General features: G+C 37.5%; 1 protein-coding gene and 1 pseudogene across 1 annotated transcript; both read left to right on the forward strand.

The window, feature by feature from the left end:
- Nucleotides 1-29,212: 29,212 nt before the first annotated feature.
- On the forward strand, nt 29,213-30,475 carry LOC122732181 (pre-mRNA-splicing factor RBM22-like). The gene has a single exon (XM_043972313.1). It carries the CDS (start codon nt 29,213-29,215, stop codon nt 30,473-30,475), a length of 1,263 nt encoding a protein of 420 aa, XP_043828248.1.
- Nucleotides 30,476-31,542: 1,067 nt separating this feature from the next.
- On the forward strand, nt 31,543-32,666 carry LOC122732182 (annotated as a pseudogene).
- Nucleotides 32,667-72,089: the final 39,423 nt, after the last annotated feature.

Consider the following 72,089-nt stretch of genomic DNA (forward strand, 5'->3'; position numbering starts at 1 on the left):
ATGCCAGGAAGAGTTTTTAGAACTGATGAATCCCAAGCTTATACCTTTTTCCTCCCTCCAGTCTCTAGTACGTAGAAATAAACCAGCAATTGTAGTTCACAATGTGTTACAGTCATTTAAAGTTTGTTTCTAAATGAGCTGCCATCTACATAGCATGTTGGTCTGATCAAATCAGAATCTTTAATTCTGTGCCTATCAGGGCATGCCAAAGGCAAAAGTCTCCAGTCTCTTCCAGCCACAAGAGGTATTGTATCTACTACTTTATATATAAATCATAGGGACTTGCATGAACCAAGTAAAAATTAAATGAACTTCTCTAGGGATGCAAAACCAATTAAGTGTCAGAGATGGGATTTGAACTCAGGTTTTCCTGACTCTAAGAAGGTAGAGTACCACTCCATAATGACATCTGAAATGCAAGAAACATGATAATGTCCCAACACATTCCCTTTTGAATTAAAAAATGCATTGCATAATAAAGATGACATTGGGAAAGAAAACCTACTTAACATACAAATAACTTCTTTTTCTGTGTGCTCTGGTACCCAAGATTAATTTCCTGTTTACTCCTCACAGAAACTTACAGGGTTCCTTTCAGGTAAACAAGACTAGACACTACAAATCTCTTATAAAACCTATCCTATTGCCTTGGACATCAATTAGGTAAATCTAATAGTGACAATTCAATGACATAGTAAAGATTAATGATCCTTTGATTTCAAAGACAAGACATTTTAAAGTCCTATTGACTGGATCACTGTAAGTGTCTCAGGAAACAATATAAACAGCATTCTTGCTAATGCATTATTCTATCATGTTGTAGCACTGTGGCTATGCTATTATATTAATGAAAGCAGTGTCGGTGTCCCCTAAGTAATTGGCTTTTGGAAATCTTGACACTCAATTACAAAATTGAGATTTTTTTGGCTAGAGCAAGTTGAAAATCAAATGTTTGTTTTCAGAAACTCAGATAACTCCTGTTGGCATTTGCTGGGTGTGAGGAGGTTAACAATTGAAGGAAAACAGAAGAATGTTGGTTGATGCAGTAGAAACAGAGAAATAATTTTTCTAAAAGTGTTGAAGGATACTGACACATGACAGGAGAAAGAATCAGTTTTAGAAAAGAAACTATTTCTAAAAATAATAATTTTAATCAAATTTAATAAGCTTTTATTAAGTGGAATATACAAGAACAAAAATGAAAAGATTCCTCCCCTAAAGGGGCTTACTTTTAACTGTATGGGCCATGAAACCATGAAATATACAAAAAGACACTTTCAGAGCCCTTCCCTCTTCTAGGTTCTATTGCCTTTCCCTTGGCCCTCTAAGGTGCCCAGACTGAGTTCTGTTTTTACTCTCACTTCCAGTTGTCCAAGAATGGAAGTAATTTGATCAATTAAGGCCCTTAAAGTATTAAAAGATAAAGGCATTTTGACCTTTGACTTCTTGAGCTCTGTGTATTTAAAAGGAGACTTATAAAGAATCATTGAAATGAAATTAACCTGTTTAATTATTCAACAACTATTACGTGAAAGAAGCAATAAAAATCTGCTATGAATAGTATCATTGAGGATACATATAATGATATAAGAATAGTATTTGAATATAGCATTTTACAAATATCTTATATTAGGATTGAGAAGAATGATTAAGCTAACAAAAACAAACTGCATTTTGTTAAAATAGATGATTTATTGATGATTTTTGTTTTTATATTACACAACACAGTTATTTCTGGAAAATTCTCTTCACCACACCCCTACCAAATCAGGAATTGAATTATCCTTTGCAACAACAATAACAAAAAGAAATAGATAAAAATAAGTTCATACATTGACCACTCTGAAAATGGTTCCATGAATGAATGAAAAAGCATTTATCAAGCAACTATACCATGCCATTCACTGTGCTAAGCACTGGGAATAAAAGAATAAAAAAGGATGTGATAGTTCACATCCTCAAGTTTATACACAACAGAAATGATAGGCAGGCAAGGGTTTGTCTAGAGAGTGAAAGAGTGTGAATTTGGTCTAGTCTCTGACAATGAGATAGTTAATTTTCTTGCCAAGGCCAATCCCCAATCCCTCTACATGTACACATGATCCCTTCATTCCTTCCTGTTTTTTTTCAGTGCAATGTCAATTCATTCTCTCTCTCTCTCTCTCTCTCTCTCTCTCTCTCTCACACACACACACACACACACACACCTTGAACCTCTCCCTACTTCTTTCCCTGTTGTCTTTCTTTCTTTTTTTTTTGGGGGGGGGGGGGTGGGGGTGGCAATTGGGGTTAAGTGACTTGCCCAGGGTCACACAGCTAGTAGGTGTTAAGTGTCTGAGGCCAGATTTGAACTCAGGTCCTCCTCACTCCAGGGCCAGTGCTGTATCCACTGCACCACCTAGCTGCCCTTGTCTTTCTTTCTTAAATAAAGTCTCTCCCATTCTTAAAATGTCTTCAGTGTCATTAGCTGCTTTCATCTCAAATTATAGACCCATATCTCTTCTCCCTTTCTTAGCCAAACTCCTAAAAAATAAAACTACACTCACTGCCTCCACTTCCTTTCTTCTCACTCATTCTTCAATCCTTTGTGATCTGGATTATGACTGAATCAGTTAAGTGAAACTGCTAAAAATAACCAGTGGTCTTTTAATTGACAAATTTGATTGTGCTTTCTCATGTAACATATAGGCTCTGGAATTATTCTATTAGTGAGTTGAATCTCCAGAACAAAGAGCTATTCTTCCCCTTGGGGTTCTAAAGATAGCCCTGAGGGGACAGGGCTTTCTTTACTAGTATTGTTATTCACAAGCTCCTATCTAGGGTGCTCTTCCCAATATCAATTGCCAGTTGGCAAGTCCACAACATCATAAAACCAGTTTGTATTGATTAGATTTTTCAATGAGATATTTCCTGAGAAATTATAGTATATTATCTTCTACAGCGATAGTGTTTGGAGAAAGTTCAGTTGAACAAAGTAGTTTCTACCAAAGATTCCTTTTACCAACCTCATCTGTGGCTTTAGCATAGACTATAGCTGAGTCTCTCCATTGCTTGTGGGACATGGTATCTTGACTGTTGGGTTGATTCCATCTGGACTGGATCAAGCAGGTGGCTAAGCTACTTTGCCATATGCTAACTGGCTTCCTCCCCAGGCTCATTTGCTGTAGCTATTGAAAAACTGTTACCAACTCCAGTTGCTGGACCTCTTCATAGTTATTCTGAAATTTTGACAAGTTTGCAATCCTATATTCTCCATCTCCAACACTCATTAACCTAAGATCATGACAGAAAAACACAATAAGGACAAAAGAAACAAAGGATACAGTAACATCAATATTGTTTTAATAATGACTTTGAGCAAGTCATTTTGACAATTATGTATATATGTCAAATAGTATATTATAAACAATTTTAAAATGAAGTACATATGAAGAAATACATTATCTGCATCCAGAGAAAGAACTAATATATAGAAATATGTATAGGATAATTTTACATGTATATGTACATGTATGTGTGTATGTATGTGTATATGTGTGTATATCCAGGTAGGAAGAAATGGCAGATGCTATTGCTACTTCTGTTGATGCTACCTCTTCCCTACTCAGAAGCTTAGAGTAGTTATTACCTTGATTACTATTAGGGAAGAATGATTTTATTTATATGTGTTTTGTAAATGAACACCCAGTTCTGGCATAGTAGCCAATTAATTAAGAAGGTTTTTCATCAACATTCAGTAGGCTGACAGGAAATAGAGAATACCTGTGCATGCTCAGAAATAGGGAGGGGAAAGAGTTCCTATATCATGTATTTCTGGAATTAAATTTACCAAACTTCCATGTTGCTACTGTGTATGCTCTAAGGACTTGGTCTTCATTGAGTTACATTATTATTCTTTATCTTAATTATTCTTGACCTATAAAATCTAAGATTCTATGATTTTTTTCATGATACCCTTTACTGCTATTAATTAACTTTTATGTATATTAAAAATTAATGTGCCTATCATAGAGTCACATCACAGTTTCTTCATTTATATAGTAGGAATAGAAATGTTTGCACTTGATAACAGGGGAAAATTGAAACCAAGAGATGCTTACTCCTTATTTACATTTATGAAAACATATCTATAGTTTTCATGGAAATTCTTCTCCTCATACACCTGGTGTTTAGACCCATATTCCCAGTAAATGAAAATAAAACAAAGCAAAACAATGGAGCTTTTTACTTAATGGGATAGTCTCAGTGCTGACAATATGTCTCTTTAGACCACCAGTCCTAATTGTGATCAGAAAATTCACTAGTGAAAATGATTAGGCAAAACTTTTGGGGGGCAAAAAAGTATATAAATGATGAGAAATTTAGCTCATAAATATGAAAATCAACATTATTCTTATATAATTCCTTTTTATGTATTTCATAAGCCAGCTGCACTCCAAAGAGATGTTTTGCCTGTCCCCCTTTCCCCCGCCAGAGTTAGCTCCTAAAGACCATGCAGTGATATCATGAAAAGAAAAATAAAAAAGGCAAAAGAAAATGTCTACAATAAAATAAACATTTCAGCTTCTTTTTGTGGTCTTTTGACCTTGGTTTTTATAATTCCACAAATAGTGGACTTTTTTGGGTGAAGTTAATTCCCCCTCAGGCCCCCTGCCCATATATACCTGGCATACTTCTTTGTGCAAGTAAGGCTTTTCATCTTCCTTCCTATTATAGTCACTCACTAGCTTCCCTTCCATTGTTTTATTCTCAAGCAGTTGAGATGAAAGTTTCCAGGTACCTTTCCTCTGGGCAGAAACTCTTCTGGTAGAGAATGCAAATAAGAGCCCATTGAACTTATCCTAGTATGAATGCTTTAAAGAGAATGAAGACTTCTTTGTTACCACTGGCAAAATTTTAACAGGCTTGAGTGAGTTGTGTTTTATGTTAGAAACACATTTCTCTAAGTTTTGTGATATTTACATCATCAAGCAGGAAAGCTCTGGCCCAGGTTCTTAACCCCTAGTAAAGGGGAAAGTCTAATAGGAAAACAAAGTCAATCCTTCAATGTTCTTCATCCGGTCAAATCAAGGTGATTTTTTTTTCTCATAACAATGCTCGAAAGTGGGTTAGCATCTTTCATTTTATACATAACCTAGGTTGACAGCCAAGCCCAGAGCATTTTTCATTAGTATAGGGAACTGTGACTTCATATCTCATCCCTCTGTAAGAGGTAGAGTAGGTCTGAAGGCTTTGGAAAGTAGAGACATTTTTCATTCTTGATTTTGAGAGAAATCCCAATCTCAACCAAAGAGAAATCTCTAAAATTTCTCTAGGGTGGTAAACTGGAAATTAGGGATATGTTAAGGAACTGACTTTTCCTGCCTGTTTGACTTTTCCTAATATAGGAAAGTAAGTGGATAGAAGAGGTAAGTGTGTACTGTAGGTCTTTCTATATGTGTCTTGAATGGATATCTCTCCAGATTCTCCTCTTCTCACCATTCTGCAAAGGAGACTTTGATTCTGCCTAGAAGGGGGAGGCAGGAGATTGATGATAGAGGCTATCCATTCTACTGTCTTCAAAGAGTTCCAAAAAAAGAGTACAAAAAAAAAAAGAATTATACCTACTTTTTCCATCCCCTAAATATTGTTAATCTAGGGAAAATAATTTCTAAGATCAAGTTGAGCTTTTGGTTGCCATCCATTAATTGGGAAGGAGTGCCCCAAGTTATAAGTCCAACGCTTGCCTCCCTTCCCACCAAATATCAAGATCACAAAAAGCACATTTAGCAAATAGAAAATAAACCAATTTTTTTCAAGCCAGTGGCAAACAGAAATCAGAGAAAGACCAAAATATACCATATAATTAACAGTGTGAATGAACTCTCCATTTGGTAGAAATATCTTGGATCAACTAAAAGATTTCCAGATCTCACCCAAATTAATTGAAACTAGATGGTGATGGGGACATGACAGATATCCTATCTCCTCTATGTGTTGATTTCTTCTCAGAGTCTTTCTTTTCCTTGTGGTGCTTTATATAAATCATTTCATTTGATGCTCACAGTGACACTGTGATCTAAATACTATAGATGTTTTTATCTCCATTTTACCAATGGGAAAAATAGAAGCTTTGTGAGGTTAAGAGACTAATCTAGTGCCACACAAAGAGTGTCAGAGACAGAGTTTGAACATACCTTACACTAACACTCCATGCTGCTTCTCTTATGAGATCAAAATGAGATATTATTTATTAAAATGCTTTATTACTAATATGTACTATATTTAAATTACTGTTTAAATTATTTTATTATTCTTGTAATAAACAAATTATTTTTATAATAGATGCATATTATATAGGTGGAAATTTTTGCTATCATGATCCATCTGAATCAATATTTAGTCTGAATCTACATGGCATCAAATTTACTTAATTTGGTTTTTAAAATAAGATTCACTAATCATTAGAAGCACAGAGAAAACTAGTTGACATATTTTAGACTTCAATACTTTGCTGGTATCATGGATGAGTATATTTCCTCTGTTGATACAAATTGTAACCCATTAAGGCTCCTTTAACTGCTAAAATTCTTGTCCACATTTATCCACAAATTTGACAAAGCAGATCCCATCAATATGCTGAAGGTCTTTCTTTATACCTTCTTATACTGTGTGTGTACTGCTGGAGCACTCATTACAGCTCAAGCACTTTACTAGTTGTTAAGATTCATTTAGACCAAATAACTGGTTAGTTAATATATTTTTCCCACATTACAGCTAACTTTTTTTGACATTGTATAGTCATATATTCCCCACCAACCACAGCCCTAGTTCGCCGATTAGCTTGGTGTGTATGGGGGTGCTCAAAGCCCCAAGATTTGAGTGGAGAGAAGTAATATATATATATATATATATATATATATATATAGAGAGAGAGAGAGAGAGAGAGAGAGAGAGAGAGAGAGAGAGAGAGAGAGAGAGAGATCAGGGAGTTAGATTGGAGGGATGCTGAAGGACAAGATTGAGGGGAATTGACAAGATTAGAAGAACAGAGAGGGGGCTGACAAGATTAGAGGGGCAGCAAAGGCAGCAGAGGGCAGACTAATGGAGTCGACTGATGGAGCAGACAGAACAGGAGGCCGTGGAGAGCACAGAAGCGGTCAGCACAGAGTACAGGTTGGAGAAAGAGAAGATTAAGGAAACAGATAATGAAAGGAGCTGAGCAGTGAAAGTGGAACATACTGAGGCAAGAGGTGGGAAGGCCCTTATTGTATTAAAAAAGTTCCAGGGGCAGCAGGTGGAAAGAGAGACGCAATGCAGTCAGGTTGTACATTTTATTTCCCTGTATTTTTATGTTTAAATAGTATCTCATAAATAAACTCTGCTTTGATTATTTAGTTAAGAGGCTTCTTAATCCTTTGCTTATCAATTTTTGGAGTGGAGCAGTGTGGTGGAACTTTGTAAACAGCCCATATTAAATTAATAGCAGTCAGTCAGATAGCCAGTTAGTCAAAAGTCCCAGATTAAGTACCCCAGTCAGATTAGGCCCCCTAAATTATCCCTAGTAAGTCAAAATATTTCTACACAGAGTCTTGACCTTGGAATCATAGAACCTGAGTTCAAATCTGGAAGCTGCCTACTGTTTCTTCCCCCAGTATTCTGCTAGTATTGATACATGGAATACCTGAAAGCAGTTTAAGCTGTGTCACTATGTCTGTGACTACATAGGGAAGGGAAAAATACCATTGGTCAAAATGAAAATACTTTGCCTAGAAGACAAGTAGACATATAAGGGCACCAAGGGGTAGGTAAGGAAATAAAAGCCTTATATTTTGTTTTTACCCTTCCCATTGCCATGTCTATTGTCTCTTGGTGACCCCCTTACATGCCACTGTCCTTCAATGTCCAATTTTGTGAAACAGGAATAATGATATAGATGCACTTAGAGAAGAAAAAGTGTTATATAAGTGAAATGGAAGGCATCCATTAGGCTTTATTTTCTTTACTATTGTGACTGATTGTATTTTGGACACTGGTCCCTAAGGGGAAAAACATTACTCATTTCATCTCATGTGGCCTGACTCTGTGATTTGGAGAGCCATGTAATGATAGTAATCCTCTTCTCATTTTATTTTGATGGTGTTGTCAATCTCTGAGCTACAATATTATATCCATTGAGATTACAAAATTAGAGCTTGGTCAGACCTTCAGAATTCAAAACATGCTCTTTGGAACTGAATATAAGCCACACTTGTTCCTTGAATTTAGCTTGCATGAAATCTAAGTGAAGCCTATAATTTGTGTCATATTTGATTGTATACATACATATTTTCCTTTCAAACCATCATCATCATCATCATCTTAACTACTGCACATGCTCCTTTTTAGTGTCATTATAACATGACACATTGTTCTTCACTATTACCTCACAGAGTTGTTCTGGGGAAAGTCTTTAATATTATTAGCATTGTGTCAAAATGCACAAGATAAAGTTGTTTTTATCCAAGCTCCGATAAAATGGTAGTGTTACCTTGAGGACAGGTGTGCACCAGACTGACAAATTTGTGAATTCAACAGGTTAATTTGAAGGCCTATGCTCAACTAAGAGTGACATGTTTTACCTAGGAGATGAACTCCTGGAATGCTCTAGAAGTATGGAAAGTTAAAAGTAATGCCTTTACAGAATGAGAAAAAACAGAAATCAGTCTGTATTCTTCTGATTACTGAGGAAAACTATTAAAACTTGTATCCCATTATTGAGAAGATACTCCCCCTGCTTTTGGTGCCAATTGTAGGTTCTTTTCAGTAGCATGTATCAGGAAAGTTTTATGTGCAGGGAAAATGTGGCTATTTTGGAATTGCTGGTCTATTAAAATTTGTGCCAAAATTTGGCTTCTTTCTTTCATGATGCTATTAGGATGACTTTGGCCATTATTTGAAGGAAGCTTTTGTTTTAACAACTCCAGGCTTTGCAAAAAGACTGCTTTCTTGAGATCTGAATGTCAGCATCCATCTACTGCTGGCTTAAGGGGAGAATGATAGAAATTTAAAAGTGCCAATACTCAATACTGTTTCTTCAAGACATGCCTTTTCACTACTCATCAGTGACATCCAGCATAGCTTCATTTATTGTTTTTTTTTCTCCTTCTTCAAGATTTAGATCTTTATCCTCTTCTCCTTGCCTTTGGTACAAAAACTGATGGAAAAAAATGGCTAAAAGAAAGTAATAAGTAGAATTAAGAAGAAAAAAATCAAGGTTTCTAGGGGAACAATAAATTGAATAATCCCCTCCTAGATAACTTACAGATAACTATTGTCCCCCTTCCAAATATTCAGTGTCCCAGAAAATAAGAATCAAGTTCCTTAATTAACTTGGATTTGAGCAGAACTTGGGTTTGAGCTTGGAGAAATGCATCCTGTTTAGTTTGTGGAAAATCTGACTTATGTTTTCAACTTCATTTTATAGCTTCTTGTTTAATGAAAACATTATAAGTTAGTAAGCACTCATTTGCTACACTGCAGGAGTTGGTCTATTGCTCTGTCTACAGGCTGTCTATTCCTTCGGTGGCAAATGACAGTGCCTTTTTACCATTAAATTTAATCATTTCTTAGTATATTAATAAGCTGAATGGAGAAAAGAACTAATTAATTTGAAACAGAGATGGTGTATCCTTTTCATCAGAATTTAATTTAAAATGCAAATGAGAAGCAAAATGTGGATGAAAGAGACCTTGGATATCATCAGCAATGGCCTCAAACACTTCTTCTGGGACGTGGAACCATGTCTTATTATTAGTTATGATTAGCTATTTAAAATGGACAGTGAAATGAAAACCAAATTAAGCATCCTGAAGATTTTGCCCTTCATAAACTATTCAGCAACATCAGTTACAATACTTGGCTAGTGATAGGGCTTTAGCAATGAAGTTTCTTTGTGATAATGGTGACCCCATACCTGGGCAAGCCACAAACTACTAACTCAGTCCAAATCAGAAATAAGTGGGAAGAAAAATTGTAACAAGGATTGGGGAGAAGGAAAAAGGTCATTAATTTTGAAGATCCGGAAGCAAGAAATAGCTCAGAAATAGCCAAATGACCCCACTCCTCTTATTACAATCACATTCATAATGTTTGCAATCTGTTTCTATTGATCATTTCTATGCCTAGGAGGATTAAAATGAAAAAAAATATATATGGATTATGTTGGTGAAAAATAAAGATTTGAGGGTCTAGATTCAGAAATACATGTTTCTGTTAACTCTTTCCTTTCAATTCCTTTGAACAGTGGACTCTTCCCTCCATATTTTGTTATATATAGATATACATACATATATGTATGTATGTATGTGTGTGTATGTATATATATATATATATATATATGAGCCATGCTTATTGAGCTGTTTAAACTTGGAAAACTTTCTTTATATATGCAAATTACAAAATGTATGACCATTGGGAGGGGTACAAGAAGCCATGCTATAGATTTGATTATGCCTCTTGACATGACATTATCTTAGCAGCCTTGAAATATTGCATATGGCATAATAAACACTCATATTTAACAACTACAAATATTCTAGATCCAGTATTTTTTGGGCAGGGCAATGAGGGTTAAGTGACTTGCCCAGGGTCACACAGCTAGTAAGTGTCAAGTGTCTGAGATTGAATTTGAACTCAGGTTCTCCTGAATCCAGGGCCGGTGCTCTATCTACTGCACCACCTAGCTGCCCCTGCCAATTCACTTTTGAAAATCCTGGATCTAGGGGCAGCTAGGTGGTGCAGTGGATAGAGCACCAGCCCTGGATTCAGGAGAACCTGAGTTCAAATTCATTCTCAGACACTTGACACTTACTAGCTGTGTGACCCTGGGCAAGTCACTTAAGCCCAATTTCCTGACTAAAAAACAAAAACAAACAAACAAAAAAGTGAATTGGCAAATCAAGTTGTCTTGTTAGGCAATAGACTTTTTCAGAAGGCACCAAAGTCTTAACATGTTCAGTATGATTTTTTTTCCTTCATACACATACATCAATCACATAATACTAAAAGAATTCCTGATCTAAAGATTCTTGATCAGAGACAGCGTTGCTGCTAGCTACAGTTGGCAAGTCTAATAAAACTGAAAATGGGTAAACTTATTAACGTCTGGATTCTTCCCTTCAGTTTCTAAGCTTTAAGGAAGGCAAGGTTGTGAACCTTAGGTCAGGGAACAAGAGAAGACATCGTTAATTATATATAGCTGCTTACCTTCTTACATTCTGATTGAACTCAAAACTCAATTATTTTCAGTTACATAAGAATTTGTTAAGAATCTTCTACAGACCAGTACACTAAGCACTGGGAAAAGCTGATGAGAATTAAAAAAATGGAACTCTCCCTATCTCTCTCTATATATATATACATGCACATATATATGCATGTGTGACATATAAACAAATATATACATACACACATATACAAATACACACACACACACACACACACACATATATATATATATATATATATATATATATATATATATATACAAATACACACATGTATATGATTTTGAGCAGGGTGAGAGAACTAACACCTGGAGAGATCTGGAAAGGTCTTGCATAGTAGGTAACATTTGAGCTGACTCTTGAATGGAGCTGGAGAATCCAAGAAGCAAAGGTGTGGAGCTAGAGCATTCCAGGCATGAGGCATAACATATAAGCTGTGCAAAGGCACAGAGGTGTAAAGTGGAATTTCATTACAGGACTTGGTGAATCAGATCAGTTTGCAAGGAGTCAGTGAAAATTAATCTAAAAACGATACCCCAAGATTTTTACGGCCGAATTACTGAATTTCCTGAATTGATAATTAAAACAAATTCAATTAATGAATGATTGTTCAATGAATGTAAACAAACAATTATTTAATGAATGCTTGCTTTGTGCAGGGCTGAAAATACTCAGATTAATGAGGTACAATCCATTCTTGCATTCAGATGGAAAGTGAAGATTAGATCACAATTTTGCAAAATGGAAAGTCATATATATTATGATTTTAATTTACATTTTTGCAAATCAGTTTTGAGTTAGCTTTTGTCTATGACTTTTCACACAATATATGCATTTCACTTTCCCATTGTGGAATATTTAACAAATTGTAACCTCTGGGATGTGAAATACTTTGAATCATCCTGCTGATATTTAGACATCTTGAAAAAATTCCAAAGGAAATTATCATTTTCCACGTTTTAAATACAAATGACAGTTCAAGAACACACATTCAATCAAATCCTTAATTTCTAGAATGACCATGGGGAATTATTCCTCTTTCAAAGAAGTAATCTTTCTTTGTACTATCAATATGGCAATACTAGCAGTATTTGCGTCTTCTGTACTCGTTGTCTTTTTGACAGAGCCTGGAAACTGAAGTAATAGATCACTTATTTACACTATTCAAAATTAAAATAATTACCAAGGCCACACCAATGCTTACCAAGGGATGTGAAAATTCCAGAAGTTAAAAAAAAAAGATCTGATTTTTATCTCACATATATGATTTCCCTTTGGTGTATACTGATTAGTATGGGACAGGTATTATATTATTGATAAATAAGTACAGAACACTAATAAGCAATGATTAAGAACATATTCACTGATTCTGTCACAGTTGAGCTATTCATTCTGCCTGATCTCCTTCAAAATACAGCTCCAACTTCCATACTGTAGTCTTGTTGATGAGTGTATTGTTTTCAGTAGTGTATATTACCAACTATTTGTAGCCCCTCATCTAGTAAACCTTCCACAAGGAATATTCCTCATCCTGGGGACTCTTCTATCTCTTGATGTTGCACAGGTGCCAATACAGCATACAAGTCATTGCTCAGTTATCTCTCAGTCTTGACATGACTCACCCAAATCCTTTTCTTGCAAAACATCTTACTAATGGTATCCTTTATGTCACTTTTCTCCGTATCATTTCATTTTTCTTAATCTGTGATATTTGTGTCTCATTCATCTTCAGCATGCCACTTTCTATTGCCATTTAGTTAACCTGAAAATTTAGTTCTTCAGTCTATAGTATTCCATAAATTGAAGGTGTAACAGCATCACTGGTAAAATATTGATGTTAAAATAGTGGATCCATGTTTTAGTGAAGTGCTTGGGATTCATTAAAAATACTGTGCAATTTTTTTTCAAGCCTACTCTCCTTTGGTTGTTCATTTGTTGCAATGGTGTTTGACTCTTTGTGAACCCATTCAAGATAATGGAGCTGTTTGCCATTTCCTTCTCCCATTCAATTTATAAATGAGAGAACTGTGACAAACAAGGTTAAGTGACTTGTCTATGGTCATACAGCTAGTAAGTGTCTGAAGTCAGATTTGAACTCAAGAAATGAACCATCTTGACTGCAGTCCTGACATTCTATCTACTTTACCACTTAGCTGCCTACTCTCCTGCTCCTCTTCAATTTGGGGCCTACTTCATTGTCTAGATAAATGAACCATCCCAGTACATGACCTAATTGCCAAATGTTCCACATGAATAGATCTGAAAATGTGAATTGAAAATATAGCTCCTCAAAATCAGCAGAGTGTTCCCTTAGCTCAGATATAGGTCATGTTATCAAAATTAACTAACCACCCAGTCATCTATAGTCAGTGTGAACGGATCTCTAAAAGGGTCAGTAGGAATTGATAAAGAGAAAAGAATGATAACCGGGGGAAAGGATGAACGGTATCTAGACATGAATGAAGAAATAATCCAGGAAAGAAGTCAGGGAGGAAAAAAATATCATGAAGAGGCAGAAATCAAAAGTCTTTAGTTGAGACACTGATAAGCATAAGAATGTGAAATAAAGAAGAGAGAAAGAGGTGGTAAACATTAGTTCACTGGAGCCATCAAATGAGAAGGCTATTCTCATGGAGGGTGGGACTGAACTTTCAACAGAAGAAGTCATGCAACAATAATTATTGTCATGTGACAATAATAAATTAGAACAAGGGTGAGAAACCCTCTTATTGTCTTTAGGAGTAGAGATAATAATAGGATGGGTAATGGTGTTTGGTGACCCCTTGTAAAGAGCATTAACAAACCCTGACAAGGCTAATTAGGAGGTATATTTTTTTTTGTCTAGAGTGTCTATATGAATTATGATTCAGAGAATACCTAGACCAATGGCAATATCATCTGTACATTTACACAATAATGAATAGTACCTCCAAAATTCCTGTAATGAAGAAGAAGGGTATTCTTTTCTCTCTTCTGTAGGGCTGAGGATCATGACTTTTGGAAGAGAAAATTAACTGTTAGCTATGTATATAATATTAAAGAGGGGCAGCTAGGTGACTGAGTGGATAGAGCACCAGCCCTGGAGTCAGGAGTACCTGAGTTCAAATCCGGCCTCAGACATTTAACACTTACTAGCTGTGTGACCCTGGGCACGTCACGTAACCCCAGTTGCCTCACTAAAAAAAAAGAAAAGAAAAGAAAAAAAAAAGAAATCATATAATATTGAAGAGTAGGATTAGGTTTTCCAGATGATGGTTTACGAGATCAGAATGATCCTGTAAAATATAGAGTGCATCTGAGTAGCCCATTGTAAGTTAGGGTTTGACAGGAGATTCACTGATTACTTAAGAATTATTTAAACTTCAAAAGGAGAAAGAGAAATAATCATATTAAGAAATAGAATTGGGCAGTATAAAGGATAGTAGGCAATATCCTTTATGAGACAGAAAAAGGACAATAATAGAAGAGATGGCCATCAACTTGCAGGAGAAAATAATAGGAAAAAGGATGGAAATATTACTTAAATCTTTAAATCTTTATATGCAAATGAATGGAGTATGGATAATAAAATGGACTCAACATATTAACATAAGAGATAATAAAACAATTACAGAGATATCAGACAGACAAAATAGAATTGGACTTCAGTAAAAGTTTACTTGTTCAAAAGAAATATATAATGCAAGAGATGGGAGAGTAGCACTGTATGACAAGGTAGGAATATGTCTTATCAAATCTATGAACTTAAAAATGAAAATATGTAACTCTTGAACAAGGTGAAAAAAAGAAGAAGTAGGAATGTTATTTTTATAGGAATATACTTCAGTCTCGCTAGTGAGGCAAAGTACCTGCTTAAAACAGTCCCAGTCCAGGTAACAAAATTGCCCCAGAAGGAAGACAAAGTGGTGGTGGGGGGGGGGGGCGGAGGCAGAAGACTTCACCTCTAAGGATAGAGGCTATATTTCTATATGCTTTATAAATATAATATAATATTACATGTTATATTATTTTTACAATCATTTATTAAAATAATAGATTTTCTAGGTACATTATGAATTTTGTGACTTTTGTGTCCTCTCTTGGGAACCTAATTAATATTTATTTAATAGTTATATAACAAAGTACAATTGACTTTAAAAAGATGAGTTGATTACCCTTGAATTAATTTTTCTGAGTTCAAGACTATTCCAATAGTTTCATGATCTCATTTGTACTGAAGGGGGGATTCACTAATGCAGAACATAAGTGTTCCACTTCCCCTCATTCAATATGTTCATATCTTTTAATTTCCTTCCTCTCCCCACTCCAACTAGAGAATCCACCCAGTTAAGTAGAGGCCTTCCTGTTCTTTCAAATTTCATGGATACCAGTGTAGTTCTCAAGCCTTCAAATTGTCTATTTGTTATCCCTGTTTTAACTCCATGAACAATCCATATCCTATTCTTATAGCACATATTCTTGAGGGTATCCTTGGGCTGGTAATATACTTTTTCCTAATTCTGCTCCTCATTCATCTTTACATTGCCCTTTGGGTAATGGGTTCCAGGTTATAATTTTCTAAATAAGGTCATTGCTTTCATTTGTCAAATATACACTGTCCTGTATGTCTCTTATTAATTTAATTTCTGCTTGTGCTGGTTTGCTCCCTTCTACATGGGATCTGTTTTTTTCTTCCCCCATATCAAAATCTGCTTTAATTATGCCCAAGGTGAACTTAAATGTCCTAACATTCCATTTACTTCCTTCTCTTGCTTTTCTCCAAAATGATACATCCTGCTGTTTATCAAATGGATATACCTACCTCCTGGTGTTGTTTTAAAGGCAAAATTAATTAGCATATCATTAGAAATTGTATACTATAATTTAGAACAGCCTTAAAAATAAATGCAACTTATTGCTATCCCAAAAAGAAATAATTAGTCTGCTTTCCCCATTGGCTATACTACCAGCAATACATAGATTAGGAAATTAATTAAAACATTTACTGTTCTTGACCAACTCAAACTGATTCCAGGCAAATGGGCAAGTAGCTATTGAGCACATCAATTTACTTGATGCTTTAAATCACCTCATGACTTTATCCTCTTCTTTCAACCTCTCAGAAACATTTCTCTTGAAATGGAAATCATTTAAGTCATTGGGTCACATATCCATCTGTTTATTTACTACTCTCTCCAAAGTTACTAATGATCTCTCAGTTGCTAAACTCCATGGCCTTTTCTCAATCCATATTCTCCTTGACCTCTCTGCAGCAGCCTTTGGCACTGTGGATAATTCTCTTCTCCTTAATACTCTTTTATCTCTAGGTTTTCGGGAGACCAGTACCTCCTAGCTTTCCTCCTACCTGGCTGACCACTCCTCTTTTTCATTTTCTGGATCCTCTTTTCTTCTTCCTCTATACTATTTACATGGTGATCTCTTCAGTTCCCATGGATTTAATTACCATCTCTATGCTGATGGTTCTAAAACATACCTATCCTGCCCCTTTCAGATATCTCAAAATGGATGCCAAGAAGATATCTTAAACTAAATATGTCCAAAACAGAACTCATCTTTCTCCCTAAACCCCCTCCTACCTTCTATATATTTTTTATATTTTCATATATTTTATTTTAATAGTATTTTATTTCCCCCAATTACATGTCAAGACAATTTTATCATTAATTTTTACAAGATTTTGAATTCTAAATTTTTTTCCCTTCTTTGATTCCCTCCCCTCTTTCAAAAATAGTAGGCAATTTGACACAGGTTATATATGTGTAATTATATAAAACATATTTCCATATTATTCAAAATTATAAAAGAAACAGATCAAAAGAAAAAAATAAAAAACAATAAAGTGAAAAAATATGCTTTGATCTGCATTCAGAATCCATCACCTCTTTATAGGGATGTGGATAGTGTTTTTCTTCATGAGTCCTTTGTACTTGTCTTAGATCTCTATGTTGCTGAGAAGAGCTTTTATTCATAGTTCATCATGACTCAATGGTTCCGGTAAGTGTATACAATGTTTTCCTGGTTCTGCTCATTTCATTTTGCATCAATTCATACAAGTCTTTTCAGGTTTTTCTGAAGTCTAGCTGTTCATTATTTCTTATTGCACAATAGTATTCCACTACATTTATATACCACAACTTGTTCAATGGGCATCCGTTTAATTTTTTTACTTTGTCTGAGATCAGGATTCCTACCCCTGCTTTTTTTTTTTTTAACCTCAGCTGAAGCATAATAGATTATGCTCCAGCCCTTTATCTTTACTCTGTGTCTTTCTCTACTTCTAGTGTGTTTCTTGTAAACAACATATTGTGTGATTCTGGTTTTTGATCCACTCAGTTATCTGCTTCTTTATTATGAGAGAATTCATCCCTTTCACATTCATAGTTATGATTACTAACTGTGTATTTCCCTTCAGACTAATTTTCCCCCTGTTTGTTCTCTCCCTCCTTTTACCCTTTCCATCCTCACCAGTGTTTTGCTTCTGTCTACCATCTCCCCCAATCTGTCCTTCCTTCTGTCTTCCCCCCTGTACTTCATCTCTTACCCTCCTACTTCCCTGTCCAGTCAGATAGATTTCTATATTCAATTGATTGTGTATATCATTCCCTCTTTGAGCCAATACTGATGAGAGTAAGGTTCAATCTATGTCCATCAAGAGCAGCTAGGTGGCACAGTGGATAAAGCACCAGGCATGGAATCAGGAGGACCTGAGTTCAAATTAAACCTTTGACATTTGATACTTACTAGCTATGTGACCCTGGGCAAGTCACTTAACCCTCATTGCCCTGAAAAAACAAAAACAAAACAAAACAAACCAAAAAACAATATATGTCCATCACCCACACTGTAATAGGTCTTTCCAGCCTCTTCATTTGAAATAATTTACCCCATTATACCTTTCCCTTCCTTCTGAGCCCAATGTACTCCCCTTCCTCATCCTTTAATTTTTTTTTGTCTTTCTCTCTAATTCAACTCTTACTTGTACCCTCAGTCTATGTATATTCCTTCTAGTTTCTATTATTGCTAATGCATTTTTTTAAAGAATTACAAGTATTATCTTCCCATGTGGGGATGTAAACAGTTTAGCTCTCTTGAATCCCTTATATATTTTTTTTTATCACTTTTTACTTTTCTATGCTTCTCTTGGGTCTTGATATTGGAGAAACAAATTTTGGTTTAAGTATGGTCTTCTTATGAAAGTTTGAAATCCTTCTATTTCATTGAATGACCATTTCTCTCCCTTGATATGGTATGCTTAATTTTGCCTGCTAAATGATTCTTGCTTGTAATCCTAGCTACTTTTGCCTTCTGGAATGCTATGTTCCATGCCATACAATCTTTTAATGATGCTGCTGCCAAGTCCTGTGTAATTGTGATTATGGCTCCCTGATAATTAAAAGTTTCTTTCTGGCCACTTGAAGTATTTTTTCCTAAGTCTGATAGTTCTGGATTTTGGCTATAATGTCCCTTGTACTTTTTATTTTGGGATCTCTTTCTTTAGTTGACTGATGGATTCTTTCAATGCCTATTTTGACCTGTGTTTCCAGGATATCAGGATATTTTTCCTTGATAATTTCTTGAAAAATGCTGTCCAGGTCCTCCTTTTGATTATGGCTTTCAGGGAGTCCTATGATTATAACATTGTATCTCCTGATCTGTTTTCCAACTCAGTTGTTTTTGCTATGAGTTATTTTATATTTCCTTCTTTTTTTTTTCCTTCTTTTAACTTTAATTGATTTTTGATGTCTTGCAGTCTTTAGCTTCCACTTGCCCAACTCTAACTCTTAAGGAGTTTTTTCCCTCCTCTCAGTTTTTGTAATTTCTTTTCTATTGGATTAATTATACTATTAATGGAGTTGTTTTCTTTAATGGATTTTGATATCTCCTTTTCCATTTGGTCAATTCTACTTTTTAAACATTTTTTTTCTTCTTTATAATTTTCTTGCATTACTTGCTTTTCTTTCCCAGTTTTTCTTCTATTTCTCTTATATGATTTTAAGCTCCTTTTTCAGTTCTTCCATGAGTTCTTTTCAGGGTTAAGACCACTTCTCTTTTGTCTTTGTGGTTTTGCCTATAGGTGTTTTAAAGTTGTTGTCCTTTTCCAAGTATGTGTCTTGATGCTCCCTGTCACCATAAGAACTTTCTATGGTCACATTCTTTGTTGTTATTGTTTTTTTTTAACTTATCTTTTTTCTTTATTTTAAATTTGAGCTCTGCCTCTATGGTCCAAGGAGCACTGTCTCTTGCTTCTTGTGCGAGAGGCTACAAACCCTCATTGTTTACCTGGTCTTGCACTAGTGTTGGCCTGAGACACAGGGGGGACCCTCATGTCTGGTGCTATGCTGAGTAAGTGGAGTGAGGGGTGGCTAGTCCTGCTGGAGGTTGTAGCAGTCTGGAAGTTTACCTGTTGCTGAGACAGGGTCGCTGTGTTGATGTCTGGCATTTCCTGAGGCCTGTAGGGTGTTTCTTTGTTTCCCCTATACATTGAATCACATGGCATGGCTGCCTGCTTCCTTAGGGCTACACAGAAAAACATAAGGGTACTAGCCATTGGAGGTTTCCTGTTTACTGAGGGCTACCCTGAAGGATGTGATGGTTCTTAGAGCTAGAGTCTGCCCATTCCCCTTTCTATGCTAAGGCAAGTGGGAGGGGGGTGGGGTTATGGTGTTGGCATTTTCCTGCTCCCCTACACTGGGGCTCAGGATCTACTACTGGTTTGATAAGGTGGAGCTTTCTGCTGGCTTGCTGAGATGCTTCCTGTCCTGGACTGTGCTTCCCTTTTACCAAATTGAAACTGACACCTGTTGATCTTCCAAGTTTCTTGGGCACAAAGATTGTTTCACTCGGTCTTTTTGCTGGATCTGCTGTTCCAGGATTTGTTTGGGGGTACTATTTTATAGTTGTTTGGAGGTGATTATGGGAGAGTTATAGTGATTTACTGCCCACTTTGCTGTCTTGGTTCCTGGGAAAGGAAGCTTTCCATTTTACTATAGAGGAAAATACCATCCTCCCAATCCTCCAGACTCTCAACTTAGAAGACATGCTGTATTCTTCATTGTCTCTTAGTTCCCACATCCAATTTGTCATAAAGGCTTGTCAATTTCACCTTTGCATCATCTCTGAATATGCCCCTTCTGTCTTTTGGACACTGCCACCAATCTAGTTTGGACCCTTATTTCATGTTTGGATTATTGCAATAGGCTGCTGATGGTTCTGCCTTTCCCAAGTCTTTCCTCACTCCAATCCATCCTCCATTCAGTCACTAAAATGATATTTCAAAAGCACAAGTCCAATTATACCATCTCCCTACTCAACAAACTCCAGTGTTTTCCTATTTCTTCTAGGATCAAATATAAAATACTCTGGCATTCAAAGTCTTTTATATATAAGTCTCCTCCTACCTTTCCATTCTTTTTTACACTTCCCAACATATTATTTTTGATCCAGTGACACTGGCCTCCTGGCTATTCCACAAACAAGACATTTTATTTCTTGGTGCTGGTTATTTTCTCTGTCTCCTATTCCTGGAAAACTCTTTTTCCTCTGTATTGATTACTGTTTTCCACATACACAAAATCCTTCACTTGATACATCCATACTTGCTAGTTCTCATCCCATATTTTTCCTCCCTTCAAACCCATCAAAAAAGCCTTCTACAATAGGTGTTTCCACTTTCTTTCTCTCACTCTTTTTAATTGCCTATGTTCTGGCATCCAATCTAAGTATTCAACTGAAATTATCCCCTCCAATGTTAGCACTGATTTCTTAATTGGAATGTATAAATAGACTATTTAAAACTTCATGAAACTTGCATTTTAGAGCATGCACTATATACAAGTGTTAATTCCATATTAAATTATACCTCTAAGTAAAATTGGATGTCACTCTGAGATAGAAAAGGTAGAACATAAGTCATTCTCCATTAAGAGAACTAATTATATTGAAATTATTTTCTTTAACACAGAACAGAAGATGTTTATGATATTAACATCACTAAGTAATAGATATATTCCTTGGTCCTACAAACTATTGTAATATTGTCTAATCATTCCCCCAACACTGAGATATTTCAAGGACCTTATCTCATACAAAAATGCATATGTATGTGTATACATACACACACACACACACACACATATATATATATACATTTATTTATTTACTTGCTTATTTATTTGTTTATCTCTCTATCTGTCTGTCTGACCATCTGTTTGTTTGTTTGGTAGCAGAAAGATAACAAGCCCATGTTCTCATCTTCTTAGATGCTTTAGATATAGAAAGTACTATAATTTCAGGATGAATAGCTAAGATGTTATAAACTTGCATCTTATTATAGAATTTTAGAGTGCTCTAGCCTGAATCTGTTAAAGATTTGATATTCGTGTGTTCATATCTTTTACTGATTACTTGTCATGATAATAAACATTTACCATAAAAGGAAAAGGGGGACATAGCTATAGTATGGGGGGGGGCATTCTCCCTTAATTTCATGTCAATTCCAGGCAAGAGTCATATATGACTCTTGTATTGATCCAATTGTATTGAAACAATGTCATAGTCAGGCTTAGAATCAAACAGGTGGGAAACCTTTATATTCAAGAGGAAATGCTATACTGAAGAGATGAAGTCAGGGAGATTCCTACTCAGCCCATGACAAAAGCCCCTGAAGCTTTCCCAGGAGACAGAACTTCACCTGCAGTTCTCAGGTGTAATCTCCATAGGGCTGCTGGTATTATGGATCATTGACTCAATAGCATTTCTTGATGATCATACTTGGAATATGACCCAGAATAATATCAGTGACCATCCCACAAAATTGTACTTAGGATAGCAAGTTTTACTAATCATGCTCAGGGCTGGATATAAACAACTCTAATGATGTTAAAATAATTTAACTTACAAGTGAAAAGGGCTTAGCCTTCTAAAAATTACACAGCATCCTTTTCTGCAGTTTATTCTATTTCTCTTGTTTAGACTCTTTCTGGTATAAAATTAATCAATTTTGATAATTATAGTCTGTAATTTCACATAGTCAATGAACATGTGATTGTTTACTTAAACAGAATCTTTCAGAAGAAACTGACAGTTAGTTGCAGGCCAACAGATGATCAGCTAGTCATTCATTATATGTCACATAACCTTAATAGAGCTGAACAAATTTAAGTGACACTTCCTCAACATAAACTGATTTCTAAACTTTCTCATTCTGACTAGGTGTGAAGATAGCTCTTCCACCTCAGGTTTAGACATATCACCAGCAGAGCTAAATATATAAATCATATCATATTATAAATCATTGTCTTTAAAATTTCTTACTTTAAGATTCTGGATGGAAGGCTGAGTTTGTTACTGGTCAGAAAAGCTCTAAGGAATTAGGTTAGTTACTGCTAGGGTGTGGCCCCTTTTCCTCAGGCAGAAATCCTTGAGAGTTTTCACAGAGGGAGTTAAATAATTCTCAATTTGCATGATGTAAGTAAATTTTTTTTCGTTTTTTTTTTTTCGGGGCAATGGGGGTTAAGTGACTTGTCCAGGGTCACACAGCTAGTAAATGTTAAGTGTCTGAGGCCGGATTGGAACTCAGGTACTCCTGAATCCAGGGTCGGCACTTTATCCACTGTGCCACCTAGCTGCCCCTACAAGTAAATATTCAAGATACTATATAACAGTAATAGATTATACTAGTCAACATTTATATAGTACTAGATAGATAATATGGGCAAGGTCCAATGCTACACACTATATGAAAAAGAGGTTCTTACAAGCCATTCTGAAATGGTGAGTGAGCATAGCTACCAGATCCTTATCTAACCTCTTTTGTAACTTACTAAGAAGCTAAGCATTGTGGCATAATGTTTAGGGAGTGAATCTTTTCTTTTTGTAACCTTTAGTTTAGGTGACAGTCTGATCTTTCTCCAATTTCTGCCCCTCTTTTCCTCCCTCCTGCCTTTCCTTTTTTGGTACCTGGTTGGGGGGGGGGGGTGAGATTGAAGGGGGGGGGCTCATCCAAAGAATTGAAGGCTCATTGCAAATTCTTGTAAAATAAAAAGAGATTTATTGGGAGAAAGGAATATATGGCCAGGAGACAGAATCACTATGGAAAACTGTCTCATTGAGTAAGAGAACAGTGGGGTTTTTTTGTATGTTTACAAAACAAAGAAAGTATAGGGAATTACAAAGTAACTAGGATAGAAATGCAAAACTGGAAAGGGCCAAAAATTTGGGAGAGAATTTTTGAATAATGGGGCTTCAGTAAGATATGCAGCACCTATCCATATCTTGCATATCATCTTGCAGACCTTGGTATTGCTTTTCAGAATAGCAGGGTCATGCTTGGAAATACCTGAGGTAGGAAATCCTGAAGTAAGAAGCAGAGCTTTTTTCCCTTGGAGTAGTTTCAGGCTTCCTTGGTGGTTGGGATCCCTATTCATACATAATTTTTCTTCATAGAAAGTGTATGAAATGACACAGTTTATATCTTCAATAGGCATTATACCAATTAGGGTATGGGTTATTAAAATGTTCTTGTATTTATGGCAGAGACTGATTGGCAAAATAAGTGCAAATTATACAAGGGTGGACTAGTGGGGTCTAACCTCCTACATAGTTTAACATTTTTGCATATTCTATTGTAACAATGATTAGAACTCTCACCCTCTTAGCACTATCTCCTGAAACTTATTCCACTTAGGTGGACAATAGTCATAGCCTCAAGCAGAGATTGTCTGGCCTACTCTAATCAGCTGTAATCATCAGATTATTGGGATCCCATTGTGGGTCTTATAAAGGCCAATTGGAGAAACCTCTAATGTCAGGGACTCTACTGGGACTAACTTATTAGTTGGCTCTATGACTGCATGTCTTTATTAAGGAAAAGAAAAGTTACCACTAAATTGGTTACATCTTTCTAAGTATAATTTTAGTCTTTAAACATAGCATTAAAATTATTACTGCTACTGAGTCTTCATCACACCTAATGATCTTACTTCTCCAGGTAGAGTGATCAGAAGAAGAGAAATGTTTCTATCAACTAATAGAAACTACATATCCTGGCTAGGCAAAAGAGAAAAGTTTCTAGATGGCCTAATTTCCTTTTTCCTTTTCTATTTTCTCTGGCTCATTTAAGGGAATCCCTTTTACTATGCTGTTTTTGCTATTCTTAGTTTCCATTATATGTAAAAATTTATAAGCTGACCTAAATTTGAATTTTTCAGTTTTATTTTTAAATCTTTTGTGTGACCAATAATCCCTCCCAACGGACTCTGTGGTTTAGCTGGGTCGGAGGCTATTAATCCCAAATAAAATGTGGATGGTCTGCCTATAAATGGTCAAAGGATATGAATAGGCAGTTTTCAGACAAAGAAATCAAAGCTATCTATAATCATATAAAAAAAATGCTCTACATCACTTGATCAGAGAAACACAAATTGAAGCAACTATGAGGTATCACCTCACGTCTATCAGAGTGGCAAATATAACAAAAACAGAAATTTTTGGATGTTGGAGGGGATGTGGGAAACCTGGGATACTAATCCATTGTTGGAGTTGTGAAAAGATCCAACCATTCTGGAGAGCAATTTGGAACTATAGCCAAAGGGCTGTAGAATGGTTAATACCCTTTGATGCAGCAATACAAATGCTAGGGTTATATCCCAAACACATATCCACAAAGAGAAAAAAGACCTATTTGTACAAAAATATTTATAGCAGCTGTTTTTGTGGTGGCTAAAATTAGACATCAAAGGAATGCCCTTCAATTGGGGAATTGCTAAACAATCTGTGGTAAATGATGGTGATGGAATATTATTGTGCTATAAGAAATGACAAGAAGGATGATTTCAGAAAGGCCTGGAAAGACTTGTATGAACTGATGTATAGTGAATTGAGCAGAACCAAGAAAACATTGTGCACAGAGACAGCAATATTGTTTGATGAAGAACTGTGAATGACAACTATTCTCAGCTATACAATGATCCAAGACAATCCCTAGGACTATAGATGAAACATACTATCTACCTCCAAAGAAATAACTGATATTGATGGGACACAGACTGAAGCATGCTATTTTTCACTTTCTTTCATTTTTAAATTTTATTCAAGTTTTCTTGTAAAAAATTACTTATATGGCAATAATTTACATAATCATATATGTATAACCCATATCTAAGTGCTTGCTGCCTCAGGAAGGGGGAAGAGGAGGGAAGGAAGGAGGGATAAAAATTGGAACTCAAAATATAAATTAAAATGTTTACTATTTAAAAAAAAAAGAATTAGGAGCAGCTAGGTGGCATGGCGGATAAAGCACTGGACCCGGATTCAGGAGGACCTGAGTTCAAATCTGGCCTCAGACACTTGACACTTACTTAGCTGTGTGACCCCGGGCAAGTCACTTAACCCTCATTGCCCTGTTCCCCCCCCCCCAAAAAAAAAAAAAAAGAATTAAAAGTACAAGACACATAAGCCTCCAGGGAGAACAGAGAAATTTGCTCATTAGCCTGCCTTTGCTTTCTACTCTTGGGTTCACTACTTCATTCTCACCCAAAGTAGTGTTATGGGCCTGAGTACCTCATTTGAATGGCCCTGAGTACCCCAGAAGTTTTGTGGGGTAAATAAAAAGAACCTTCTCCTTGAGAAACTAAACCAAAGGACCCTCACACCTAACCAGTCTCCCTCATCCTTCTGGGAGATAAGATTGGGTGTGGCTTCTGCCTTTGTAGCATGAGGAGCAAAGAGATGGTTTGAGAGATACAGAGCTGCATCTCACCGAACTTCCCCCAGCCACCACCAGTGTGGAATGATCCTCCCCAAATAGGGGAACTTTCCACAGTCAGACAATCATCTCATTGGACCACCATCAGACCTCTATAAAAGTATCTGCCTGTCTCCTGATCGAGGAGATCGGTATCTCAAAGCCATGCCTCTGGGCCATGCCTGCTCCCCATGAGAAGTAGTCCTAGGATTTCTCTTTTGGTTTCCTTTCCCTAGCCTGTAAATAAACTATTATTTTATTCTAATTCGATTTGTGTGTAAGAGGGTGTAATTCTTTAAAGAGGAATTCCTAAGAACCCCTACCCCTATCCCATACCTCTATCCCAAACCCCCTATCTAATTTCTCCATAACAGTAGGTAGATTGCTCATGAGTTCCATTCTGACAGAGGGGACTTGAGATCATAAATTAATGGGAAACAAAAATGGGCACTAATTTTCAGGTTACTCTGAAAATTAATATAACAAAATTAAAGTCTTTAATTGGGACAGACAAGTTATAACTCAGGGTAGTGCATAGCAGATGCTAAGAAAACTCAGAGTAGGGTTGAAAACAAAGTTTTTATAGAGTACAGAGACAACAGTGAATTGGTTACCTCATAGGTTTCTCCAGTTAAGTACTTTTATATAAGTATAAGCTGAGGGAGTGATGAGATTATTATTTTTGGGAGGGCTAAGCATCAAATAGTTTCATAGGGTAAGTTGTTTTACATAATAAACAATTGTACAATAAAGAAAGCTTAAGATTCTTTGGAGGAGAGAGTTTGGGGAGATCTACAAAATAATGAGAAATTAGAATTGGCAAAGTCTGGTCAGCCCCAGGCAATTCATTGGCCTGAGAACAAAAATAGATGAAGTCAGTCAGTTCTCAATCAATTGTGCTTATCAACCAAGAGACTATTTCTCCTTTCCTAGACAAATTAATTGAAATATTTTAATTTTTTTTAACAATAAACTTTTGAGCTCCAATTTTTATTCCTCCTTCCCTTCCTCTTCTCTCCCTCCTTCAGGTGGTAAACAGTTATAGGTTATAAATGTGCAATTATGTAAAACATTACCATATTAAGTCATTTTTTACAAGAAAACTTGAATAAAAGAAAAAAAAATGAAAGAAAGTGAAAAACAACATGCTTCAGTCTGTTTTCCATCAATATCAGTTCTTTCTTTGGAGATGGAGAGAATGTTTCATCAATAGTCCTTTGGGATAGTCTTGGATCATTGTATTTTTGAGAATAGTTGAGTCACTCACAGTTCTTCATCAAACCCGTCTGAGCCGAGCTGCCCATGGAGCCGAGCTGTGTTGAGCTGAGTTGCCAGATGAGCTGAGCAGTGCTGAGTCTCCCTCCCCTTTCACCCAGGTGAGACAGACATTTCCTGATGTCTTCTTAATTATCTCCTGTTCATCCATTTTTGAAGAGTACCAAAGATATCATGGAGTGATTTCTTGACCTGAGTGTGAATTGAATTTAAATGAGGCAGAATTGCACAAAGTCCTCAGAGTCATTTTCTCTTTCAAAGTCATCAAAGCACCGGCCCTGGATTCAGGAGTACCTGAGTTCAAATCCGGCCTCAGACACTTGACATTTACTAGCTGTGTGACCCTGGGCAAGTCACTTAACCCCCATTGCCCTACCAAAAAAAATAAATAAATAAAATCAAAGTCATCAAAGTCTAGTGGCAAAACAAAAATCAAGATGACTGGCAATGGCCCAGGAGGCAGCAGATTACCTTGGCATCTTTGATGTCTGACCAAACTCTCTAAGTGCTCCACAATGCTTGCTTCAACAGCCTTAATGGGCATTGGCACAAACTTTTCTCATCTGCCCATTCCACATTCAAAGTCTTTACATGCTTGCAGTAATCATTCCCCTAAATTATTGATGGGTTTGAGGCCTGTCAGTTATCCTCAACATGTTACAGCTTCTTGGAGGCACAGGTGAAAGTTGGGTGATAGGTGGACACCAAAGACACACACTGGAGATGTGTCAGGGAGGACTTATGATGGAGTATTATGGTTCTATAGGAAATGATGAGCAGGTTGATTTTAGAAAAAAAAAACATGGAAAGAATTTCATGAAATAATGAAGAGTGAAGCTCAACTAAGAGTACAGGTTCTTTCCTAGTCACTGGGTTAAAGGTGAGCTCCTTCGGCAACAGGGATCATTCCTTAAAGGCAAAGGCCATTCTTCATATCTCCAACAGTTACCAAGGACCTGGCACACAGTGCTTGTTCACTGACTGGTTACTATGTGAGTACACAAGGTTTGGGGGATCCAAGGACTAAACCAAATTCTCCCATTTGCAATTGCTTAGTATATATGTTGTAATTACTCATGTAGAAGTTTTCTCTGAACTCCACCTTTCCTCCTAGTCCCTTCCTCCAGCAGAATGGACCCTGCTTGAGGTCAGGGAGTACATTTTTTTTTAATGGGGGAAAAGAAAAGTCCTTGCACTTTGTAAATAGCTATGAAATTGTCACTTAAGAAGTCTGTATTTTATTGATATGGGAACAAAAGCCAAGGTTGTTTCCATTCTCTTAGGCATCAGGGGAAAATGCCAATATAAGGAAAGAGGAATTTCAGGAGGGAGAGTGCCCTGTCACCCTAGGGCCATCAGTTAAAGGTCTGGTGGAATTTAAGCTGAATGAAGCCTTTTCCCCACACAACTTCCAGCCTTGTAAAACAATACTTCAGAACTGCAGGTAATAGGGCCTAAACTTGTGAATTCACAGATCTAGGGAGCTCCTAGATGAGAAATTTCATTCTGACTAATGAGAGTACTTAGCAGCTTTCTGCACTTTTTAGTTTTAGTCTCTTATAGCCTTCCTCTTACCATGTTTATTTAGGTTCTTTTGGCCAATATAACTTTGTTCTAGCAAATTGTTGTTGGGGGGAGGGGGATTATAATTGAAGTCAGAGTTCACACCCACTTTTCCTGAGTACTTAAGTAAGAGGCCCCACCCATCCATGCCAACCTTGGTTTTAATCCACCTAGGAGACTTTGTAGGAGGTGCTTATTCCTATATAAAGGGTAAGCCTGTCTTCCGGGAGCTCTCCAGAATCTAAAAGGAGACCAGGCTCTTGGTTTCTATTGATTGGAACTTGAAGGGGCAGTATAAATATCCCAAGCCTTAGCGATCCTCCATTACTTCCTCCCATTTGGAGCTCCCACTTCTGCCGTAGTGCCGGCTGCAGCCACTACCAAGATGGCGATGTCTCTGGGTTCCAACACCTACAACAGGCAGAACTGGGAGGACTCAGACTTCCCTATTCTGTGTCAGACTTGCCTTGGAGAAAACCCTTACATCCGGATGACCAAAGAAAAATATGGGAAAGAATGCAAAATTTGTGATAGGCCGTTCACAGTGTTCCGCTGGTGCCCCGGTGTTCGCATGCGTTTTAAGAAGACTGAAGTGTGCCAAACTTGTAGCAAGCTGAAAAATGTCTGTCAGACCTGCCTTTTGGACCTAGAGTATGGCTTACCTGTTCAGGTCCGTGATGCAGGACTCTCCTTTAAGGAAGACTTGCCTAAGTCTGCTGTGAACAAAGAATACTACACCCAGAACGTGGAGCAAGAGATTTCTAACTCTGATGGAACTGGGCCAGTTGGAGTTCTTGGGAAGGCTCCACCTCCTAGTCCCATGCTGCTCCAATTAGCTCGGACCACCCCGTACTACAAACGGAATCGTCCTCACATTTGCTCCTTCTGGGTGAAAGGAGAATGTAAGAGAGGAGAGCAGTGTCCATACAGACATGAGAAGCCTACAGACCCGGAGGATCCTCTTGCTAATCAGAACATCAAAGATCGCTACTACGGTATTCACGATCCTGTGGCAGATAAGATTCTAAAAGGAGCTTCCACAGCGCCTCACCTGGACCGTCCAGAGGATCAGACCATCACCACTCTATACATCGGTGGCCTGGGAGATACAATCAGTGAGAGAGATCTCAGAAATCACTTTTACCTGTTTGGAGAGATCCGGAGGATCACAGTCATCCAGAGAAAGCAGTGCGCTTTCATCCAGTTTGCCACTAGGCAAGCTGCAGAGATGGCTGCTGACAAGTCCTTCAACAAACTGATTGTAAATGGGCGCAGGCTACATGTGAAGTGGGGAAGATCTCCGGCAGCCAAAGGAAATGAAAAGGAAAAAGAAGGAACTTCGGACCCTGGAATTCAGCTGGAGCCTGTCCCAGGACTTCCTGGAGTTCTTCCTCCTCCTCCAGCAGCTGAAGGAGAAGCCTCTGCCAATTATTTCAATCTCCCACCCAGGGGTCCTCCAGCAGTGGTGACTATGGCCCTGCACCCTCCCTGTGGGATTGCACCTCCTCCCCAACCAGGTCTTGAACCATACATGTTCCACCCAATGGGACCACCACCTCCCTTCATGGCAGCTCCAGGACTCATCCACTATCCTTCTCAGGATCCTCAGAGGATGGGGGCTAGTGCGGAAAAGCACAGCACTGTCTAACATACTGCTACAATATTTAGCCTCTGAGGGAGGAAAGGCGCTTTAGAAATGTAATAAATAAATGTAATAAATAAACCTTGGAGTATTTTTTTTTTCCTGTGTAAGTTTCTCTGACGGTATACAATATGCTAAGATATGGGCCAATAGAGATCTGGAACTGGGTTCCCAAACACAGGGCAGGTGGATATCCCTGTGTTAAACTGATATTAACAAACATGGTCACTAGTGTAACAATGTCCTTTGCTTCTTAACCGTGGAGGAAAAAAAGAGGGTCAGGTTGTGTCTTGAACATGTGGAAACCTTTAGGAGAGTTGTCATTCTAATTGTAGGTATTTCTTTATGTGTTTGGTATTTGACAGACTTTAACCTGGGGTGAACACATTGGACAATATTTTTAAAATAATTATTTTCTGAACACTGACCATTATGGGGAGTCATTCAATATTATTTCCCTATTAACCAAGGTCCAATTTGGAAAATCAAACAGCCCTAGATATTTTCTTTCCTTTTTTATCATCCTCTATAGAAATCTCTGACAACAAAACAAAAGCAACTTCTTTTCAGTCTTAAGAAAACTCTTGCTTGTGCTCTACCATCCAAAGTGACCGATCTCCATACATAACTTTGGGGCATGCCTTGTAAACTCATATCCCCTCTCCAGAGGGAGATGTTAACCTTTCTAACTGTGAAATGAACAAACCTTCTACTTTGTATGGGTGAGCTATGATTTATGGAAGGATCTTTGTTTAACTTGCACCTTCATGTATTTCTAATTTTCTGCTGCTGCATAAAAAGCTATTTATTACTTTTCTCATTATAGAAATGTTGCTGGGATGTAAGTGAATTGTAGATGAGTGAAAAAGGGAAAGGCAATGATAACTGTCCTAAATTCTAGAATTTTTTTAAAAAGCAATTGAAATGGGCCAATCTCCCCCCCCATGATGAAAAAAATAGAAAAAAATAATGGTTGAGAAGGAGGCAAGAACTTAAGCTATAAATCGATATCAAAATTTGCTTTAACATGTAATTTGGAAAATAAAAGTTTAAAATTTTAAAAAAAGAAAGAAATGGTGTAAGATTTACCTGATGCAGATATCAAATCTCTAGAAAATGTCTTGTTTGTATGCAAATTGAATCCAGTGACCACAGAAAAAAAATCTGGAAATATCTTCAAGATTTGGCTCCAGAGGGGCAGCTAGGTGACATAGTGGTTAAAGCACCAGCCTTGGATTCAGAAAGACCTAAGTTCAAATCCAGCATCAGACTCTTGACACTTACTAGCTGTGTGACCCTGGGCAAGTCACTTAACCCCAATTGCCTCACCAAAAATAATTAATTAATTAAAATTAAAATTAAATTTAAAAGGGGGGGGGGCAGCTAGGTGGCGCAGTGGATAGAGCACTGGCCCTGGAGTCAGGAGTACCTGAGTTCAAATCCAGCTTCAGACACTTAACACTAACGGTGTGATCCTGGGCAAGTCACTTAACCCCAATTGCCTCACTAAAAAAAATAAAAAAAAATAAAAGATTTGGCTCCAGAAAAAGCTGTGAAGTTATTTGGGATTGGAAATAGGATGTCCCTTTATTATGAATGTATTGAATTTGAAAAAGAAGATTGTGAAACAGCCTTTTTCAAAATGGAGAATGTGCCTATAGATGACAGAATACAAATAGATTTTAGCCAGTCCCTTGCAAAATTGAAATGGAGAGGGAAAGGTGGGAAATATACCAAGAATCATTTCAAGGAATAAGAAAAGGACCTGGAAAAATCTTCTCAATTTGCTCTGAAAGAGAAGTAAAACCCTACAAGATACAAAATATGATATTGTGCTGGATGAAAAGATAGAAGACTCTAAATCAAGTCACTCATAGTCAAGTGAAAAACACAAGAAGAAAATTCTTTACTTCTCTCCAGAGGATTATACCAACAGTGAAAAATTCTAAAGATTCCAATTGGGAGTGACTCATAGAAGACATGGAAAAGAGTATTGTAAAGAGAAGTTAAAAGGTGAAAAAAGGGAGAGACCTCAAAGCCACAGCCACAGTCAATCTCAGAATAAAGATGTCTATGATAGTAGCAGTAAATCTAAACACCAAACAGAACCCCGTAAAGAGAAAGTGATAAAAAAAAAAGACACAGAAGCAGAAATTCAAAGAAACTCAGAGACGAAGAAAGATCTAAGTACACATGAAGGAAGAGACTTCACAAAATGATTTTCAGATTTTTTTCTAGTGTAACTTATTATGCTAATTAAGGATTTGTACAGCCCTGAATTGAAGAAGTCAGACACTATGCTTACCTTCTTTTTGCTTAAATCTTTTGCTGCAAGTATCTAGACTCTTTCTTAAAAAAATAATAAACATTTTTATTTATAGTTTTGAGTTCCAAATTTTATTCCTCCTCCCATACCTCCCCTCCCTCCTTCTTGAGGTGGTAAACAATCAGATATGACTTATATACATGTGCAATTATGTAAAAGACATTTTCAATTAATACAAAGTACACAGGACAGTAAAAGGCTCCATCAAAGATTTTTAAAATTAGAGACAGAGAGAGAGAGAGAGAGAGAGAGAGAGAGAGAGAGAGAGAGAGAGAGAGATTGAGAACCTAGAATAGAAGAAAGGAACTTTCCAGGCAGACCACCATTCCTTAGGCTCAAGTACATTTAAGTTAAGAGTTCATACCTATATATTTTCCTATCAGTTGTTATGGACCTGGTTACCTCATTTGAATGGTCCTGGGTACACCAGAAGTTTTGTGGGGTACATCAAAGAACCTCCTTGAAAAATTAAACCAAAGAACAGACACACCTAAAGAGAGAAGTGGCACCTGATCTGGACTGAGCTACCTCCAGGACCACCACCCTTCATTCTAGTCCAGTGTGGCTGCTGCCTTTGTGGTGGGAGGAGCAGAGAGATGGCTTGAGAGATCCAGAGCCTCCCTTCACCCAACTCCGCAGCCACCACCAGTGGGGAATGGTCCTCCCTCAATAAGGGAACCTTCCACAGTCACATGATCACTCCCACCAGTCCTCTATAAAAGTATCTTCCTGTCTCTTGCTCGAGGAGAGAGGTATCTCAGAGCCACAGTCTGTGCCATGCCTTCTCCCCATGAGAAGCCGAAGGATTTCTCTCTTGGTTCCCTTGCCCTAGCACCCTAAATAAACTATTATTTTATTCTAATTTGGTTTGTGTGCAAAAGGGTGTAATTCTTTAAAGAGGAATTCTTAAGGACCCCTATCCCTATCCTGAACCCCTATCTCCAACCCCCACTCTATTTCCCCATAACACAGTGGTATTGCTGGATCAAAGGGTGTGCACAGTTTTATAGCACTTTGAACCTTTTGCAACTGGAGAATGACTTCTTTTTCTTCTGATTTTGGCTGCATTAATTTTAATTTGTGTGAAAGCTTTTTAATTTCATGTAATTAAAATTATCTGTTTTACTTCTTATAATCTCTTCTGTGTCTTGTTTGTTCACAAACTTTATCCTTTATCCATGAATTCAGATCTGACAGGTACATTTTTTTCCATGCTCCTCTAATTTACATATGATATCACCCTTTACATCTAAATCATTTATTCATTTTGACATTGTTTTGGAATACAGTGTGAAATGTTGGTCTGTGCCTAGTTTCTGCCAAAATACTTTCCAGTTTTCCCAGTAATTATTGTCAAATGTTAAGTTCTTACCCCAAAAGCTTGGATATTTGGATTTATCAAACTTTAGATTACTATGGTCATTTAGTACTATGGATTGTGTACTTATCCTATTCCATTGATGCACCACTCTATTTCTTAGCCAATTGTAGATTGTTTTGAGAGGTGGATAGGGGAAGGAGGAGGCAGTGGAAAAGGGGGAAGGAGAAGGAGCAGAAAGGGTATTAGGAGGGGGAGGGGAGTAGAAGGAGAAGGTTAGGTTCCCAGAGGACAGCTACATCTGTGAATCCTCACAGATTCTGAAGAGGACCAATGACATCACAAGGGTGATGTCTAGTATTGCAAATGAGTTGTATTTAAGTGAGGCAGAGATGCCCAAATTTATCAGCCTCACTCTCTCCTCCAGAGTAGTTGGGGTCCAATGGTGAGACAAAAGTAAAGAGGGATGGTGATGGCCCTGACTCTAGAGGCATTCTAGTGAAGACATACATGAAAATGTATTATCTCCCAAAGTAGTTTTTTAGTCTTTGCTTGAAGACCTCCAGTGAGAAGAAATCCATTATCTTCCAAGGTATCCGATTCGATTTTTGGATAGATATAATTGTTAAAGAAGTTTCATCCTCTCCAACTTTACTCCTCCTGTCACACTGCTACTAATGTAGGCCCTTATCACCTCATTCCTAGACTCTTGCAATCATAGCTCCCTGTGCAGTACACCTAGTGGCCAAACTGGAAAGAGCAACACATGTATGTGTTTTGAGGGAAAGGTTCTGCTTTATGTTACTGTGACTTTAAATTTTTACCAGGAAATCATTTCCCTCACCTTCAATGGAATTTGAATTAGCAAAAGATTTCTTTAACTTCCCCCCAAAAAAGATCAGGAGAAGTATTTTGTTTTAGATTGTTCAGTGAATCTGCTATTTTACAAGTGTGTGTTTATTTTGCTTTGTGTCTATACCCTTCTGTGTTGTTATTTTGTCTTTTCTTTTGTGTGTTTTAAGGATTTTATTTTTATAATGGGAACTAAGAATAAAAACAGCAGAACAAAAGAGATTCCCTCAGAAGGACACCTTACTGAGCAATGGGGAAAAAAATATTAAAATGCAACTAAGGCATCTAAAAACTTCTCTCCTATGTCTAGTCAGGATGATTCAATTTCTATCCCTAGTTTTCATGAGGACTCAAATAAAGGGAGATCATTTTAATGCTAGATTTAACGACTCCAAATTTACTTGAGAATATATAACTGATTCAGTGGTGATGCTTCTCTTCCGGAGTAAAAGACAAGGGTCATAGAAGCAACATATTGGTTAGCTTGAGCAGAAGGGGCAGTCCTTGATTTTGGAAGTTTTCTCAATTGGCCTTTACAGAACCCACAATGGAACACTAATAAACCTGATTATTACAGCAGATACAGAAGGCCTGAGGATCTTTGCTTGAGGGTATGAATATTTGTACATTGACCTGGAATAAGATTCAGGAGATAGTTCAAGAAGAGGATGAGAATACTAATAATTTCTATGATAGACTATACAACATTGCCAAACAATATGCCGGTTTAGACCCAATTAAACCTGGTGATATACATATCATTTGCAACCATTTTAGTTAATCCCTGCCAGAGACATGAGAACATTTCTAGAATTGATATCTTGATTGGCATCATATATCCATTGAGCACATCAAATATGTTGCTTTATATACTTTCAATCTTTAAAGTATTTTATTATTTTCCAGTTACATGTAAAGATAATTTTCAACATTTGTTTTTACAAGATTTTTAGTTTGAAATTTTTCTCCCTCCCTTCCTTCCCTTCCCCCTCCCCAAGACAGCAAGCTATCTGATATAGGTTATATATGTACAATCACATTAAACATATTTCTGCATTCACCATGCTGTGAAAGAAGAATCAGAACAAAAGGAAAAAAGCTCAAAAAAGAAAAAAACAGAAAACAAAATGCAAGAAAAGAGTAGAAACCATATAGTTCAATCTGCATTCAGATTCCACAGTTCTTTTGTCTGGATGTGGAGAACATTTTCCATCCTGAGTCCTTTGGAATAGTCTTTGATCATTGTATTGCTGAGAAGAGCCAAGACTATCACAGTTGATCATCACACAATGTTGCTGTTACTGTGAACAGTGTTCTCCTGGTTCTGCTCACTTCACTCAGCATCAGTCCACTTGAGTCTTTCCAGGTTTTTCTGAAATCCTTGATACACTTACTATGAACTAAAAGAAAAAAGGGCAGGAAAGGAGAAATAGGAGGGACAGAAATTGGAGAATTATCAACATTTCATCTCAGTACAGGAAATCTCAGCCCAGGTAGTCCAAGCTCTCTTACCCACCATCTCAAAGGCTCTGACACAGTGTATCAGGCAAAGTCATGCAGGAATATATGAACAGAAGGGGTAAGGGCTGAGGATCTTGAAGATAGATTTTTTTTCTTCCCCCAGAATTCAAGATCGCAGTCCCTACTTCTCTCCAGATTTTCTCTTTATTCCCCATTTCCGCACCAATTTGACAAGTTGACTCGTATACTCTCTATTAATAAGGAACTTAATAAATACTGATTGACTAACTGAAGCTGAGTATTGATAGAGATTTTGTCCTAACTTATGGAAATAGCTAGAGGGTAAGTTTTCTTTCTTCTTTTAAAACTAAAGCATTAATTGGAAAATGACCTTAACTAGGGGGAAATTTGTAAATCCAGTTTTAATTAAATCCCCCAAATAAAGTCTGTAGATTAGATTCAATTCAAATCTTGGGGGCTCTCTGACTGCTTGATCACCAAACAGAATTTGATATACAAGGGAAGTTTCTTTAAAGAAACCACTTGGAGACGTTTGATATATTGATTTTGGGAATAGATTTTTTTTTGTTATTGTTGTCCCAGCATCTGGGGTCCTAACCTTAGTTATTTGCATTAAAGTTGGGGATGTATTTATCAGATTCCAAAGCCTCTAAATTTTAAATGTTTTTAGTGGGGGAGGGTTCAGGGTAGCCTCGGCATCTTTCTACTTGATTCCCTATCCTAAACATGGCTTCCATGAGTCCCCTTTTTTGGACTCCTTTTTTCCTTATGCCTAAATCCCTCTGTAAACTATTGGAGACAAGATCTCCTTTGAAAATCTGTGGGTATATCTACAGCTCTCCACCTAATATCTGACATCAGGGCAATGTATGTAAAATGGCAAAAGTAAGTTTTTATCCATTAAGATATACTTTGATCATAGTTTCTTTATAATGACCTTAAACACTACCAATTCAGAATGTCAGCAATCAATGTTTAAGATATGTTTTTATCCTGAGAATTATTTGCATAAGAATGTTAATATTTTAAAAAATTAATTCTCTTGACCTGGAAATTACAGAATATTAAACAGCAAAGAAAAGAGGGTAAGCATATTTTAATTTGGGAAAAATGCTTGTAAATGGTACAACAGATATTGTGGTGTGTGTGTGTGTGTGTGTGTGTGTGTGTGTGTGTGTGTGTGTGTGTGTGTGTGTGTGTGTGTGTGAGAGGCAATTGGGGTTAAGTGACTTGCCCAGGGTCTCACACTAGTCGGTGGCAAGAGCCTGAGGCTGGATTTGAACTCAGGTCCCCACCCCCCACCCCCAATCCAGGGCCACTGCTCTATCCACTACACCACCTAGCTGCCCAGACATTAATTTTTTTTGGGGGGGGGGCACTGGGGGTTAAGTGACTTGCCCAGGGTCACACAGCTAGTAAGTGTTAAGTGTCTGAGGCCTGATTTGAACTCAGGTCTTCTTGAATCCAGGGCCGGTGCTTTAACCACTGCGCCATCTAGCTGCCCCCCAGACATTAATTTTTAATAGAGTAAGCTGCTAACTAGAGCTAAGAGAACTCAGAACCCTTCCTCCTGTGCTGCAACAGGAATATAAGGAATTACTAAGAAGATTTTAATGGATTTTTGAGGGTTTGTCCAACAAACTTCTACATATATTGGGATTAGGAACAGACAGAGCAAGTTTCTATTACTTTTGGGGGAATGTGAAAGTGTTGAGGTGCTTTAGTCTTCTAGAGAACACCTAAGTTGTAATTGGTCAAACAATATTTTAATAGAGGTTAATGGTTAAAGATAAATTTGTAAAACAAATGTTATGGGCCCAGAACAAACAAACCTGAATTGAAATTAATTATAGAGCTTAAGGAAGTAAAGATTTATTTTTTTTTTAGGAAGTCATTGGTTTTGCTGAATTATATGTGCTAAAATTATAAAAGGAAAATTCAGTGGAGTAAATACAGTGTGAGATACAGTTGTAATATAGAGAATGATATGGAAAGCTTTATGTGGTTATTCTTTATGATATGCAGCTGGAAATTCCGGGACTTCAAACTGGAGAATGGGAATATGAGACTGCCAACTAAGAGGGTGTGGACAAGAACATAGTCAGGCTCGTTAGATAGTCTTTAAGAATGAGCGAATTGATAAAAATGGGTTTTTAAACTTGAAGCTCTGCCAGAAAATTTTGAGATTTTACATGTTGCTATTAATAGTTATAAAACCTAGATTTGATTTTGTCCAAATATATCCTGAAACCAAATCAAAAATGTGGTTTTAAGGACACTCCCCTCTTTGGATGATCATTAGAGCCTAAAACAAGTGTTTGCCAGTTTAACTTTTAGATAGTCAAATAACTGAAAAAAAAAAATGACAGGCCTTATAATATGAAGTGCTTGAAATAAAGGAGCCTTGTAAAAATAATGCTAATAATAATTTAAAGTATTACTTAAGTATTCTGTATGATACAATTTGGGAACATAAATCCAGATGTAATTGAATTGATTCTGGTTTTAAGTGAGACAATTATGATGTCAGACTATACTTTACTACTTGGCATTAAGACAAAGTTGGGAAAATGCATGGATGAGAAAATTTGATAGCTTTGTAATCTTAGAAAAACTAGTATGTTTCCAGGCTTTTTGATGAGCTAAATAATATAATGCTTGTAAAGTGCCTAATATAATTGGGATGATCACTCTATTAGAAGTTCTGTTAGAATAATGAACTCTTTGATTCTCTCAGAATATTGATTTAATTGTTAAAAGACTGGTGTAAATATGTTTGAAAATTCTTTAGAAATACAGAATTGCGTCCTTTTGTAGATTTTGACAAAAGCATTTTTTATTCCAAAGTGAAACCTTTGGGAGAGAAAGCCTTATAAATGAATTCCATTAGCCTAATAACCTAATTCCCCAGTTAGTATTTTTATATATCTCATATTTACTTGTACATAAATATTCTAACAAATTTACTTGTGGGTAGCTCTTAGTTCACTATATATAGGATTTTAAACTGGTAATCATACTCACCAACCTTTCAGGATGGTTTGTAAGAAACTCTTCTGCATAGGAGGCTTAACATCAGGCATTGCCCATACTATAAATGTTGGCTAGATCTGACTATTATATAATACCTTAAGTGTTTCCTTATATAATACAAATTGAGCATCTTTATATTAACTATGAGTGTCTTGTGAAAACTCTTAAATACTTCCTTGGGCCATGCCCTGCCAACAGTAAAGGAGGAGATAGGTGGCAAACTAGATAGAGCACTGGCTCTGGAGTCAAGAGGACCTGAGTTCAAACCAGGCTTTAGACCATTGAAATTTACTAGCTGTGTGACCCTGGGCAATTCACTTACCCCCAATTATCTTAAAGATCTGGGGCCATCTACAATAATACTGATGCATATCTTGCCACTAGACCCAGGTGGCTCTGGAAGAGTGAGGCAGATCACTAAAATCCAATTCACTGAAAGTCATGACATCACCTCCCAGTGTAGTGATCACCACTACAAACAACAACAGCCAAACTCTTTAGATCAAACTCTTTAGAGCATTTTTTTTCCTGGACCAAAAACCAGTCCTCCATCTTAGAGTGAGAAAATTTAAAAATTAAAGACTTATAAAACAGCCTGGAACACTTTGGGCTAATCTAATAATAATAGGTGTGAATTTAAATTGGTTTATATTCACAAACACACTTGACTACTGAGTGAAGTTGACTTTTTCTTCGTTCTCAGGCTAATGGGGCTGACCAGACATTGTCACTCCCAACCTCCTATTCTTTTGTAAACCTCCCAAACTCTTCTCTCCTAAAATTCCCAAGCTTTCTCTATAGACTTTAAGCAGCAAAACAACTTACCTTATGAAACTCTGAGGAGCAAGCCCCTAATCTCTCCCACTTGTAGCTTGGCCAGTCATTCTGCTTTAGTAGCCTATATAAACCCTCTTCCCATCCCTTTTCTTGTGTATGCCAGTACTTGCTTTATGACACCTCCAAGCTGCAACTTCCTTGCCCTAATAAAAAAATCTCAATTTTGCTTTATGGGTTGTTTTCTCTCAAATTCAGGTTGACAATATGTATATCCTAGTAATTATAATATAAAATCAATTACATGCATATATTATGAAACTTGGTGACACCCACACAGAGGAATTACTTTTCTTATAATTTAGATGTTGTTAGATTATAAATTCAGTTGTTATAAAGTTTTCTAAAAACTACTAACTATTTTTGCTAAGTCTATTTTATTTCATTAGGATTGTAATAATGGTTTCAAACATTCTTCATTGTTTTATCTGTCAGGATGCTGAGACTTGCTATTTGATATGGTTATAAGTTTGGTTCAGCTCTACTGGTCATAAATTCAATGATGATTAAACCTGAGAGCCGTCATTGTCAGAGGTGGAAGAACAGGCTTCACATCTAACTAGAATGGGAAAGCTTATGAATCAGCTCACATAAATCAGCTTATATTAAGAAAGTAAGTTCCACCTAAATTTGTTCAGCTGTATTAAAGCCGTGTGTGATAGTATGAATGATTTTCAATGTAAGGAAATTTGGATATACAGCTGACTAATATCTGACCAGTTTTGTGGTGGGGCCCCCTGACCTTATTTTCTTGAGTTGTTTTATTTTCTAGGGATGAAGTCCCTCTGAACTAATGTTATGGGCCCAGAGCACCCCAGAAGTTCTCTGGGGGCACATCAAAGACTCTTCTCTTTGAGAAACTAAACCAAAGGACAGACACACCTAAAGAGATAAGTGGAACCAGATCTGACTGAACTAGCTCCAGGACCCCCACCCTTCATTCAAGTCTCTCTCACCCCTGGGGAGATAAGATTAGTTGTGGCTGCTGCCTTTGTGTCCAGAGAGGAGAGAGGGAGATGGCTTGAGAGACCTGAAACCACCCTTCACCCAATTCCCCCAGCCACCACCAGTGGGGGATGGTCCTCCCTCAGTAAGGGAACTTTCCACAGTCAGATGATCACCCCCATCAGTCCTCTATAAAAGTACCTGCCTGTCTCCTGCTTGAGGAGATTGGTATCTCAGAGCCACATTCCATACCATGCCTTTCTCCCCATGAGAAGTCCAAGGATTTCTCTTGATATCCCTTCCCTTCCCCAGCCCCTAAATAAATTACTATCTTATTCTATTTGTGTGTGTGTGTGTGTGTGTACAAGACAGTGTAATTCTTTAAAGAAGAATTCCTAAGGACCCCAAACCCCTATCCCTTTCCCTATCCCTGTACCCCATTTGCCCCATATCACTAACTTAGCAGTGATCTTTTTCAACTAAACTCTATTAAAAACTCTCAGTAGTCTTGAAGATAATTCAGCTACATTCCTGACTCTAGCCAGCCTAACCCAATCTGATAAACATTGTGCAGCAGGGACTTTTCAAATAATTAAGACCATTCTATCTTCATGGTCTATCAGTTTTTATGAGAAACCCTAGCCATGATGCACTTTTCTCATGACTTGACTCTAAGGAATTTCACCCCTGGGGCTCCCAAAGGGAATAGCTGGGGGCCAAATGTTACAACTTTGTTGCCCTGAGACCTGCAGGTATTTATAGGCAAAAAATAATCAAAGGTGATTCCTGTCATTTTTTACTAATCTTGGGCCACTTTTGAGAAGGACAAAACAAATTATCTTAAGTCTTGGTAATGCTGACAAGACGGTTAAATATCCAGAATGACTGGGGAATCTATGGGGGAGAAATATATGTATTTTGGCCAGATAAAATATGGGACCTTGGTTAATTTAGTCAAATGTGCATTTAAATTAATTTGTAGCTTTACAGAGGCTAGCAAGGAATTTTCCATATGGTTGAGAGGGCTTTCAAACAACTGTTGCCCCTCAAGGGTGAATAACAAAGGGAAAGGAATGGAAAGGACACTTAGAAAAACTGCTCAGTCTTGAGGAGAAGATCCCTTACCCCATCCTCACCTTGTCCTGAGCTGAGGAATAGGATAGGGAAGAGAAAGGTACTAGGAATTTTGGGGAAGCTTGAGATAGAACTTTCAAAGTTTAAGGGGGAAAAGCATATGTGTATGTGTGACACTCTGTGGGGACATCTACTAAGACAGGCAATTTAGTGTTGGAGTCAGTCTCACAGTTGTTAGTCTATTTGTATTTTTCCATGCCTGTGTTTTTTGTGTCTTTCAGAATCTATCATTGTTCTCAGGGAATTTAGAAGAAAAACCTTTGCCAGAAAAACTCTCTCTGTGTGTCTTGTTAAGTAATATGAACCTCTAAGTTTTCAGAAAGATTCTTTACCTCCCTTTGCATTTCTGAACTGTGGCCAAGTTCTGGAGTGTAGAAAGACAGATGGGGGATGGGGGAGGACTCTTTTCCATTCAGAGTTATATTGTGGTTTGAATTTTTTTTAAATAAATGTTGAAATGAATGTAACAAGAGGGGCAGAGCCAAGATGGCAGAGGAGAGGCTGTGACTCCCACAAGCTCCAGATAAACCCATCCATTCATGCCCAAATAATGTGGTAAAAAATCAAAATCCAGAACAGCCTAATGCACATAAGAACAGAGTGAAAGTATTTCTCCACAAAAGAGGGCAATTCTGATCACCTACTGATCAGGCTGAACAGCTCAGCATACAGTCCAGACCCAGCCAGGGACACTGCTTCCAGCACATGTCAGAGTCTTCAGCACAGCAGCTTCTGAGGCTCTGATCACAGACTGGTGAGGGGGTTCGGTGGTAGGCTGGGGTGAAGTGGAGGCAGTATCTGCTGGAGTTGGGGCAAAGCACCCTGGGTCTGAACTAGTGGACTGAATTGAGTGGTGGTGGTCCAGTGGGGGAGAGGCAAAAGCACACCAAGCTTCCGACCATGGAGAATCAGAGTTCAATCAGACTTCTGTTTCCGGGTCAAAGAGAAAGCGGCTGTGATTACTCACAAGCCAGGCAGGCTGAGAAGAAGCCCAATCACCCCCTGGGCCATACTGTAGCATGAACAGTGTGTCCTGGAAGCAGCGCTACACTTTAAGAAGGAGTAAAAAGCCAAGAAATAGTAAGCCAGGGTGAGTAGGCAGAGAAAGCAGAAGACCATCGAAAACTTCCTTGGGGGAAAGGTAGACCACAATACATCCTCAGAAGAAGAAGATAATAACAAGGTCAAAGCTCCAACATCCAAAGCTTCCAAGAAAAATATGAACTGGTCTCAGGCCATGGAAGCTCTCAAAAGGGACTTTGAAAAGAAAGTGGGAGAGATAGAATGAAGATGTAGAGAAAGATAGGAAAGAATGGAAAGAGAAATGAGAGCAATGCAGGAGAGTCATGAGAAAAAAGTCAACAGTTTGAAAAGCCAAATGGAAAAGGAGATTAAAAAACTGTCTGCTGAAAATAATTGCCTAAGAATTAGGATTGAACAAAAGGAAGCTAGTGAGCTTATGAGAAACCAAGACACAGTAAAGCAAATCCAATTGAATGAAAAAATAGAGGGCAATGTGAAATATCTCCTTGGAAAAACAGCTGACCTGGAAAATAAATCTAGGAGAGATAATTTGAAAATCACTGGACTACCTGAAAACCATGACCAAAACAAGAGCTTAGACACCATCCTCCAAGAGATCATGAGGGAAAATTGCCCTGATATTCTAGAAGCAGAAGGTAAAATAGAAATTGAAAGAATCCACCGATCACCTCCTGAAAGAGATCCCAAAAGGAAAACCTCCAGGAATATTATAGCCAAATTCCAGAACTCCCAGGTCAAGGAGAAAATATTACAAGCAACTAGAAAAAAGGAATTTAAATACTGTGGTGCTCCAATAAGGATAAAGCAAGATCTAGCAGCTTCTACATTAAAGGACCAGAGGGCATGGAATATGATATTCCAGAGAGCAAAGGAACTGGGACTACAGCCAAAAATCACATACCCAGCAAAACTAAGCATCATCTTTCAGAGGAAAACATGGAACTTCAATGAGAAAGATGACTTTCAGGCATTTGTTATGAAAAAACCTGAACTGAATAGAAAATTTGACTTTCGCATACAAGACCCTGGAGAAACATAAAAAGATAAACAGGAAAAAGACTTCATGAGAGATATTAAAAGATCAAACTCTTTATATTCCTACATGGGAAGATAATACTTGGAATTCATAAGAACTATCTCAGTAAGGAATTAACAGAGGACACAGGTCTGAATTGAATACGAAGGGATGAAATCTGTAAATCATTTATGTTTTGCTCTTTGTGGGGTGTCTTATGTCTGGGGCCAGATTTGGGCTTGGGGCCTCTTGGGTCCAGGGCTGGTGCATTGTCCACTGTGCCACCTAACTAATCCATGATGACATCATTAAAATAGGGTTGAGGTGTAGGAGGAATAAACTGGGGGTGGGAGAATGGGAGAGATGGTCTGGGGAGAGGTAGTTCACATGAAGGAAACAAGAAAAAAGCTTAAGGAGGAGAGTAGAAGAGGGGGAAGGAGTTGGGGAATGAGTGAACCTAAATATCATCAGAATTGACTCAAAGAAGGACTAACATACATACTGAAGTAGGTATAGTAATATATTTTTTCCTTGGTGGAGGAGGGAGAAAAGGGTGGGGGGGAGAAGGGAAGGAGGAAAGGGCAGATTGGGGGAGAGAGCAGTAAAAAGCAAAACTTTCAAGGAAGATGAAGATGTTCTGCATTACTGCACCAGTATGACATATTGAATTGCTTGATCTCATAGGGAGGGTTGAGGAGGGAGGGAGGAAGAAAAATTTAGAACACAGAATTAGCTCAGGGACCCCGATCTCATTGGAGTGGGCTCATGGAGGGAATAGCTTTCATACCCAATTGGGAGGAGCAATCTATTTAACCCTGCAGGAAAATAGGAGGGGAAGAGGACAAGCAAGAAAGTATGAAAAAAGGGAGTGCAGAGAGAGGGAGAGGATAGTCAAAAGTAAAACACTTTTGAGAAGATAGAAAAGAGTAAATACCAAGGGAAGGGAATAGGATGGAGGGAAATTGTTATGATGATTGAATATAATGGCAAAACGTATGGTACCTACTTTGCTGGGCTAATATGAAGAAAATTCTTTGTCAAGTTTAAGGTATTTTATTTAGGTTATAATGAACAAGATACTATCAGAAAAACCTAGAAAGACGTACATGAAGTGAAGCAGAGTGAAATGTACTGTATACAAGATAACAGCAATAGTGTAAGATGATCTGCTGGGAAGCATGTGGTTATTTTCAGCAAGGCAATGATCCAATATAACCCTGAAGGACTTATGAAAATGGCAACCCATCTACAGAGAAAGAAGTGATAGTATCTGAAAATAGATAGAAACACATCTTTCTTTCTTTCTTTCTTTCTTTCTTTCTTTCTTTCTTTCTTTCTTTCTTTCTTTCTTTCTTTATCTATCTATCTATCTATCTATCTATTTATTTATTTATTCATTTATTCATTCATTCATTCATTCATTTATTTATTTATTCATTTATTTATTCGTTTATTTATTCATTTATTCATTTATTCATTCATTCATTTATTTACTTATTTATTTATTCATTCATTCATTCATTCATTTATTCATTTACTTATTTACTTATTTACTTACTTATTTATTTACTTATTTACTTATTTATTTATTTGTTTGTTTGTTTGTTTGTTTGTTTGTTTGTTTGTTTGTCAAGACAGTTGGGATTGGGTGGCTTGCCCAGGGTCGTGCAGCTGGTGAGTATTGAGTGTCTGAGGCTGGATTTGAACTCTGGTGCTCCTGATTCCAGGGCCAGTGCTCTGTCCGCTGCACCACCCAGCTGCCCCTGGAAACACATTTAAAAAAATTTTTTTTTCTCTTTGACAATTCCTCAATCTGAAGTTTTAGGGGTTTTTTGACTCTTTTCTCTCACAACCCAGCTAATGTGGGAATGTTTTCCATGACTACTCATGTATAACTTATTTTGAAATGCTTGAGTTCTAGTGGGTGGGGGTGGGAATGGAGGAGGAAGAGATGTTGGAACACAAATGTTTTAAAAATTGATGTTAAAATTTGTTTTTACATGTATTTTGGAAAATAAAATTCTATTAAAAAAAAGAAATTGGTCTAGACACTGAGTGAAATTTCATCTACCACAAGTTAACTCATGACTGATGAGGTCTCATACTATTTTTTTTTCTCAACAAACATTTATTTTATTTTCCATTTACATGTAAGGGTAGAGGTCTCATATTATTGAAGGAACCATGAAGTATGTTTGGGTGGCAATATGTCTTTCTTCTCACCTAAAATAAATGATTATGTGTATATTTAAAAGGTCTACAAAAATAAAGTCACCTATTAAAAATTTATGAGAATAAAAAAAAAGAAAAGAAATGAAATGAATGTAATGAGTAATTGGGTTACTAAGGTATTTTAAGGAATTAGCAATTCCCCTTACTCTTCCCCTCCCTCCCCTTTATTTTTTTACAACTAGCTCATCTCACTGATTATAGATAGGAAGTTTTGGAAGCTGTGTCAATAAAAGTTTCAAGTTGAAGAAAAAAAGTTAAGAAAGGCTTATACATGTTGAGGGAACTTGAAATCTGGAAGAGGGGGCTTGCTCACCTAAAGAATGGGAGGCTTATCATAAATCTTGTAAAATAAAAAGTTTTATTAGGAGAAAGGAACATATGGCCAGGAGACAGAATCACTATGGAAAACTCTCATTGAGTAAGAGAAGAGTGGTCCATTTGTATGTTTACAGCACAAACAAAATGAAATAACTGAGGAAGGAATTACAAAGCTACTAGGAAGAAAATACAAAACTGGGAAGGGCTGAAAAACTTGGAGGGGATTTTTGAATAATGGGACATCAGTAAGATATGTAGCACCCATCCATATCTTGCATATCATCTTGCAAACCTTTGGTATTATTTATTACTGTCTTGGGGCCCAGAGTACCCCAGAAGTTCTCTGGGGTACATCAAGGAATCTTCTCTTTAAGAAACTAAACCAGAGGACAGCCTAGAGAGATAAGCAGAACCAGATCAGATTGAGCTAGCATCCGGACCTCCACCCTTCATTCTGATCTCCCTTACCCCTGGGGAGATAAATTTGGGTGTGGCTGCTGCCTTTGTGTGCAGAAGAGAGAGATGGCTTGAGAGATTGGTAGCCACCCCTCACCCAACTCCTCTAGCCACCACCAGTGGGGGATGGTCATCCCTCACTAAAGGAACTTTCCACAGGTAGATGGTCACTTCCATCAGTCCCCTATAAAAGTATCTACCAGCCTCCTGCTTGAGGAGATTGGTACCTCAGAGCCACGAGCTTTGTTCCATACCTATCTCTCCATGAAAAGTCCAAGGATTTCTTTCACGGTTTTCCCTCCCCCCTTCTCTTCCCATGCCCCTAAATAAACTACGATCTTATTCTAACTGCTTTTGTGTGCAAGAGGGTGTAATTCTTTAAAGAGGAATTTCTAAGAACCCCAACCCCTAACCCAAACCCCATACCCCATTTTCCACCATAACATTACCATACCAGGATTGTGTCCTGCCACCCCTTACTCCAGAGGTAGGAGGCAGAGCTGTTTTTCCCTTGATAAAATTTAAAGATTCCTTGGGGCTTGGAATCTTTAGGTTTCTCTGGGTCCTGCTACATATAGAGTGGGCCAAAGTTCACAAAGGGGTCTGATGTTTTAATAACTTTTTAAAATGATAAACACAATTTACTAAGAACTGACTGAAGCTGACCTGATCTCCATTCCCAGCCCAGTGAATTGCCTAGGGCTGACCAGAATTTGTCAATTCCAATTATTTTGTAGATTTCCACTCCAGAGATTCCCAAGCTTCCTTTTTGTATTTTTGCATGTTCTATAAAACAGCTTACCTTAAGAACTTATGAGATACTTAACCCTCCCAGAGGTGATATTGTCACTCTCTGCTTGTCATGTAAATGAATTTGGCTATGGAAACTATGAGGCAAAGTACCCCAAAGGCTAGTCTCTTGACCCACTCTTTGTACCCTATATAAACCTTTTCCCCAGTTACCATCTTCGGGTCCTCCTAGCACTTGCTATGGTGGTATCCCTAGTCATGACTCCTGCCCTGACTAAAGACCTCAATTTTATTATATTAATTGTTTCATTAATTTTCAGGTTACACATTTGGAGGCTAATCTGGGTCTTGAAGACTTCTGATCAGCTGAACCCTGCTTTTTTTTTTTTTTAATTTTTAAAAAAATTTTGGATGCATGGTGTCAGCAGGAATCCATTGTGTTCGGTAAAGACTCAAAGTCAGAGGCTCGCCCTGGGTGAGTTGGGGGTCTCAAATCCAGACCTTGTGTCTCTATTCCCTTGAATTCCTAGAGCTCTTTGATTGGGGATCTGGCAAAACCCATGAGTAATTTGTGGTCCACTTCTGGCACGTCCACCAGAACAGATTGCTGCTGACTATATGCTTTCTAAGTATGGCCCATGTTCTTGCAAGTACTTGAAAAATTGGCAGAATTTAAGTCTGACTTGCAACACTGATGACCACAGTGGGGTCTCCTTTTTGACTTTGTTTTTTTTTTTGGGGGGGGGCAGGGGCAGGGCAATGAGGATTAAGTGACTTGCCCAGGGTTACACAGCTAGTAAGTGTCAAGTGTCTGAGGTCAGATCAGACTCAGGTCCTCTGAATCCAGGGATGGTGCTTTATCCACCTTGCCACCTAGCTGCCCTTTGAGTTTATTCTTGATTCTGCCAGTCCAAAGATTGAGGGCCCTGAGTGGGATGTAATTTCCCAATGGCTTCCCCCCTCCTCTGACAGGGGGCTCACCCTCTAAAAGACTAACTAGTCTGGCTCAAATTAATGGTGTTTTGAGGATATAGAGGAGGACTTAATTTGAACATGCTAAATTATTTTAAGAATCTTTACCACTATTTTTTACTGTTTTTGTTTCTGTCCTTGTGGAATGCCTTTTGTGTGAAAATGTTCTATATGTGTGCCTGTTTCTCTGAATAAAAAGCAAGCTGTTTTTTTTCTTCCCCCCTTGACGTCCAAGCTAAGTCCCTTATCTTGTACTCAAAGCAGAAGTGTCAGAAAAGTAATTTACATAGAGAAGCAGTTAAAGGGTGACTACTACTTGGTTTTTTTTAACCTGCTTTTAAAAATTTTGTTAAAATTTTAATTGGGAATTGATTTCCAATATTAGAAATTTTAAATCTGGAGGGTTGTTGGGTGTTTTTTTTTTTTTTTTATGTACACCAAAATTAAAGTTAATAGATCAAGTTCAATTTAAATCTGGGGAACTGTCTGGCTTCTCAGTCACTAGAAGTTTTAATCACCATGTAAAAATGAATTTATTGATAATAATTGATAATACTAATAGTAGATGGGCCTTAGATAAATTGGGAATTATATTATTTGGGAATATAGATCCAGCTGTAATTTAATTTATTCTAGTCTTATTTTAAACAAAATATGTCTTCTAGTAAGATTTTAAAGTGAGGATTCATTGTGACATTTGCATTAAGACAAAGTCTTTAAAAATTTCGTGGATCTGGACATTTGTTAATTGCGTGACCTTAAAAATGTGTCAAGATAATGGAATGTGATAGATGAGATTTAGCAGTTATTCAGGGGCCCACCTGGAGACTGAGTTAAACTGATTGAATTGGATAAGGCAACTAACTGTTGACTGCTTACTAGATTGTAAGCACATCTGGCTGGTACTTAAGAAAGTAATTGTTCTCAGAAGCTAACAACTTTGAACTTGGACCACCAACATGAAGGAGGAAGCCAAGAGAGCTGGGCCTCTTTGGCTGTGAGAGATTGTTGTGGTGGCAGTTGACTTCCGAAGTGGGAGCTTAGGATATTTAGGATTCCCAGGTTATAGGAAATCTGTTCTCAATCTTTCTCTTTCTTCTACTACATTTCAATAAACCCTTAAAAAACCTAAACTCGTTTATCAGTGATTTTAGTCAGTTTCCCCCCAAAACTGGGGGGGACAGATTAGACCCCACATTTAGAAATTTAAATTACACAAAAATAAGTTACTTTGTTTTACCAGTCTGGAATTTAGATATTTGATAATTTTAGACAAATATTTTTAGATTCAACTATTAAAAAACTGATATCAAGTGCTTAAAACTGCTTGTTTAGAAATGTAATTATTACTCTGAATTCAGAAAGAAGTCTTCACAAAGTCTGGAACACCTGGGTTCAAGTATCCTCTTTGGCTTCCCTAATAGGCCAGGGAAACTTGTTCCAGGTAGTCTTGGTACTGTGTTTGAAAGTTTCTCTCAACACCTCTGTTAAGTAGTTGTTATTTTTAAAATTTAAAGTCAGACCTATTTAATAATGGTGGGACAGGGGAGCAGCTAGATGGCTCAGTGGATAAAGCACCAGCCTGGATTCAGGAGGACCTGAGTTCATATCGGGGCTCAGAGACTTGACACTTGTTAGTTATATGACCCTGGGCAAGTCACTTATTTCATAATAGGGTATTCAACTGGAATTTGTTTTATTACTATCTGGTAGTTTTGTTAAAGCCTGTTTATGTTTTTACCTTTTTCCTTAATATTATTTTGTTTTATTTCCAGTATTACAAACTTCCTTAGCATTCATCTACTTTTTAAATGTTGGCCTAATTATGTTACTATTGTGGTATTTTTAGGCAAACTGAATTTTCATAACAAGTGACATGTCAGAGCCAACCTTAATAAGGTATCTTCTATATTTTATTCCTCTCTGAAAGGTATGATTACTGTTACAAATTTCTAATGAAAAAAATTCTCATTAATTAAATTAATTTATAATGTAAAAAAATGCACCTCTCACCTTCTAGGCCATCACTTTCTATTTGTAGAGAGCTTAGATAAGAGTTCTTACCCAAAATGCAATTCAGCTCTCTCTTTTCCTGAAAGGTACCCTACTTTTCCCCATAGCCTGGCAGTCCCCTTGCTTATTTTCTCCACCCTCTTGAAGTCCCATTCTCCCTCTGGGCAGTTAACTCTTCTGATATTGGAAAAATGCCTATTGCTTCTCCAATCCAGATTCAGCTGGATCCCTCTAAACCTCTTACTAGAGTCTCAAAGTATCCCAATCCAGAGAGATAAATTGAGGGGAACTGGCCTCTCATTAAAAACTGCCTATCTTCTGGTCTTTCCCTCCCCCCCCCCCCCACTAGTCCTTGTAATTCTGTGATCCTTCCTGCTCATGAGCCCTGCAGTAGAGGACGGCATCTTGTCCAATACCTCCAGGCAGCAAATATTTGTGTGATTCTTAGAACACAGGTGGTCCCTAAACCCTATACTCTCCTGATTCTTATCCCTTAAAAGTCCACTGTTTTCACTGTCGATGATTTGTGTAGTGCCCTTTTCAGTGTATCCCTTGATGTCAATAATAGTTTCATTTTACTTTTACTTGGGAGGGCCAGTAGTACATTTGGATTGTTCTGCCTCAGATAGCCCATCCTACTTCTCACAAATTTTGAAAACAGACCTTGCTGGCCCCAAGATTCTTTCAGGCTCCACCCATCTTCAGTATGTAGGTGATTAATTCCTTTACTTCCCAATCTCCATTGTTCAAAAACTGATTCCATTTTTCTCCTCACCTCCTTTTCTCAAAAAGGATAAAGTATCCTAAGAAAAGCTAAAATATCTTGTTCTCAGGTTAAGTTTTTAGGACATCTGGTATGTCTCTGCCTTGCAGGACTAGAGATCTCTCTACTATCCAAACATAACTATCTCCAGGTGTAGAACACTCAACCCAGCCACTTTCCTCCCTGACAAAGAGTATGAGAACCCTGACTAGAGTCAGGATCATGATTATGTTAATGGTTGACTTTATTTTACCTCCTAAGAAGAATTCCAGGAAACTGAGATAGAAAACCCAGATTATTCCTAGTACACTGATGGTTCCTGCCTCCAAAATGATTCTGGTAAGTATGCTATCATCCCCAGTGAGGAGGTCATTAAAGCAGGGCTCCTTCTTTTGACCTCTTTGGCACAACCCAAACTTGAACCCTTGACTCAAGCCTACAAATTAGTGATATAGTGGGAAAATGGGGTACAGGTTGGGGTTGGGGTTCTTGGGAATTCCTCTTTAAAGAATTACACCCTCTTGCACCCAAAAGTAGTTAGAATAAGGTGATAGTTTATTTAGGAGCAAGGGAAGGGAAGGGTGGGGGGAGGGAAACCATGAAAGAAATCCTTGGACTTTTTCATGGGGAGATTTGGCATAAAGCACATAGCTCAGAGGTACCAAATCCCCTGTAACAGGAGACTGGAAGTTACTTTTATAGAGGCCTGATGGGGGTGGACCATCTGCCTGTGGAAAGTTCCTTTAGTGAAGGTGGACCATCCCCCACTGGTGGTAGCTGGGGGAATTGGGTGAGGAGTGGAGGACCATCCCCCACTGATAGTGACTAGAGGAATTGGGTGAGGGGTTGCTATGGATCCCTCTTCAGGACACAAAGGCCGCAGCCACACCCAAATTTATCTCCCCAGGGTAAGGGAGACCAGAATGAAGGGTAGGATTCCGAAGCTAGCTCAGTCGATTTGGTTCAGCTTATCTCTCTAGGTGTTATCTGTCCTCTGGTTTAGTTTCTCAAGGAGAAGATTCCTTGGTGTGCCCCAGAGAACTTCTGGGGTGCTCTGCACCCCATGACATTAGCAAAATGAAAACCAGTGAACATTTTTACACATGTAGCAGGTATGCTTTTTGAGTGGTGCATGATTTTTGGATGTTATGGAAATAATGAGGGTTCCTGACTTCCTTTGACTCTCCCATTAAGAATGGAGCTGTTAACCTGGAAATTAAGGAAACAATCAATAGAAGAGAAATAAGGTCTTTATTCAGGGCAGAGGAACTATAGCTCATGGTATCACAAAGCTTGGAAGCTAGGAATACCCAAAGATGGGAACAGAGGACAGGGTTTTTATGGGATAACAAAACAAAAGGGAACCAAAAGATTGTTCCAAGAGTCAGGTACAACTACTTAATGCAAATGAACCTTTAACAAAAGAAACAATAGAACCATTCCTAAATTAAGTATAGAGCTACTAACTCTAAATAGAAACTACTTAATGTAGGTAGACCCTTTTTTTTTTTTTTTTTTTTTTTTGGTGAGGCAATTGGGCTTAAGTGACTTGCCCAGGGTCACACAGCTAGTAAGTGTTAAGTGTCTCAGGCCGGATTTGAACTCAGATCCTCCTGACTCCAGGGCCGGTGCTCTATCCACTGTGCCACCTAGCTGCCCCAGTTATTAAATTCTTAATTGATATTGCTATTTTTAATTAAGTTATTAAGGGTTATTGTCATGATGTTAAAATACAATGTGAGAAAGGATACAAAGAAAAGACCTTGTAGATTCTTTATAAAATGTAAACTTGCCAGGTTTCCCAAAACCATCTGTGTGGGCAGGGTCATCAGCACTGTGAAGGGAGCTTGTGATGAGGTTATGGAATTCCTAAATAATGATGAATTGGCTTACTGAAAATTTAAAAATTTGCTATATAAGTGCTTTCTAATGATTAATCTTTACATCAAGATAAGTTTAAGATCAAGAAGAAGAAAAGAAAAAATAACAACTGAGAGATGTTATGTTTGTGCCTTGATATTTCCTGTTACCATAGTTGCTTTATATGGTCATTTTTTTGTTTTGTTTTGTTTTGGCAGGGCAATGAGGGTTAAGTGACTTGCCCAGGGTCACACAGCTAGTAAGTGTCAAGTGTCTGAGGCCGGATTTGAACTCAGGTCCTCCTGAATCCAGGGCCGGTGCTTTGTCCACTGTGCCACCTAGCTGCCCCCTATATGGTCATTTTTGTTGTTGCTGTTTGCTGATTATCCACCCTATTTCTTCATTTTGAGCTTTGTGCTAAAGTTCGGTTCTGTTCCTATAGTGTGTGTGTGGGGGGTGTCATTGCTTTGCCAGTCTTCATTCTGCTCCTTATCCAGGAAGGGTCCCTGATTCCTTGTGACCAAAATTGCTGCTCAGGATTCTGTTCCCTCTTGACTGAAGGTGCTCTTCTCCAATTTTTAATTATGACTCAGAAATGGGTATAGTCAGTGGAGTTGGTAAACAGTTGCCCCCTCAGGGCTCTTGCTCCATCTTGACTGAAAGTGTTCCTCTCTGCCCAGAAGTGAGTATAGGCAATAAATTTACCAAAGTGTCTGATCCTGAGTCCTGTGCTAGAACAGGGCTACCCTGTCATCTTTTTTTGGACTGATTTCCAGGTCACCTTCCTGTCTCTAGTCCTTTGTGATTGATAACAGTACTATAAATCTCATCATAGTAGCATAAATCTGGAGGGCTATATAGATATATCCTTCAAAGGTGGAGCTTATTATAGGGGTAGGTTACTGTACTTTGTAGCTGACCTTGAGTCCTTTCCCCTTGTTGAAGGTCACACCCAGTATTGTGCTAAATCTCTATAGTATTATGTTATTCCTCAGAAGTGGGACCCTGCAAAGAGGAGTATGGCTTGACTATTGACGAACTCAGGTGTGAGTCTTTTTTTTCCCCATTTGGGGAAGATTGAATAAAGCCTTTCCTATATTCAATCTTATGTTTTCCTTAATGCTTGATTAGGAGCTGAAGTGGCTTTCCCTTTTTGTTGGAGACTAATACATGAGTCAAATATTGATATCCCCAGGGGAAACCTTGAGCAGAGGTGTGAACCAAAGAATAAGAATATAGAATGATGTCATCAAAAATTGGAAGTTGGTCTGTATATATCCAGAAATTTCAATAAAGCTTTGGAATCTGGGACATGTAGATTACATTTTGTGGGGAACATCCAGGATATTTGATTTTCTCGGTGTAGAATTCCAGTAATAGCAAAGCAGACATCAGGAGGGAGGACTTTGATGCAATTCCAAAAATGAGTGGGTCTTACAATATTTTGAAAATAATGCCAAATTAAAGTCCCCTTTGGCTTTGGTTAATGAGATCCTTGCTGTAGTTGAAGTAGAGAGTCAATGCTTCTTTTCTGAGTTTTCTTGAATTTCCCATTGAAATGGCTCCAATGGAACTGTCCCCATTCTCTGACTTGTCACTTTTTCACTTTTCACTTTTTCACTTCTCAACCTTTCCAATTTTGCTCCATCCTATCTCTGCAGATTTATTTATTGTTACTCCATTTCTTATAGGCCACACTCCAGTCAAAACAGACCATTAGCCATTTCCATGAATTTCCACTGACCTCTCGTAATTTTTTTTTTCATTGAAATATCAGCTTAGGTACTACCTTCTACAGAATACTTTTTCTTCTTTCTGCAGCTCTTAGTTCTTTTTCTGTCTTCAAATTATTGTGTGCTTGCTCATCAATTATACATGCTTTATCTCCAAATACTTGGACGTTCATTGAAGGCATGGGCCATTTTAATCATTGTCCTTGTATCCCCAGAGCCTATCACTGTACCTCATTTATCACAATTGCCAAATAAATATTTGTTGAATTCAATTATTTCCTTTTATTCTCATGAATTCACTCCTACTATTTTTCTACCAGGACACCTTCCTGAATCCAGCTTCTCATTAGTCTCCAAACTCCTTTCCAGATACAAATTGGCTTACACAAGTACAATCATTTGTGAAGAATAAGCAAGCAGTGGCCTTCTTGATACATTAGAAGGGTATTAAATACTACATGTCTAGGGATTCCCCCATTAGAACATGCTTGAGTCTTTAAGCATGGATAGTGAGAAGTATGATCAGCCATGTATTCTCAACAGTACTGGGGCATAAGGGCAAAGACAATGAATATGGGTTATGAGGTATCTTCTTTTCCCTATGTGCCTGAGATCATGAAGGGAAGATTAGACAGGGTGTAAATCCAAAGGAGACCAATTTTGAGAAAGGACACATTTTAATCTCCAATAAATCATTGTTTGTATTCAATGCATTATAAAATTCCATGAACTGAATTTTTTAAAAAGCTATTATCTATGTAAGCATATTTATACTTAATTATAAATATAAAAGATCATAGCCTATTTTCTATATTAATACAAAAAACAAAGGTTTTCCATTACAACTTGATTAATTTTTAAAGATCCCAAATGCAGGAAATTTAAAGGATAAATTGAATGGAGTTCACACATTTCAATTGAGATAAATAGCTGCTCCAACCTTATCAGTTCTTTCTCGGATATCATTTTTTTTAATCCAATGTAAGAAAAAATAACTAGATACTATATGTGTTATTTAGTTTATTGTGCTGAATCTCTTACTAGAGATTTAATGGCTGAAGGGACAATCTTTGGAATACAAAAACCTAAATATTGAAGAGATGACCAGACTGGGTACAATAATCCAATGAAATAATTCCCACACAGCTTTTATATGAGTAATGCCATGTGAGTCAGGGGCTTCAGTGATATTTCCAGTTTGGATAACATCAAGTGCAACCCACAAATGGTTAAGGGTGACAATGTGGAAATGAGTAAAGGCTCACTCTCTTACTGCTTATACTACCATGAATTAGTGAGGACAGTTGGGTTAGCAGCCAACATAAAGGTATAAAGATGAGCGGTGAGCATGAGGGTATGAGCAATGAGCTCAAGAGAGGAGGCTGAGAGATCCAAGGGTAAATGAATAAATGAACGAAAAGAAGTGAATGAATGAAGCATTTTGTTAACTTTGACTTTTTATTTTGAATTAATTACCATAAAAGGAACATTTCCAAATACAAAGTACAACAGAAAAAAGAATATTATGTGTAAAACTAAAAGTCTTTAATATTAAATACAGCTTTTTGTTGTTAAAAAAGTGTCATAACTTCAATATGTTTCTTTCAAAGCTGTTCAATTGTCTGTTTCCTTCTCAATTCCCTTCTGTCCTTTTCTCTGCAGTTGTAAAAGTTCTCTAATGACTTCCTTCCTTCCTTCCTTCCTTCCTTCCTTCCTTCCTTCCTTCCTTCCTTCCTTCCTTCCTTCCTTCCTTCCTTCCTTCCTTCCTTCCTTCCTTCCTTCCTTCCTTTCTTCCTGAAAGAAGCAATTTAGAAGTGTGAAAGCTATTCAAAGCAGCAAGGATGAACAAGAGGGCCCCATCTATATCCAATAGAGTGGAACCATATTCTTTTTTTCATCCTCTTTGTTTTCAGTGTTTGGATGTTCAGGAAGATATACTCAACCCTTCTACAAATTGGTTTGTAATCTATAAGAAAGCAAGGAAGTTAATTGTAAATAAACACATGACAATCTTGCCATAGCTCAGCTACGGTCCTTTAAAGTTGCCCTCTGCTGTCTGCACTGATATTGTTGCACCATTACTTTCCAACAATTACACTTCCTTTGGACTTCTTTGGATCACTCAATCATCACTTCATTCTTTCTACCCTCCCTTCCCACTACCATAAATGATTATCTTGCAATATTGAATCTGCCTAAAACTCATACTCATGTCTCATCAGAATTTTTCAATTGAATAAACATTTATTACATGCCTCCTAGATGTCAGTGTGCTGAATTCTGGGGATACAAATAAGAAAAAGACAATACCTGACTTCAAGGAACTTACAGTCTACTGGGGGAAAACAACATACAAAAGGAAGCTGAAAAGGTTTGGGAGAAGGGAAAAAGGACACCAATGGGCATCTTCCTCCATGGAGTTTGAACCAAGAAGGGCTACAGATGGAAGATGGAGAGTAAGCTGGTAAATACAGAATCCTGTCCCCTACAAAGGAAAGTAGTTTAATGTCATAGTCCCCCCCTCCCCCCCCAGCCCCGGATTCAGGAGGACCTAAGTTCAAATCCAGCCTCAGACACTTGACACTTACTAGCTGGATGACCTTGGGCAAGTCACTTAACCCTCATTGCCCCAAAAAAGAAAGAAAGAAGGAAAAGAAAAGAGGAGGCTGAAGAGTTGGGAAGGTGATGAGTATGCAAGGTGGAGTTATACAACTGATACTGAGTTTTCAAGTGATCAGCTTATCCTGGGAGGGACATCTTATTCCTTGGAGTTCAAACCAAGCAGAGATGCTGATGGAAAGTAGAGAGTGGACTGGAAAGTTCAGATCTCTTCTAGAAAAAAAAGCTTCTGTGACTTTGAGTTGTCAAAGTCAATTGGCTCTTGCAACCAATAATTCAATGCTTAGGTCTTATATAACACATAAAGACATATAAGGGAATTCTGTTGTTCAGATTCTAGTAGAGGTCACTACATATCTGTGACCAAGAAATATTTTCTGCTTAACCTGCCTTTCTTTATAGATTCTTCTGACAGACTTTTTCTCTGCCAAAACTTTATACCTTAGATATATGCAATCAAGCTGGAGCTCAACTGGCCTATCTGTAATTTTTAGGGAGTTTTGTATCCTACCACATTCTCTGTGTGGTGATGACATGTCATATAGATTTGACTTTTTTTTTCTTTTTTTTTGGTGAAGCAATTGGGGTTAAATGACTTGCCCAGGGTCACACAGCTAGTAAGTGTCAAGTGTCTGCGGCTGAATTTGAACTCAGGTCCTCCTGAATCCAGGGCCAGTGCTCTATCCACTGCACCACCTAGCTGCCCCTTGAATTTTCACCTATATGATTAATTCAATTCAATAATTATAAGTACCTGCAATGTTCCAGGCACTGGACTAAGTGCTAGTGATACAAATAAGAAAAAGAAAGGCAGTCCCTGTCCAAAGGAGCTTACAATTTAATAAAGGTATCTTGCATGGGCCATAGTATTTCTTGGAGTCAAACCAAGCAGAGCTGATGCTGGAAAATAAGGAATTACTTGGAAAGTTCTTAAACTTCTAAACCCTTTTATAAGGAAGACTTTGGGGGGCGTTTATGTCTCTACCTTCCAGACCTCCAATAAGAGAAGAGAGAAAATTTAGAGAGTTAAGATGTTAAGTATCAAAAATTGAGTCAATCCATTATTGATTGGAGATTCAGGTCAAAACAATTCTGGGTACTACCTCATCATACCTATTGGATTGGATAATAGGACAGCAGAGGAAAATAAAAAATGTTGTAGTGGATATAGGGAAAAATGAGACCTTGTTACACTTGGTAGAGTTGTAAACTGATTCAAATGTTCTGTAGAACAATTCGGAACTATGGCCAAAGGGCTACAAAAGCATGCATACTCTTCAATCTAGCAATACCACTACTAGGTTGGTATCCTAAAAGAGATTTTTTAAGAAGTTGAATTTGAAATTGGGGTCATGTCCATCAATTGGTAAATGGCTGAACAAAATGTGGGATGAGATAAGGATGTAAGAAATGATGAGCAGAATGCTATCAGGACTTATGAAAAATGCAATCCATCTACAGAGAAAGAACTGATGGTATTTGAATATAGACTGAAGTACATTTTTTCTATTAGTTCCTCTTTCTAAACTTTTTTTTTTTGTCTCTTTTCTTTTACAACCGGATTAATGTGGAAATGTTTTGCATGGCTACACATGTACAACTTATATTGAATTGCTTGAGTTTTTAAGGAGGATGGGGGTGGGGAGGGAGGGAGAAAGAGAATTTGGAACACTAAGTTTTATACATGTAACTTGGGGAAAATTCTAAATAAATTAATCATTTAAATTTAAAAATAGAATTGAGTCAGTCAGCATGGTAAAGACAGGTGATCCTGACAGCTTATCCTGACAGTGGCATGATGTTGTGTGGCATTGAAACCCAATGCTGATAGAAAATGTATATGATCCTTCATGACTGAACCTACTCTCCCATGGATGAGGAAGGTTTGTCAATGGGGATCCTTTTCTGAGTAACTAATAATTTGAGCATATAGGTCAAGGCATCTAATCCATATAGAGCCAAAAAAACCCAACAACAACAACAACAAAAACCAAACCAGTTCAAATAGATATATAAGTTGTCCTAAAAGTATCAGTATATACTGTTTGTCCTTTGTTCATGAAGAGGACCATGACATGGGGGGGGGGGTGATGTCATGACTTGCAGTGAATTGGACTTAAGTGAGGCAGGGCTGTACAAAGTCACCAACATCACTCTCTCCTTCTGAGCCATCTGGGTCCAGTAGCCAGATACATATCAGGACCACTGGAGATGGCCCCAGATAGAGTGGGAAACCTTGGTCTTTTAAGCTAGGCTCTTTCATAGGTCTCAGTTGGCCCGAGGTAACACCCACTTAGTGTTAAGTCTAGGTAAGAAATGAGGCAAAGAAAATCCTCTTTTACCTAGTAAAAATTAATGCAAATAAATAAAAAGAAGGGAGCATAAGACCCCCAGAGTTTCTGGCCAAAATAGGTCCAATTGCTATTTACACCTACTCTGAGCCATCAAGTGTCCAAACAGGCCAGATGAGGCTTGGACTGGGACCTACTGTTGGCCAATCAATGAGAGCCAGAGTAAGTTGTGTTTAAGGAGTGGTCCTTAGAAGAAATCCGGTAAGTAAACCCCAAAACATCTTGTGAGATTTCAGCAAACAAATATAAAGGAAGATATCAGTATATGCTAAGATTTTGGGGATAGGCTGTATAAGGGGAAACCATAATAATGAAAGACCATTCCTTGTCTTTGATATTTCAGTGATCTCTTCAACAAAGATTGTCACTTTTGAAAATTTGGGGGGAGACTTAGGAAGAATATGGATTCAGATGTGGAATGAAGCAGAGAGGCCATACAATATACCCCCTTCATTTTACAAATGAGAACATTGAGATTCAGAGAGGTTAAGTAACTTGCCTAGGGTCACACAGCTAATAAATATCTGAAACAGATTTTGAACTAAGGTCTTTTTGACTCCACATTCTGTATTCTATCCACACTATGTCACTTCATTGTCTCTGATAAATACTTCTGTTTTTGAAATTCCGTTTTATTTTATTTTGTGTTTCAGAGTCTTCCTCTCTCATACCCTCTACCACCCACTGAGTAGGCAAGAAATACAAAATCCATTATAAATATGAAGTCATGTAAAATTTCTTCATTAGCCATGTTAAAAATAAACCCAAGCAAAAGAAAAAAAAAAGATAGGGGAAAAATCATGCTTCAAACTGTACTCTGAGACCATCGGTTTTCTACCTGGAAGTATACAGCATTTTCCCATGATAGATACTTTTACCAGGTTTCATAATTTTCTTCCACAAAAACCAATTCCATCATCCTTTGAAGAGATCCCCATATTAAATGACTTTTTACCAAAATAAGCTAATTGTCTGTAATCTGTTCTATAGCTGTAAAGAAATTTAATTCCCTAAGTAAGCCCATTTCTTGTGAGGCTAGAATGTAGAATCAGTGGGCTACTGTCCTTAAATGAATGAAGTTTTGTATATATGGATAAACTTGCTTATGTGGACAATAAGACAGGGTTTTGAAAGATAGTTGGAGAAGCAGGAACATCTACAAAAACAATAACAAAGGACACTTCACTTTGCCCTGGTATGGGAAAGCCAGTGTGAATTTTTAATTGAATAACTTATATTTGTTATTGAGAAGATATGCTATCTTCTGTTTTCATATTTTTTTCTTGAGGTTGAGCATTCACCTGTCCACCATCATTACATATATTTGAATTCACACTCTTAAAAATTATTATGTAAAATTTGGCAATTGGTTCTAGCATAATGGAGATATGTGGTATGAATTAAAATAATGGGATCATGGATTTCTTTTTTGCACCAATCAGGACATAGCTACACATGCTTCTGCCTCTCAGGACCAGCCTAGTTAAGAGGAAAGAGGGGCAGCTAGGTAGTGCTCTGATTAGAGCATTGGTCATGAATCTGGGAGTATTCGAGTTCAAATTTGACTTCAAACACTTACTAGCTGTGTGACCCTGGGCAAGTCACTTTATCCCAATTCCCTTAAACATGGTGAGGGGCACTTCCAATGGTCTTGGTATCTATCTTGCCACTGGACCCAGATGACTCTGGAAGAGAGAGTGAGGTTGGGGCTTTGCACAGCACTCCCTCACTTAAATCCAATTCATTGTAACCCTGACATCAGGTTGATATTGGGAAAGTCACTTAACTTCTCTTAAACTTATTTCTTTTCTTTTCTTTTTTTTTAAACAAAAAAGTTGGACTAGAAAGTCTCAATGGTCTCTTCTTGCTCTAAACCATTGATTTTATGATACTAGGAATGAAGATATTGTAATCTGTATTGAAGATGGTGAAGGGATAAAGGGAAACAGAGGCTCCCCCAAGGATCGCATCTCAGGGACCTTGCTAGAATTGTTACAATTGTTCTGCTTTGGCTCACCAATGGAATGCTGGATGCATGTTGACTTGGAGATTATACAAAACACAAAGGAAACGGCTGAGTCTCTTCAACCAATCCTAAAATACTTCCTGGGCAGGATCATTTAGTTTCATCTAATGGCTGGAAACATCCTCCTCTTTCCCAAATTGATTGATTAACTATGATGTTCAAACTTAGTTCAAGGCTTTTTAATTGAATGATTAATTCAACAGATGATCTGCCTGATAAAGCTAGGAGACTATAGAATCTTGTTGTTTACTTAAATTGGGACAGGGTTGTGATTGACTGATTCAATCAATGTCCTTTACACATAAAATAAGGGAGTTGAACTGGATGATTGATAAGGTTATCTCCACCTCCATTCTAATTAACTTTGCTTCTTTTGGTCACTCCTTTTTATGGCCTAATTTTCTATTCTCTTGGCATTTCTGGATCTCCATTAAGATTAAATATTACATAACTTGAGTAGTCTCAAGCATAGAAAAGGTGAGAGTTATGTAGAAAAAAAGAAAGTTGCATTAAAAACTAATTATTGGGGCAGCTAGGTGGTGCAGTGGATAGAGCACTGGCCCTGGATTCAGGAGGACCTGAGTTCAAATTTGATCTCAGACACTTGACACTTACTAGCTGTGTGAGCCTGGGCAAGTCACTTGACCCCAATTGCCTCACAAAAAAAAACAACAAAAAACAAAAACAAACAAAAAAACCCAACTAATTATTAAATTAGTATCCTGAGGTTTTTTTTCTTATTTACTCATTAAAGCCCAGCAGATTGAAGATTAATCAGAAACCTTCATCAATCATGGGAAGGACCACACCCAACTCAGAGACCTAATTTCTGTATAAACAGAATCCAGTCTGGGCAAGTCCTTACCCTGAGGAAAAAAGCTTCTGCCCTTGTTTACCTCCATTAGAGTTTAGGATGACTCAGCTCATAAAGGAGAAAACTAACCAGAGGTCTGGATGGAGGTGTATTCTCTTGTCGTATCTGGACAAACTATCTGCAAGAGGATGCTCAGTCTCACGGTTAAGCCACATTTTCAGCAGGAGGAGCTGAAGACTTCTAACCCACATCCTCATTAAATGTTAACCAATCAGGTTTTATTATTACTTGTCAGGGGCATTCCCTTTCAGAAAGGTATTTAAGGCTCTCAAGGTCTCCATTGATGGTTTTTGGTTAATAAGAGAAGGCATTGACCATCAAATGTTTAATAGCTAGCCTAATTAATTACTAATTACCCGGAAACTTGGTCTCTTGGGAATTTTCATTCATAGCAAAATGATTATTTTCTAGTCTATATTATTATGTTTTTATAAACATTCTAATATTACTTTAAAACTACAATAACATAATACTCAAGTTCTATTTGGCCTTCATTGTTTCCCATGTCATTTTCTTTAATATCAGTCTTTTTTTCCACCCCTATGTTGACTCAAGCAGTTTGTTTTTGGTCTCTAAATATTCCAGTTGACACTCATTCCTTTTGTCATAGTGTCATAAAATTTTAGAATTGGAAGAGAATTTAAAGGTCATACGATCCAACCTCCTGGCCTTATTTCATACTATTTTTGATTGCACTATTCTTACTTATCCAGGTGACTTTCCAGTCTATTTCTATTTATAAGGTCACAGAAACACCAGCAAATAAATATGAGCCATTTTTTTTTTTTTTACATGTGCAGGATAAGCTACTATATAGGACCGAATCAGACTGGGCCTCCCAGAAGTTGCTATAGAAATGCCTTAAGCCTAGAAACACCTTCTATATAATTGACAGACTTTCTCGACCTGCCATTTAATTAATAATCCAGGTAACGTATAAAGTGTTTACAGAATATGTTTTTGCTTCATTTTCTCTACAGTTGGTATTTCTACATAGGTATTGTGAAGAGGCAAACATTTTCTTTCTGTCATGACATTTTAAAGGTTGAAGGGCTTCAGATTCAAAGAGTGGTTTATTTTCAATCCCAAATTACTTGTATATATGAACCATCTTTTTGATATAAAACTCACTAGCTTGGGGGTCACTGGCTAAAAAATGTTTTACTTTGAGGTCTCATAAAAATTTCCCTAAACCTTTGTGGTGTTTTGTGTCCTTGGGTCCTGGCTTAAATTTTAAAATGGTACTAATAAAAATGTCCATAATTTTTCATTGGTATTTTAGCCTAAAATTTTATGTAACGTGATTTTGTTATGCATACCATTAGCAGCACTTTTAGGAATCATCTATGCTGTTCCAAAAGGTATCAGCAAAAATTTTTGTAATTAGCAAAGGAGTTGAATCTGTTGTACAGAAAGAATGAAATGGTATACGTGGACAAGTGAAGTGATATTGGTACTTCCCAAATAAGAAGAGAACAAGAGGAAGGCCTCCAAAGCATGGACCATGTCATCTATGTAAGATATATGGGAAATATATATGACAATGATATTTGGAGAGGTGATAATTAACAAATTAATATTTTCAGAAGTTAAAAATCTTTTGAAGTAACAAAGCATATATGTGTGTGTGTATGCAGTTTTATTATATTTTTATTTATTTAATTTTTTATTTTTTTTTCTGGAACAATGAAGGTTAAGTGACTTGCCCAGGATCACACAGCTAGTAAGTGTCTGAGACCAAATTTGAACTCAGGTCCTCCTGAATCCAGGGCCAGTGCTCTATCCACTGTGCCACCTAGCTGTCCCTCCCCCCCTTGATGCAGTTTTATGTGACTAAATCTTAATTTTTCCATTTTAAAAAATGTTTAATAAGTTCTAATTAGCTAGTCCCACCCCCTTCCATGGGATTCTATGCTCTTTGAAAACCAAGAGAATGTCTCATATGTTGTCTCACTTTTTTATCATCATCATCAATACTATCAAGACCACCATTTTCATTGGAATTTATATAGTTGCTTTAAGGTTTGTAAATTACTTTTCTTATATAATCTTATTTTATCTTTGCAACCTGTTTTTCTCAGTCTCCTCATTGCAAACCACTCCAGTACTTTTGCCAGGAAAACTCCAAATAGGGTTATGAAGAATTGGACACAACTGAAAAACAACTGAACATTGTCAGACATTGTATAAATGTTTGTGATACAAAAAGGGGCAACAGATAGTCCTTGCCCTCAAGGAGTTTATCTAATTGTGGAGACAAGCAAACATATATCAACACATAAGCTATATACAGGATACATAGGAGATAATTTAAAAAGGGATGGCACTAGAATTATGAGGGATTGGTAAAGGCTTCCTGCAAAAGATAGGATTTTAGTTGGGACTTACAGGAAACCAGAAAAATTAGTAGGTGGAATTGAGGAGGGATAGCATTACAGGAATGGGAGATAGGTAGAGAAAATGATTATAGCTGAAAAATGGAGTGTATAGTTTGTGTAACAGCCAAGAGGTCAGTGTCACTGGATCAAAGAGTGTGTGGTTGGGAGTAAAGTATAACAAAACTGGAAAGGGATGGGATGTCCAGGCTACAAAGGACTTTGAACAACAAATAGAATTTTTTTTTATTTGATCTTGGACTTGTTAGGAAGCCACTGGAGGTAGTTTTTTTTTTTGGGGGGGGGTGAGTTGGGTAGGGTGAGGTGGGTGTGATGTGGTCAGTCCTGCACTTTAGGAAAATCACTTTGGTATCTGAAGGGGTTATAAATTTCAAAGGGGAGGTAGGAAGACCCATGACAGATTTATTGTATGACATGATGAGGGCCTGAACTAGATAATATCAGGGGAATGAGGGAATGTATTCCAGAAAAGTTATAAATGTATGATTGACAGGCCTTGAGAAAAGAATGGATATGGGGAGTGAGTGATAGTGGAGAGTTGAGGATCACACCTAGCCCGGGTGACTGGGAGGATGGTAGAATCCTTAAGTTTGGAGGAGGGTAGAGTTTAAGGGGAAAGATAATGAGCTCAGTTCTTTTTTCCCCATATAAATATTTTAGTATTTTCCAGTTACATGCAGAGACAGTTTTCAACATTTGTTTCCATAAGATTTCTAGTTTCAAATTTTTCTCCATCCCTCCCCCCTCCCCAAGACAGCAAGTAATCTGATATGGGTTATATATGTACAATCACATTAAACATGTCTGCATTAGTCGTGCTATTAAAGAAGAATCAGAGCAAAAAGGAAAAATAACAACAACAAAAACAATAGAATTAGTATGGTTTGATCTTTATCTAGATTCCACAGGTTGTTTTTTTTCTGGATCTGGAAAGCATTTTCTATCATGAGTCTTTTGGAACTATCTTGGACCATTGTATTGCTGAGAAGAATCAAGTCAGTCACAGTTAATCAACACGTAATGTTGTTGATACTGTGTACAATGTTCTTCTGGTTCTACCCATCTCACTCATGATCAGTTCATGCAAGTCCTTCCAGGTTTCTCTGAAATCTTCCTGCTCATCATTTCTTTTCTTTTTCTTTTTTTCTTTTTTTTTAGCAACAGACATTTATTTTATTTTTTCCAGTTACACATAAGGGTAGTTTTAAACATTCATTTTCATAAGATTTAGAGTTCCAAATTTTTCTCCCTCCCTCCCCTTCCTCCCCCCTCCAAAAAATTGCAACCAGGTTATATATGTACAATCCACAAGTGTTCTTTTTATCAGTTCTTTCTATGGGAGTGCATAGTAAGCTTCTTCATTAGTTCCTTAGGATTGTCTTGCTGAGAGTAACATCATTTGCAATTGCTCATTGAACAATACTGCTGTCACCACAATGTCCTCCCAGCTTTGCTCAATTCACTATTCATCAATGTTCTTTAGTCTTTCCAGGTTTTTCAGGGATCATCCTGTCTGTCATTTCCTGTTTGTCATTTCCTGTAGCACAACACCATTCCACTACAATCATATAGCACAGCTTTTCCCATCATTCCTCAACTGATGGACATTCCCTTGATTCACAATTCTTAGCCTCCACCAAGAGTTGCTATAAATAGTTTTTGTACAATTTTTCCCCCTTTTCTCTTTTTCATGATTACTATTGTTAACTGTTTCCTTTCTATCCTATTCCATTCTCTATGATATTTATTCTGTTATTCATCTTCTTTCATCCTATCACTTTTTTTTTTTAGTGAGGCAGTTGGGGTTTAGTGACTTGCCCAGGGTCACACAGCTAGTAAGTGTTAAGTGTCTGAGGCAGGATTTGAACTCAGGTACTCCTGACTCCAGGGCTGGTGCTCTATCCACCGCACCACCTAGCTGCCCACCATCCTATCACTCTTCAAAAGGGATTTGCTTCTGTCTGTCCCCTCCCCTACTCTGCCTTTCCTTCTTTTGTCCCTCTCTCTTTATCCCCTTCCCCTCCTATTTTCCTGCAGTTAGAGAGATTACTCCACCCAATTGAGTGTATACATTATTCCCTCCTTGAGCCAATTCTAATGAGATTGAGGTCTTTGAGCCAATTAAAGGCTCATTAACTGCCCAGATTAAATAGATTACTCCACCCAGTAGGGTGTGTGTGTGTGTGTGTGTGTGTGTGTGTGTGTGTGTGTCTGTGTTAGACCCTCCTTGAAGCAGCTCTGATGAGTTTAAGGTCTTTGAGCCTTTTCTGGTGAGTGTAAAATTCATTTACTGCCCTGCTCCTCTCCCATCTCTTCCCTTTTTCTGTTTCTTTCTTGTAGGATTTCACCTCTGCCCTTCCCCCTCCCCCTCCCCCAGTGCATTCCCTTCACCCCTCAATTTAACCCTAAAGATGTCATCACCTAGCTAGGTGACACAGTGGACAAAGCATCACCCCTGGACCCAAGGGGATCCCAGCTAAAACCCAGCCTCAGACACAAGACATCTATCCTATAGGTCTCCTCTTCTCTGACACTTCCAGTATTAGGTGTGGGCCCTTATTACTTTATACCTGGATTATTAAAATGGTCTGCTGGTAGTTCTAAATATTTCAAGTCTCTCCTTATTCCAATCTATCCTCCTCCATTCAAACACCAAGGGGATTTTCCTGAAACACAAGTCCAATCATGTCACCCTCCTACTCAATAAACTCCAGTGACTTCCTATCACATCTGCATTTGAGAGAATCTAAAAGAAAGTGTGAAGGTCTCCAGAGAGGTTATGCTGACTTCATTATTGTATGCCTATGAAACCTGGACATTCTACAAATGCTGTGCCAGACAATTGAACTGTTTCCATTTATTTTAATTGTTTTAGGAAGATTGCTAAACTGCCAAGCATTCAAACTCTACTGCAGAGGGCATAACTCCAGTGGGCTGACCACGTAGCCTGAATGCCAAATGTACATTTACATAAAAGACTATTACAGAAAACTAATTACAGAGAACTCACACAATACCAGCAGTCATGGAGGTCAGAAGAAGCCATATAAAGACACTTTCAATGTTTCTCTGAAGAACTTTAACATTGATTTTGAGACATGGGAGATGCTGGCATGGGACTGTCTAGCATGACTTGTCTGAATCACAGGTGCTGTACTTTATGAAAAAAGAACTCACAGCAGCACAAAGGAAATGTGAGACGTGCAAATATAGAGACATCTTCAGTCCAAATGTTCAAATAGACTCTTTGTTCCTTTCTTGAGATAGAGACTTCTGAGCTCATATTGGACTGCTCAGCCACAGTACCTTTATTTTACCATCATGTCATTGGTTCTCTTCAAGTAGGAAGGACTAAAACCACCAAGGATTAAATGCTATTTGTTATTCAAAGTCCTTCATAAACTAACCTCCTACCTTTCCTGTCTTGTTATGCCTTACTTTCCAACACATACATTTTGATCCAGTGACAGTGGCTTCCTGCTTGTTCCACAAACAAGATACTCCATCTCTTGGCTCTGGCCATTTTCTCTGCCTGTCTTCTATGCCTGGAATGCTCTTCCTCCTCTGCTCTGACTACTGACTTCCCTGGTTTTCTTTAAATACCAACTAAAACCCCAGCTTCTTCAAGAAGCCTTCCCCAACCCCTTTTAATTCCAGTGTTTTTCCTCAGTTGTTTCCTATTTGTACTGTATAGATCACTATATATTCAAGTATATATACAAGTATATATACTTGTTTGCATGTTGTTTCCCCCATTAGATTATAACCTCCTTGAGGGCAAGAACTGTTTCTTCCTTCATTTGCATCCCCAACAATAATTGGTTTATTTGACAGTATAAGATGATGGTTATTATTAACTTACAATGATTATAAAAGTTGAGATGAATAAGGAATCATTTTCATTACTGATACTGCCTCTCTCTTTCCTTGGACTGTCATGATATATTGACCTCACTGAGAAGGAAATTTAGCTAGCTTGGCTTCATTTTTCATGTGCTGTGGTAACACTTTTTGAGCTAACAGGGCAGGAGAAAGAGAGTCAAGTGATAGCTTTTCCTCCTTATCTTAACACCTCTCTGTTTGAAAGGAGTTTTCCACTGCTTCTCTCACTGCTTATCAGATCCACTGGTCTCAATATCTTAGCAAGCAGCCCTTAAGCACTTGCCAATTAATTGAGGCTATTTCCTGGAACATTGACAGCTTTCTTTGATGGAAGATTTCTCTCTTTCTCAACTCTGTGAAGTTTTTCTCTGTATTTTGCCATTTGTGCCTCGAGGGATAAGTGGCCCCAGAACATATTTTTCTAGATAAATTTTGTAAAATGCAAGATTTCAATTTCTAAATTTGTCCATCTTTTCTCTCATACAGGAAAGAGGGCAGGAAGGGCATCACATACATTACAGGGAATGATATGTAAAATATAATCTCATTTTTCAACTGTTGAAACTCCCTATGACATTTTTCAAAGAACTTTATCCCCAAAATATAATTATCAAGGCAAACTATATTCTGGAAATTTAGTTAACATAGTGTGTACTTAATTAACTGCTCCTAATCCCCTTCCTTTCTAGGACCCAGGAAGAGATGTGCAATTAATGATTAGAATCTATGGGTGTTGAATAACTGTCAGGAAATATTAATGACAATGGCAAAGTCCTATGGAACTAAACAGTTTTAGAAAATAGTGTCAAAATAACAAATTATTATGGGGGTAGTGATTCTAAGAGTAGGGAAAAATATAAGAGGTAAGAGATAGCTGGAAATATCTCAGAGAACAACTTATGGGTTCCATAGGTGTATTTTAAGTCCTAACTCATTCTAATGGAAAAACAAAAACAGCATGGGGGTCAAATTTATGATCATAGGATCATTGATTTATATGCATGAACTCTAGTGATCGTCTAGTCCACTCCTTCATTTTACTGATAGGGAAACTGGGACCCAGGAAAGTTAAGTGACATGCCCAAGGTTTCACAAATGATAAGTGATAGAGAAAGGATTTGAACTTGGAGGAATAATGCTTAGTATCATCTTTGGAGCCTAAATAACTCCTAAAAACACCTCAAAGTCTTTTACATGTTATCCTCTCATAAGAGAATCTGTAATTAATGAGAAATTGCTGACAATATAACTGATACAGAAGGAAGGGTAAAGAAAAAGCAAGAACAAAATCATCATTGAAGGATCAAATTGCGTATAATTAGAGACCAATTTGATTTCAGAGTTTTAGATATAAACTAATAAGTACCCAGAAGGTTTAATTTGGTCACAAAAAGTTAAATTTGAATTTCTGAGAGACTTCCCCCCCATCATTGTATTGGCTATAGTCCAAAATATTTGTTTTTGTGTTTTGAGTCCATTCTATTATCCATGGATCCCTAGATAAATGATAGCTCAGTTAGATCATACCTGTCAAGATAATGGAATGTGATAGATGAGATTTGGCAGATACTCAGGAGCCCACCTAAATGGATTGCTGGCTGATTTGACTGGATTAGTAGTTGACTAGATTCTAAGCACATCTGGCTGGTACTTGAGAGTACTTAAGAAAGCATGATTCTCAGAATCTAAAAAAACTTTGAACTTCTGGTCCAATCAACCAATCAGCTTGAAGAACCTCCCCATTCTGGGAGGGGACAGGAAGGAGGAAAGGGAAGCCTGCAGGAAGAGAGCTGTCTTTTTGGTTCCTGACTTGGTGGTGACAGTAGGGAAGGACAGAGAGGAGCTGAGGAAAGATAGGATTGTGAGGTTGTAAGAATTCTCTTCTCAGTCTTTCTCTTTCTATATTTCAATAAACCCTTAAAAATCTAAACTCATTTTATCAGTGATTTTAGTCAGTTTCCCCCAAAACTGGGGGAACAGATTAGAATCCACATTTAGAATTTTAAATTACACATACCTAAACATAGAAGAAATTATATCTCATTACTGAAATGGCGAGGAGGATCTAAGCTTAGAAATCCTGAAGGGAATACAGAAGGATTCAGGAGGGACTAAAGTACCTAACAACATAACCAAATATTTTAATATTTTCTTCTTCAACATCACTAACACCACCACTACCACCACCTCCACCACTACTGTCACAATAAAAATTCAGTTCCATATGTTTCAGAACCCTTGTGCTATTCGTTTGATGGACTCTGAATCCCTCCACCATAATTCTCGAAACTTTTGTTTTGAAATATCATTATGTGCCACTTTGTGTGGTAGATTTCCATGAGCAAATTCCAGTGCTAATAATGTTTATCTCATAAAATATTAAGAAAAATAA

The sequence above is a fragment of the Dromiciops gliroides genome, chromosome 6 (assembly GCF_019393635.1).
Source record: "Dromiciops gliroides isolate mDroGli1 chromosome 6, mDroGli1.pri, whole genome shotgun sequence".
In the NCBI taxonomy this organism is placed as follows: Eukaryota; Metazoa; Chordata; class Mammalia; order Microbiotheria; family Microbiotheriidae; genus Dromiciops; species Dromiciops gliroides.

What these genes read in the sequence shown, in the direction of transcription:
- LOC122732181 (XM_043972313.1), top strand. Translation starts at nt 29,213, where the DNA reads ATGGCGATGTCTCTGGGTTCCAACACCTACAACAGGCAGAACTGGGAG.